Source organism: Leguminivora glycinivorella, chromosome 19, assembly GCF_023078275.1.
Source record: "Leguminivora glycinivorella isolate SPB_JAAS2020 chromosome 19, LegGlyc_1.1, whole genome shotgun sequence".
NCBI classification, from domain to species: Eukaryota; Metazoa; Arthropoda; class Insecta; order Lepidoptera; family Tortricidae; genus Leguminivora; species Leguminivora glycinivorella.
In genome coordinates, this window is record NC_062989.1 from 10,704,350 (window position 1) to 10,776,438 (window position 72,089).

Genomic DNA, 72,089 nt, shown 5'->3' on the forward strand with positions numbered 1-72,089 from the left:
ACATTAAAATGCGACCGCCTAAGAACGCGCATACACCACACCACACATAGATGGCGCCACACAAAAATGTCTTGTAGCTTTCGATTATACTTGTAGATGGCCTTAAGTGTCACTTTTGACATAGATTAATGGCTCGAAAGTGACACTTAACGCCAATCTACAAGTAATCGATGGCAACAAGGCATTTTTTTGTGGCGCCATCTATGTGTGGTGTAGTATATGCGCGTTCTTAGGCGGTCGCATTTTAATATATGGGTTGGCTTACCATACGTTAATTAATAATTATACCTACTCATAGATTAAACATAAGAAGATCATAATCTTCTTATATTTAATCTAGGAGTAGGTAGATTTCATTATTAATTACTTAACGTACTTATTAACAATGTATTGGTATAACTGTGTAGGTAAGTTTCATAGGATTTACCCACCCTTTTGGGAATATAAGCTTGAGTTTATGTATGTTTGTATGTATGTTGTTTATATTTCAATGTGACCGGGGCACTCCGAAATCAAAATGGGGTAAATCGAAATCACTCAGAAAACACATAGATACTTTGGAAAAAAGTAAGAATCAACAAGTCATTCTAGCTTTTCATCAAGACTTGATTAAGCCTAACTTAATTTAAATATATTATACAAGCCTAAAATCTGTAGAACCCTGAAACCTTGGAAGTTGTTTCAAGACGCCGCGCCGGCAGGTGTCAACCCTCGTCACAGTAATTCCATTGTAGGCAGGGCTGCCCCTTTACTTATTGTTGTGAGGAATAATTGGGATCATGGGAGGACCAGATTTTCATATGTGGCTTTCCAGCGTAGAAAGTTCCTCATGCTTCATCAGCAAAAATCATGTGGTTTCACAGAATATTATTTATTAATAGTACGGAAGGATCACTGCTTTGATATTCACAAAATGCCGCCTTTCATAACAAACGGAGCAGCCGACATTGAATTCTATGGTGTCGCTGCGGAGGTCGTCACCACTGAATGGGACGCGAATGCGCGGCCACCGGCAAGAAAACAACTCAACATTTGCATCATACTTTTCCAATAATACGTATGTATAAAATGTAACTTTTCCATCAGTTTCTGAACAATCAAGAATGCCTGGTGTATCGAAAACAATAAAACTTCTTAAAATTTCTTTATTAAATCATCTATAAAGTGGTTACGGTGCTTAGCTACTAAGAACTTTGAATCATTAATCTCACGTCCAACACGCCAGCAATATTTTATTTTCACAAAGCTTTCATTGTTATGAAGAAAGCAACAATCCGGAAAATCTCAGGGGAATACTTAAAGAATTAGACTTAGCGGGTAACTGAGTTTCCCACTCGGAATAAACTTAAGGGGGAACGGAGATGAGAGCTCCACCATACAAACATCTGCATTTTTATCGTGTATGTCGTAGGTATGTCGTATGTCTGTCGTATGTACGTCAAGCGAATTTCGACTTTTTACACATAGTGACCCGGTTATAATTAGTATATATATACATTTTTCTCCGTCAATGTTGACATTGTTGAAAATATTTTCAACATCATCATATCAGCCTTTTATTATGCACTGCTGAGCATAGGCCTCTCTTCTAGTACACCACATCTCCCGGTCCTGAGGTAATCTCATTCAGTTGTGACCCGCAATTTTCTGGATGTCTACGGCCAAACGAGCCAACGGAAGCCAGGCACTTACTAATAGTAAGCGGCCGCCATGCCGTTAACATTTAAGCATATCTTACACCTTGGTGCAACGACGGATACCGGCATTCCTAACTCGATCTTGCATCTTGATACCGAGCTTGGCGCGCTTCATATTTTACATAATTTGATATTATATCAACCATTATAGCTTTGGTCCTATGGAGGTTTATTTTAGATTTTTTGATAAATTTTGTAAAATTGGGAGCGAAAATCAGATTACATACAAGTTTATGAATGCCTAACTTTATTAAAAATTCGTAAACGTTAAATTTAGAGTCATTCATTATCATCGTAATTTTCATTTACACAATAATTTCCCATAGTGTAAAATTAAGACTATATTTGTATGGAAAATCGGTCGTCCCAATTCCTTTCAAGGGAAAGCAAATAAATCATCGGGGCTTTGAGCACCTGTGTACCGCAAACCGCGAGTACAGTCAACGTCAATTGTAGATGAAATAAGCAAAGAGTGTCTGCCAGTGCCCCGAATACTTTTACAAAAAGAAATATATGTATCAGTCTACACTACTTCAAGTCAAATGGAAACTGTCGTTGATATAATTTTCACGGTCACTAATACTCACCTAACAAACCTTACTCACACGACATTCGATGAGTTGCACTTATAAGTTGTTGAAGGTGGATACGTCGATCTAGGACGCTACGACCGTAGCCGATAACACGGGAAAACCCATAACTTACGCGTAGCTACGTAGCCACAAGCTTCTCTAAAATTCACTAAAGAACGAGTTGCTGGCAGTAATATATGTTGAGGTCATAAAGTGTAAAGGTATTCAAATAGAATGATTGAAATCCAATACAGAAATGTAATACTCATCAACATCACATCGATTGAACCAGTGGTTGCCGTTGTTAGACATTAAGATTTTCTCTTTTCCGTTGATATTTGTTTCACTCCATCGTAGGTCACGTCTTGGCCTTTGGCTAGTTTGTGGCCAAGAGTAAGCCCATTTATAATAAAATAAAATAACAAATAAAGTCCTAAAAAAATATGAAATGCTTAATGGCTACAAGAGTCCGTTCAGAACCAAGCCAAATGTTATTGTGACAACACCTTAAGAAGAATCATAGACAAACGAAACTAAAAATATTAGCAACACTCCCATCTGCACCGATGTAAACTTTATCCTTACCGCCATTATGCTAGTCTGGCAGTTATAATCTTTAGTTCTGCTTATTCGAAAGCTTCCAAACTTGATAACTCTATGCGTATTAACTGTAATAAATTCAACCTGTCCCCGCTTTTAAATAGAACTTTCAAGGGAGCAATTCGAATTTTCATGTTTAATATGTTTATGTCAGTTTGTTATCAGTCTCAACCGATATATGTACGTTTAAACATGTACGAGTATTCATACATAGACTATAAACTCCCGTAAGTATTCTTTTTTTTTTAATTATAAATGGGCTTACTCTTAAATATACGAATGGTACCTACTCAGTTAACAGTATGCATACAAATGAGACTCCCAGACAAATGTACTAAGCCCAGAAACGGAGCAAAATAACATATTTGCGATGAGAGTGTTAATTGAATCAACAGACTACTAACTTGATACTTGATACTTGATTTTATCAAAAACCGATTGCATGCGAAAAAATAACATAAATAGCGGCCCAGAAATGTCACTTTGATCACTCCTGGTGGGAAAGATATTTTTTTTCAAATAGATACGAAAACAAACTTACAAACATCAATTTGACATAAAAACGTAAGTTCGAATACCTCCAACTCGCAAACTTGATTCGAAACTAGAACTCGAGGAGCAAACTTTACAAATCTGATTTTAACTTCAGAAAGGTGTTGAGATAATTAAGTTTTGATACTTCCAGGTAGTTCCAGTTTAAAAGGTCTTTTACAGGTGAAATTTGAGTGTCCACTTCCTATAACGGAGGCTCGTTCTCATTTTAAACTTACTTACGTGCCTTTTTCTCAGGAGTGATAGGCAGATGATATACAAGTGCTCAAGTGTTAGTGGTAACAAAATCGTGATTTTGCGATGAGCTACGTTTCTAGCCCACACTAGAATTGAACCATCAGGGTTAGCACATGATTGCCGCGAAAATTTTGTCGCCGTGAGATAGATCACACATCTTCTTTTAATTATAGTAATGACATGAGGACGGGTAGTCTATCTCGTGGCGACATAATCTCGCGGCAATCATGTGCTAACTCTGCATAATATATGACTTCTACGAGGAAAGGGGAGGGTAAAATTCTTAACCCGTTACCACACGGGCAAAACACACACAACAGAAAATGTTATGTGTTTAACCCAAAACTTTTGTTTATCATTGTCAGACGCCATTAACCAAGCCCCTTACTGTCGGATACAATCTCTCCCCCCTCCTCACCCCTCGTTATGTTTGAAAAATCCCGCGAATCGGTCGCGTATACGGATGGAATTTAATTTGGCGTCGCTGCGAGAAAATGAGGCTTATTTTGAGCACGCTTACAATGGTAGGCCAGGAGCCGCGCACCATTCTTGTCTTTCCCACGTAATAGGTAGAGTAGGCAAAGCATAACTGCTTAAGTTTCAGTGCCACTAAACAATTAACACTTTCGCTACCAAGAACCCGACTGTCGGGTACACCGCTCGTAGAAGCGTAGCCGATTACATGGGTTTCCCCGTATGTAGCGAAAATGTCGTAGCGCCGCGTAGAGCCCGGTTTCGAAAGTGTTAAGGGTTTAATGAAAACGGAATTTAGACACTGCAGTGATAGTTTTCCAGCCAGTCTCTTAAACGGAAATTGTGACCATGGACCCATTTCTCAAACAAGCGGAAGTCTCTTTCCAACTTGTCATATTAGACATTGACTACTGCTTGTAAATTGTAACTTGTAACTTCGAGAAATGGGCCCCTGGTGCACTTTTTTGTACGCCTATGAAATAATACATAAACACTTTTATCTACATCCATATCATAAATCCATACTAATATTATAAATGGAAAAGTGTGTGTGTCTGTTTGTTTGTCCGTCGTTCACGGCAAAACGGAGCGACGAATTGACGTGATTTTTTAACTGGAGATAGTTGAAGGGATGGAGAGTGAAATAGGCAACTTTTTGTCTCTTTCTTACCCCCACTCCCTTAAAATGGGGGGGTGGACATTTGTATGGAGCATTCCAAAATTTTTGGTGTTAACGCGAGCGCAGCCGCAGGCACAAGCTAGTTCACTATAATATGCATGGAAGCGATAAGCAAATGCATTCCTATTATTAAAAAAAAAAAAAACATTCAGTCGAATTGAGAACCTCCTCCTTTTTTGAAGTCGGTTAAAAATAGTGCTATGGGTGTTTGGGAGGCGCGCACAGATTCCACACAAGTACGTAGAGTAAGTAATACGTAGACCTTTTTGACATTCTAATGAAATGTAAAAGGTATATGCTATTGCGTGTGTCATGAGACGGGCGTAACGAGGTGTGGTCGGGTGGAAAAAGCAAGCCAAACATGAAAGTGCCACGGTTCTTGTGTTCACTTATGCTGGCCAATAAATGCTGTCCGAAGATAACGGCCTGAATAACCCTTGGAGCTGTGGGCTCCAACTAAACTGCAATTATTCGAATATTTAAAATGATTGTGAGTTACGTACGATTGGGTTCTAGGGCCTCGGTCGTTCTAACCCGCCGACATGAGCTCTAACCAAACATTAGAACGAACACTAACCAAATATTTTCAAACATACGAGTCGCATACAGCCGCAACGCGCAGAGTCGTCAAAAAAACCAAGACCTATAAAAAAGGAAGGAGTCGCTAAAGCCCGTAGAGACCCTCTGGGGTATCTTATAATCAGAGATCGGACGGATTTGCGACATTCTTAGTGACTTACGTCATTTTAATGACTTTTAGTATGAGATGATGCACAATTTGCACAAAAATCCGATCTCTGCTTATAATATAGGTTTTCGATTTGCCCGGGTGCTTTGTGGAAAATTGTTGTAAGTAGTAGTAGTTTTGTTAGTTTTAGTAAAGCTTTGAGTAGCATATTTCGAGATTTGTGCCATAGTTTTTTTTTTCTTCTTTCTTTAATGTCATACTTCACAATATTGTCCATTCAAATTCTATCTGTAAATACCTGTAATTGGCTTTGTGTTATTATTTAAATTAGCATAATGTTATTTATAGCTGTTGGTGTTCCGAAAATAAATAAATAACAAAAAGCTAGTATTGAAACTAGCTCTTGTACTATGTAGGGATTCCATCGCAGGGAAATGAGCATTTCCAGGAACAATAAGGCGTCGACAGCTTTAATTATCACATGTAAATCCTGCGGGCTCTCGCTTAATTGAAATAACTAGTTTGTAGGTGCATACATACATACAATCACGCTTTTTAATTATCCCATAAAAGGGTAGGAAGAGCACATGACTGAAAGTAAAAGAAATTATTATTGTGAGCTTGCCAGCCTCTCGCCTAGTTTGCAGCCGTGCGATTGTCAATCCTGAGGTCGCGGGATTGAACACCAGCTCGTACCAATGAATTTTTCGGATCTTAATTACGTCCGAAATTTCATTTGATATTTGCCAGTCGCTTTTTAATAAATGAAAACATCGTGAGGAAACTGGAACAATCCCAATAAGTAATCCCTAAATCCCTAATAATAATTTCAGGTTGAATCGTCAGATGGCAGTCGCTTTCGTAAGATTGGTGTGTTCGCCAAATGAGATTAGTTGTCAAAACGGACCCCAGGATCCCATGAGCCGTGGCGTGCCTGGGTACGTAGACTAATGGCACAAACGCTCACAGAACGCTTACGAAACGAAACGCTCGTAGACATATATCTATTTCTATCGCTCTTGCGTATTGGCGCGACAGAACCAGACTACCTTTCGCGGCGTTTCGTTTTCGTTTCGCGTCACAGAAATGCCATTTGGCTACGGCACCTGGATAATGTTAGCGAATACTTATGTCAGTGTCAAACTCGTGGCAAGGCTACAGTATCCGCAATACTGACGTCACAAAACTCTATTTTGTTTTATACCCTTTTATTGTTCAATTTTGATCCCCAGCCAAGCATAAAGCTGCATAAGGCAATATTTTACGGGAAATATCGCTTTATTTCCTGTGTCGGGATATTTATGAGTGTCATTCCATTTTGCGCCAGCATTAAATTAAAGGAGGCTGCAGCGAAATGAATAATATATTCCGCTGAGAATATACTCGAAAGCAATACGCGATGTCAGAGCAGAGTTAATAATTTAAAGTAATCTATTAAGGGCCATTTTCACCAACGAAAATATTTAGAGGGTTATCCCGAGGGTTAACCCACCATTTTATATGGAATTTGACAGATGACAGCCCACTAACCCCGAGTTAAACTGTCAAATATAAAATGGTGGGTTAATGGTAGGTATTTTATATGGAATTTGACAAATGACAGCCCACAGCCAGCCAGATGATTAAGTGGTTGGTGCAAGTGGGCCAGAGATTCCAGCTCTTATAACCCAGCAACCTTCATATCAAGGGTGAACAAATGATGAACAGTACTGAACACGCATCTTCTGGGCGAGCTCCACCGTAGGCCACGTCTTTACGTCGGCTCGTCTGTGGCCACGAGTAAACCAGTAGCTTAAGTAGATTACTTTCCATGTCCCTATACTGTGGTACACATAAATTATTCAATCGCATATAAGTCAAAGTTGGATCGTTTGCGGCTAAAATATTAAGTAGGATAAATGATATATTATGATATCATCCTTACCACATATTTTGTCCGAAATACGAGTAACTTATACCCAGAAATAATTCCTTGACACTTTATGCTTTCTGAATTAGCTTATTATTGCTTGGGAAGCTAGTGTATTTAAAGATAAATATAACTAGGTAGTATTTTAAATAATACACTTACTTAACTGCGATGGCTCAGCGACCCGAAGTGGATCTTGGCCTCCGACACTAGATTCCGCCATTCGCTCCTATCCTGTGCGATCTGATGCCACTCAGTCACTTGAAGGTCACACAGGTCTTTCTGGACCTCATCGATCCATCGGTACCTGGGCTTTCCGACCGGCCGTTTTTCAGTAGATCGCCACAAGTGAGCTCTTTTGGCCGCACGATCCTCTCCCATCCTCTCCACATGGCCGAGCCATCGCAGACGAGAAGCCTTGCTCTCGCCGATGACGTTGGGCTCGCCCACTAGCTCTTCCACCTCCAAGTTCTTCCTAACTCTCCAAGAGCCATCCTCTCGTCTCGTAGAATAATACACTAAACATTGTTATTTGTTGGTAATCTATATTTTCCAAGTCATATAACCCAGCAACCTTCAAATCAAAGGTGAACAGGCATATTCTAGGCGAGCTCGCTCCATCGTAGTCCACGTCTTCGCCTCGGCTAGTCTGTGGCCATGAGTAAGAAAAAAATCCACATCTATACGTCTAGTAATGCTGTGTATTTCAATATTACCAAAAAAATATATGAATATTTCTGCGGTACCTATAAATACGCAAAAAACTGAATATTGGAGAAAACGAGCTTTTGTTTTGATACAGACGTATTCGACTGTATTGTATTGTATTAATCTACTATTTGTTATAAACTAATGTCTAGTTGATCTTCTCAGTGTTATTTATAGATAACACTTTACTTGTTCAATAAAGTACCTCATTTACTTAAACTGTGAGGCACGTAAAAGTAATAAAGTGACTTGCAATTATTAGAGATATTGATTAAGAAGAATGAACGTGGCCACGTGGCCCTACCACAGAAGAGGAACGAAGCCTAATTACAGAACGACTATTTTATAGGCACTCGCGTGTGACTTAGGACATTTTTGTTTAATCAATTAATTAGTAATAAGTATTGATTAGTATAATATATTTACGATATCCTATTATGGACGTGTGACATAATTATAGATACTTGTGTACGCCGAAAGAAATTTTGATTATGAAATAAATACTCAAAATTATTTGTAAGTATTGAAAAGTTTTACTCCGTTGTAAAATTGAACATTACCGCATTTATTAACCTTCGTAATAACATTGGCTTCAAAGTCTATAACAGACTATACAAGCAGTGTCAAGTGGGGCGACAACGTTTTTCATGGCTATGTAAGCCAATACGGGAGCGACAAACACGACCACAACTCGGGCAGGTGAAGTGTGCACTTGGCGAACACGTATCGCGCTTACTTGCGAGTGCTTGGCGCGCTTACTTGCGAGTGTCGCAAACCAAGCATTGTCGTGGATTTTGCGTCCGTCGAACACCAGTTTGCGCCATTATATTATACAAACAGATTTTAAAGTGGCCTTTTTAAGTCAGTATTTTCCTAGTGTTGCAGTGCTATGAAATTGTGTGTTTCACTCGGCGCAAAATTTGTTTAACCTGCCTTGTAGCTCTCGCAATGCTCAAGATACCACTTTTTAAAGTGGCATCTACTGGGACAATGCCGAGCTGAGCACTGATACACACATCACTCTCCCGGATCACACAATCACACACTCAGAAACAAAGCGTATACCGATAGCGCCGAGTTTCTAGTAACAAACTACTACACAGGGTGGAGGGCTTTAGTCCGTAGGCTAGGAGGAAACCTCCAGCATAGCCGAGTCGGGCATGCTGTCGAAGACCGGGTCGGCAGTATCCAATGAGGATTACTTCCACCTCTGAAAAAAAAAACTGGTAATACCTTTTTTAAAATTAATATATGATCTGCGATTGATTCCGGTCACACCTGATGAAAAGTGAGGACAGAGTCTAAGATGGAGCTCACCGGTAGATAATAACCTATTTTCACTCTTGCTGAATTTTTAAAGAGACCGAGGTCGTATTTTTCAGGGAATACCGATGGTGTGAGCGTGCGACTTTCGATCCGGAGGTCACGGGTTCGAACCCGGCTCGTACCAATGAGTTTTTCTGAACTTATATGCGAAATGTCATTTGATATTTGCTAGTCGCTTTTCGGTGAAGGAAAACATCGTGAGGAAACCGGACTAATGTAAATAAGGCCTAGTTACCCTTCGAGTTGGAAGGTCAGATGGCAGTCGCTTTCGTAAAAACTAGTGCCTACGCCAAATCTTGGGATTAGTTGTCAAAGCGGACCCTAGGCTCCCATGAGCCGTGGAAAGAGCCGGGATAACGCAAGGAGGATGATGTCCGATGGTGTGAGTGCATTCCATTCCTTAATTAAGACCATGGTTATTTTTTAAAGAAACTTTATAAGAATCTTAAAAAACCTTTAAAATATTACAGCTGAAAATATAAATGTTACAACAAACCCCTGTCTCCTTCAAAGATGATATTACTTGATAAAAAAGTATTTTCTAAAAACATTTTCTCACATCTCATTTAAAAATTACGTTACAAAAATAACGAGATGAAGTGTTCAAAGAGACTTGTCTCCTAAGGGAAGCTGTAACGAGCGTGCTGTAGACGCCCAAGTTCTTTTATGAAACTGTTTTGATTACTTGGAACTTTTGTTTCATTTTAACGATGAGTGTAGAAGAAAAAAAAAAATAAGAGAGTTTTTTTAGTAAATCTACGGATTTCATTGACTAAAAGTCTTGGAAAGGTGAAGGTGAGTAAGGTAATACAAAATTAACCGATACTCGACACGCTGACGCAAAGTAGACGACACCCTGTCAAATTTAGAGACAATGACTTAGATTGAATTTGAGGACTTTCGATTGATCCATGGAACATGGCGGATCGTTCTCCAAATATGATTGTATTTTTTATTTTTGCATTCTGCTGTTTAATGTATGAGTTTGATAGGATGCAGTAAATAGCCTACGCAAAGGGTGCAGTTGATGAAGAATTCGTTTGGACATCACTCGGCAGTTCGTGGTCCCGGCCGCCATCATGCTTTGTACTGCTGCTCCAGCTATCCTCCAGTGCAACGTGAAGGCCTAATCACTTACATGCACACATCGGTATTTTTTATATCTATGTAATACACTTGTTATTGGCAAAGGCCCACGAGGCTGCCATATTGAATGAATAAATGAATAGATTGAATTTGACATTTTTGTTGAACATGTATTGATAAAGTTGCATTAAATCAAAGAGTCAGTTAAGTCAAAGAGGATCAAGTATTATAGAGAGTTACTGTCAAAGTAAAATGTGTAATCACAGTGCATAGACTGCCATCTCTCGACACAGGCTTAAAACTTTTGAACCTCAGTTTTGACAATTTGGCCCATAACAAGAATATTATATACCATGGATTTTGCGTGCCGACCAATGAGTTGAAGCCAGGTTCATTCACCTTTACTCCTATGTTCTATCTCTTTCCGACACTGTGATGTATTGCCAGATTAGTTACTAAAAAAAACGTATAAAACATTCTTCAATCAAATTGACTTACTTTTCTTTGTATTATACGAAAAAAAACTCAATCAAAAACCTTATTTCTCCGGTATTTACCTCCTGCGTACTATGGGAACACTAATAATAAAAAAATATGCCCGATATGTCAGAATTGTCAAAAGTCATTCACCGATTCAGATATTTATTTTGCGAAATAAACGTTTTTCGACGATTTACTTAAGTTCTGCGCTATGTATTGCATAGTGAACCATTGTGGAAGTAAATGGAAACCGAAATCCGACGTAAAATTTCACAAGTAAGTACTTATTTTACCAAAATGTTCATAAACCTCGCTGGCAATAAATTTTCTGCTATTTTGCTTGTAATCTTGGTTAGTTCTTATCATTATATTGTTTTCATTGTCTCAAATTATATCAAAATTCCCACGAATAGGTTTAGAACGATAAATATGACCTTTAAAGAAAAATAATGCTATGTGTGGTTTTACGACTAGGGTGACCAATCTTTTTTCTTGCATGGTATTTACTCTTATTGAATGGAGCTAAATCTATCAACTTGGTACGGTTTCTATGTTCATAGTTCATATCACAGTATAATAATACCAACTTTATTGTTTATGTCTTTACAATTAACATGAATAATATTAAACTTTTCAGTGTTCCAAAAGATGAAGGAAGGAGGCAGCGTTGGCTGTCGATTGTACCGATAAAAGGAAATGTTTCAGAGCGTTCGACAATTTGCAGATTTGCACTTTAAGCCTGAAGATTATGACACAGAAAGAAATTTTAAAAATCGGTCCAGTAACGACGGAGATATCGTGGCATAAACATTAAGTTGAGATACATATATATATATATATACATGCGAAGAGAATTGAAATACGTACGAATTGAGAACCACCTTCTTTGAGATTTGGGGCGGCGCTTAAAAATAAAGATACTGTTTTAAAACGTCCTAGTATTTCATTATTTCCCCATTGACAAATACTTCCCTTATATTTTTGTGGCTATTCCCACTAGTTACCACCAAGTTTTTACCTGTCCTAACTACTGGGATTTTCCCCACATTGTTAATTACCACACCGGGGGTTGATAGCTACTGGGATTAGTTTTCCCAGTAGTTACTACCAAAATATTATTGTGATAGTTTAAAGTGACTGAAACATTTTTTAATAAATACAGGTGTCAGTAAAAGAAAAGTTATATTTTAAGCCTCGTGTTGCAACACTCACCACGCTCTTATTCTGGAACGGTTCTGAAAAAAAAATCCCAGTAGTTTACCACTGGTAAAAACTGTACCGTATTTTGTGGCGTAAGGCAAAGTAACTGCAGAGTGGTATAGAAATGGACCTTATTGGCGGTTGACAAATTAGTAAGGTGCATTAGAGTAATTCCGAATGACAGAAATGTTCAGATAATTCCGAAAGGGGAATCTTGATATGACGGAAATAATGGTGATTTCTATGCGACTTTCCTAATTAGACGACTTTCGGAATTGCCCTAATGTATCTTACTTTTTGAGTTTGTGAGGATGGATGTTCACTTTCGTGATAAAACGATTGATCGGATTTGAATTTAATAAGTTACAAAATTAATCAGTCGTATAAACGTAATACGTCAAATTCCGCGGGATATCCCTAATGTATGCTTAATCATGGACACCCTAAAGAAAGAGATGCAAGACCGGCGTGACGTAATTCAAGGTCAAATTTTCTGGCTTCAACGTAATGTTCGGCACGCAATATCCATGGTATATAATATTCTTGGCCCATAATCATAACTTGATATGTGTTAAAATGTCAAATATTAATATTAGCGCCATCTAGCCGAGCGTCTCCCAAAGGTGTAACACCGTCTAGGCCTCCGTACCGTTTCCTATATGGTCCTGAAGTACGTTTTTTTCTTAGAGTGTAGCTGTCTATACGGAGTTACATATGTCTTTGTCTACAGTAAACTGTCGAGCACTTTTACCATACACTTTCTTGGACGGCTGTCAATCTTAATTATACCTATCGATTTTTCGGTCAATATGGATTGCTTTTTGGGTCAAACATTAAAAGTGTACGTGGCATGGTGATACATTACTTTATTTACTATGCCTGAATAAACTAATATCTACTTATAAACTGAAATAGATACCATACACTAAAGAAAAAGCGATCAAGCCCACTGGTGGCGAAGCCGGGAACGCCTTCGCCACCAGTGGGCTTGATCGCTTTTTCTTGGTATCTATTTCAGTTTATAATATCTACTTAATTATTTAGGATTATTTCATTTCAACAATATTTTATATGATAAATTTACATATGACTAAGAAAACATAAATAGGTAATTATAAATTATTCTGATACGAACGCCTTTCCAGATCAATGATAAACTTTAATTTAGTATGGCAGAAATGTGATTGTTCTGTCTCCTTTAAGGGTCCCTGTTTTGTAAAGGATCCCTGCTCCGTCTTCATATTCGAAGGCCCAATACAATATTTTATTAAAACTACGTTTGTATTTGTATAGATAACCAAGTACCCGCTACCCGCCGGGGAGAAACCAGGAAAATTTGGGCCTTAAACTTACCATTAAGTACATAATATTCATTATTTACTGAAACTGTTCATGTAACTCATTGGATCACTACTCGGGAGTAATTTTTAAAATAAAATAATAATCTTTTTCTACTCCAGCACTTAAATCTGTCAATTAGATTATTGTCAGCGGTATCCAAATTAAGTTCATTTGAGTAACGATAGAAAAGTCTATTTGTCTATAGGTTCATATGATAACTGCTGAGCAGTATTCATATGAATATAGGAGTTCTGTAAGTTTATTTTTAAAAGTACAACTTCCATTTATCAGGTATGTTTTCATTTGCAGTAATAAATAACTCTTAATAAATAATATAATATTTAGGTTCATAATTTAAATCAAGATGAAACAATAAACTGAAATGCGTTTTACATACTAAAGATATTGCAAAACAAAGGTAAAAATCATAAGTTTATCAAATAATTTTACATTCGACATTTAAATATTCTTGAACGCAACCATATTTTTCGTAATTGAAAACCGGCTTATTTTCTATTTCTCTTGTCTATGGCATGAAGAGTTCGGTTAATGTACGACCCAGAAATGTACAACCCAAAATCGGCGTCCACTTTTTTGGACGCGAATTACGGGGTCGTACAATACTGCCGCCCTGTAAAAAAAGTGGCTTCGAATTATCGCCCGGACCAACGTGTACAGACCGAGAATGCCCAACCCATCAATTCACGGCCCAAGAACTCTCGTACATCATGGACGCCAATTCCTGGGTCGTAAATTCTTGGGATGAGCATTTTCTGGCTGTGCATTAGTGGTTCCCACATTTGTAAACTTTTTAAAAAATTATTTGAACTATTTTAGTGTTTTATACTGTATTTTAAGTCGATTTTGTGCAAAAACTTAAGTAATTATGAGTGATTCTGGTGAACAATATACTCCCCAAGAAATCAAGGCTATGGCGTTCAAAGTGACTGACAATTTGTTACCTGAAAAGTCGGATACAGCGTAGCAAAAATGTTATGATTGTTTTATGACATGGAAATTGCAAAAAAATGTTTCAACTTTCTCTGAAACCGCATTGTTGGCATATTTTGAAGAATTGTGCAACAATATCTCGCCATCAACATTTTGTGGACAGAATACTCAATGCTACGACGATCCACACAAATATTCCCATTCATTATATGAAGTAAGTAACCCATTTTATTATTCTCGAATAAGTATGTATGTGGCTGTCGTAGAAAAAGTATAGTATACAATCGTAACATTATGAAGGCTATAAAAGTCTCGTACCTTACTTAGGCCACTCGGCAAGCCTTCGTGGCCTAACCGCGGTACTCAACTTTTATAGCCTTCATAACGTTACCGTTATATAATATACTATTACAGATTACAGATAATAATGTTGTCAATGAAAAGTAATGAATAAATCTTTATTATTACAGAACATTAAATAATTACGTATTTTTGAACCTTTTAATGCCTAATTTTCCAAATTTGGAGAAATAAATACAGTTTCGGTTATTAACCGGTTAGAGACTATAAAAACCGGTTTTTAACAGAGGCCAAAAAGTCTCGGTTAACCGGTTTTTCGTTAACCGGTTAACCGGTTTGCACACCCTAATCACTATCATCATCCTCTTTGCGTTATCCCGGCATTTGCCACGGCTCATAGGAGCCTGGGGTCCGCTTTGACTACTAATGCCAAGATTTGGCATAGGCACTAGTTTACCGAAAGCTACTGCCATCTGACCTTCCAACCCGAAGGGTAACTAGATCGATGTTTCCCTTCACCGAAAAGCGACTGGCAAAAATCAAATGACATTTCGCACGTAAGTTCCGAAAAACTCATTGGTACGAGCTGGGGTTCGTACCCGTGACCTCCGGATCGATAGTCGCACGCTTTTACCGCTAGGCCACCCAGCGCTCTTCATTGGATCACTATATTTCTAATAATATATACTAAAGAATTTTCCAACTCAATTAAAGTATGACTTGAAAACTAAATGTTCAAAGTCACCTAAACTATATTTAGTCTATTAATACATTGCAAGTTCCCAACTATTATAGTTATTCCGATTCAAAGAGTGGAGTAAGCAGAGCCACTCGTAGGTTATCAATTTGAGTTGCATCGGCCAACGCTGCTGAATAATGCATTGCGTTTGAACTGGGGAACAATTGATTTTAGAACGTTTTATAGCAATGTAATAAAGTGGCCTTGTGGGTATTAATACAGTATACATAATTATAATAACGCCTGTATCCCATAAAGGGATAAGCAGAGCACATGAACTACTCAAATTTCAGTGCCACTCTTGGCAAAATGGGGTTTGAAAGAAATCAAAATTGTGACATTGCAGTGACAGGTTGCCAGCCTCTCGCCTACGCCACAATTTAACCCATATTTAAGCCATATTGGGGGTTTCTTATTTGTAGGTATTAATAGTTTGTTTTATTAGGCTTTGCTTAGTTTACATGCTTACATAAGGCAAGAGAGCACCTAACATGGCCCCTTGCCTTCTTAAGCTTTCCCACTTTACCCGGGGACCCTTGCCAATGTCATAATCGCTTACCTATGCATCGTAAGAGCATTGTATCTCCTTATAGCTCATCTGGTAGTGGCACGACAGAGCCACACCACAGAATATATACCCTGTTTTTATTGAATTCTGTTAACTTTAAGGGAAGATTCTTTAGGTCAAATACAATTAATTTCTCTAAGAAACTAGCGTCCTAACTCTTAAGTTTATCGAATTATTAAAAAAAACGTAGTTACTGAACACGTGTGTGGCATCCCTTACCACTTCCTTAAGTTATTTGTTTTGACATGTGCCGTCAGACACTTGACACTGACTTTAATGTTATGATTAAGGTCTTCTCACACTAATTAATTCATTTATTATGTATTGATAGGAAAAAAAAATCGAATTTAACGAAAAGCGATATACAGCGTGGTTCCTGGTGATGCGTGTCGAGTTTAACGGAAAACTATAAAAACACGGTGTATAATAGTACAAGTACAGAAGGTCCACTCCTTTGATGTACACAAAATGCCGCCATTCTAAATTCATACCTACATTAGCAAACAGACCGCGCGTGCAGACGACATTGAATTTTATTGCGCGAATTTTTTTGGTCGTCACCACTGAATGCCAGCGCCACGTAGCGTCAACAATTGTCATTTCGGCTAGGCTGGCTGACTCCACAACTGTTTTTTTTTAATTTATTATGGCTTCTTTCCTATTCTATTTAACCAGGCTTCACCCTAGCGACTATTAAATTCAATAAGCATTAAGCTATGCCTTCAAGCCAGTTTCAAAGGATTTTCACAGAACTGCCACCTTTTCATACTGACTCAATTACCGACAACCTATTTGAAGCCTAGCTATTATGAAGGACAGGAATAGCTGGAAATAGTAGACTTTAGTTGTCATAACACGGAAATTTGAGAGCCATCGTGAATATTCACGGAATAAGCTAAAAGCTAACCCCGAAATACGATACCAACCGGCGACAAGAATTATCCAAAGTTATCTCAAGTTAAATAAGTTTTCAGGTGATACTTATTATTTGAATCTGCATCCAGACTTCATTGATGAAGATTAGAATGACAATCCAGGAAAATCTACTTAATTCATAAAGAGGCTCAATCACACTCAAAAGTTTTCTAATAGAAGCCTTCTTGAGCTCACGGTGGCTGTCGTTAGTCAATCTGTTTAGGTCCTATAATATTTTTTTATAATTGTTACATAGTATAGTTTACAAATTAAAAACTTTTTTTTTCTCATCAATCATCAATTTTATAACCAACTTCGAGTGCAGTTATTCATCGACGCACAGCTATAAAGAACAGCTATCTAAAGAAATAAACAATTGTGCTGACATTTTCATACCTTGTATCTAATTTCAAAACCGGTGCAGAATTAGCTCGGGCCGACTCCAGTGAGTAAGGTGCATTAGGATAATTCCAAATGATAGAAATGCTCGAGTAATTTCGAAAGAGGAACCTTGATATGATGGAAATAATGGTGATTAAAATCTACCCTAAAATCATACCACATTTTCGAGGCTAGCTCTCGGTCTAGAACAAATTTGAATGCACATAGTTTCGAACTGTTATTTCCCTTTGGTCCACAATCCAAAACCGACAATCGTAGAGTACCATTCGTGAATCGAGAATATCTTCATATAGCCATAAGATAGACGAACGAGAAAATTTATATAAATAAATAATATAAAACGTTAAATAACGGAGAATTTATTTACTAATTCTAGAAATTTAGCAAGAAAGGAAAACTGTACTTACCAAAAAACCCAAAATACGAGTACGTGTTTGTTCCCCTGATTTTTACAAAAAGATCGTGCGTGTGTTGAAGAATTTACAATGAAATAAAATAATACTAAACTAAATAATTTTCATAGAGTACCTACCTAGTCTGTTAACATTTTTTTGATGAATACTTTTGCATGGTAATTGTATCTTGTTATTTAATGCATGTTAATTAAAAGATGTAATGTTTTGAAAAGAAGTGGCCCGCCGAGTTTCTTGCCGGTCCCATAGTGTATACCCCCCTCCCAACTGAGGGGGGACTGAAATCTTCTCGAGGCTGAGGCGTAGGGTTAGAGCCGGCGTAGCTTTATTTGACGTTCATATGCGCATTGTAATATGCCTACTTGAAAAATAAATATTTCATTTTCATTATTCTTATATACGAACCCGACAAAACATTCAATAGCGCGATGTAGAAATTGACAGATCAAATAACGCTTCAAAAGTGTCCAACATAACCGCTAAATAATAAGAATAATACATGTGTTGTCATAAAATATGTAGATTACCTATTAAAATTTATACTTACACTGTAGATAAATCTGTACAGTGTACAGATTTATCTACATAAGATATTTAGAAAAGTTAATCAGGATAGCAGTTACTGTTGGTGCATTGTAGAATCCGCTACTGATGCTGACTGTACCTCTAGGCATAAAAGCAAAGTATAATCACCATTCGATCCTTTATTTTACAATCATCAATCATGGTAACAAAATGTCACTGAAACACATCTAGACTCAATATTTCATCTCTCACCTGCCGGCCGAAATGACAATCGTTGACGCCAGACGCCGATCAAAACGCAGTCTAGCTCTGTCGGGCCAATACGGAAGAGAGATAGACATAAACGATATTATCGTAAGCGTTTATGCATTTGGCTATGTACCCTGGCACATATATCATCGCTATAAAGAGGACTACTATCGTGATTGAATAGGTGTTCCCATTTCCGATATTGCGACCATCAGTGGAATAAAATAGTGTGCGAGAAACATCGCTCAGTGGCAAGATAGATGGATGGTTGAACTGTATTGTGGGATGTTTGTACAGGTTGATTAATGTTGTATCTGACTTTAGGGTTGGTTAGGACAAACCGTCTGCTAACGCGTGACTGTTCCGATCCGTGAACGGAAGATCAACGGAAGATCAGCGCCGGTCACAAGGCTAGCATTATGCTGAGTTGGATCCATTTCGTGATGAACACTTTTATGCTATTTCGTTTTTCGCTGTTTTATGTCTGATGTTTGTACAGGTCCATACATACCTATGTGATCGTCATGAATAAATGATGTTTTTTTATCTGTCCCAACGTGCAACGGTAAACGGCAAAACATTAGTTTTTTGTCAGGAATTTTCTTAGGAATTTCCACATAAGTGACTTTCAATCCGGAGGTCACCGCCGCCGATTCGAACCCCGGCTCGTACCTATGAGTTTTTCGGAACTTATGTGCAAAATGTCATTTGACATTTGCCAGTCACTTTTAGCTGAAGGAAAACATTGTGAGGAAAGGAAAAAATATCCTTAATGTTATGTATACGGGTTTACTATCTGTGCATTAAACGTCAGTCTATACCGGATCGTCTTGTTTCATTGACGCGCCTACCTACCTATCACTGGCGAACGAGTATTTTAAATTCGATCGACGCGTGTGATTTTTTCCCTCTTAAAAATGCCTTTTGGACACATTGAGTGTTTTAATATCGGTAGCAGTAATTGGGACGCATATGTTAGACGTGTTGAACAATATATTCAAGTTAATTCAATTGCTACTACATTGAAAGTAGCCACGTTAGTGACGGTTGTCGGGCCAGAATGTTACGAGTTAATGTGTGACTTGTGTGCACCGGCTAATCCAGAAACCAGGACATTTGAGGAACTTGTAAGATTAGTGAAAGAACATCTCGAGCCTCAAAGGTCCGAGATAGCGGAAAGGCATGTGTTTCGACAAAGAACACAGCGGCAAGGTGAAAGTGTGCGTGACTACCTTCAAGCATTAAAACATTTAGCAAAAACATGTAATTTTAGCGGCTGCCTTGAGGTTTGCCTTCGTGATCAGTTTGTTTCGGGGCTGTTCAATGAAGATATGAGGTCCAGGATATTCGCAGAACAGAATGTTGACTACAAACGCGCCGTGGAGTTGGCGTTGGCCCTGGAGGCGGCGGAGCGGCACGCGGCGACCGCGTGCGCGCCGGGCGCCGAGGGCGCCGCGCTCCCGGCGGCGGCGCCCCCGGCTGCACAAGGGGACGACGGCTTGCATCGTTTCGGCTCGGGCGCCGGCGCTGCCGCCGCGCGCGCTAAAACCAACCAGCGCGTCTGCGGCCGCTGCGGCAAGGCGGGGCACGGCGATGGCAGGTGTCGGTTCAAGCATTATACGTGTGACACTTGTGGACAAAAGGGTCACCTAAAGGTAATGTGCAAAGTAAAAAGTGCAGTTAGTAGTGGTAACGGCAAAACAAGAAGACAGCTACATTTTAACTATGACAGCGATAGTGATTATAGCGAAGATAGTGCTTTCTATAATTTAGTAGCTAGCAGTGAGGGGGACGAGCCATATTATGTGTCTTTAAAAGTAGGAAACGTGACATGTAATTTTGAAGTAGACACGGGGAGTAGGATTTCAGCCATTTCCGAACGATTTTATAAAAAGTATTTCTCGGATATACCAATTCAAAATCCCCAATTAACACTTCATTCGTATATTGGTAGCCCCATTAGGCCATCTGGCTATTTGATTGTCGATGTCGTTTCGGGCGATAATGTAGAAAAACTGAAATTGTATGTATTTAAAAACGGGGGACCGCCATTGATGGGTCGAACATGGATCAGAAAGTTAAAATTAATATTTCCTTGTCATAATCTAGCTGATGACGATTCAATGGCGGGGACCTTGAAAGATGAGTTTCCGGAGGTTTTCGCAGATGGGTTGGGAACTTTTAAGTCAGAGTTGCGTTTGCATTTAAAGGATAAAACGCCGGTGTTTGTGAAGGCGCGCGCGCTGCCGATCGCGCTGCGCGAGCCCGTGGAGCGCGAGCTCGAGCGCCTGCAGCGGGAGGGGGTAATCTATAAAGTCGAGCGGTCCGACTATGGCACGCCGATCGTGCCAGTTGTCAAGTCTAATGGTAGCATTAGATTGTGTGGTGATTATAAAATCACTATAAATCCATTATTGAAAGATTACCACTATCCGCTGCCGCGGATCGAGGATTTGTTCGCGGCGCTAAGGGGCGGCGAACAGTTCACAAAACTAGACTTGTCAAATGCGTTTCAACAATGTTTATTGGACGAACAATCTCAGCCGATGACGGCAATAACCACTCATATAGGTACATTTATGTATAAGCGTGTTCCGTTTGGCATTAAATGCATTCCTGAGAATTTTCAGAAAATAATGGAAGAAACGCTTAGTGGTTTACCGTCGACGGCTGTTTTTGCAGACGATATTTGTGTCACTGGCAAAGACAGGCCAACTCATCTAGCGAATTTAAGGGCGGTGCTACAAAGGCTCAAAGATAACGGTTTACGCATAAATTTTGGTAAATGCGAGTTTTTTAAAGACAGCGTTACATATCTTGGCTATAAAATTGACAAATATGGTCTACATACAGACGAAAAAAAAATTGAGGCCATTGTAGCAGCCCCCACTCCAACTAACGTAACGCAATTGAGAAGTTTTATTGGACTGGTTAATTTTTACGCCAAATTTTGTTTAAGCATGAGTGATATATTGAAACCTATGTACGATTTATTAAAGAAAAATGTGAAGTGGGAATGGGGTAACGACTGCGAAAGGGCATTTACAAAAATTAAAAAAGTGTTAAGTAGCGCTCCGGTACTAGCACACTACGATCCGTCGCGGCCACTAATCCTTTCAGTTGACAGCAGCGCGTACGGCCTGGGGCGGCCTTGACGCAGCGCGGGCCGGACGGCTGCGAGCGGCCGGTGTGCTGCGCCTCGCGCACGCTCAGCGCCGCCGAGCTCAACTACTCCCAGCTAGATAAGGAGGCCCTCGCTATTGTGTTCGGAGTGACTAAACACCACCACTACTTGTACGGTAAGCGTTTTATATTACGTAGCGACCATCACCCGTTAAGTTATATATTTGGTAAACACAAGGGAATACCGGTGACAGCCGCCAGCCGCTTACAACGTTACGCCGTCAAATTAGCGGCATACGATTTTGAGATACAGTTTGTAAGGTCCGCTCAAAATTGTTTCGCAGACGCTCTTTCCCGCCTTCCTCTAGGATCGACCGAGGATCGATCTAGAACGAAGTGTCGTGAAGAACTTAGTTACCTACATTTCATAGAGGACAACTTTCCGCTCAGTTTTAGAGATGTGAAAACTGAGACTTCGAAAGATCCTTTACTATGTAAAATATATGGGTATGTAATGTTTGGTTGGCCATCTAACGGTCTAAATGAAATTGAAAAACAATATTTTTCTCGAAAAGAAAGCTTACACATCGACCAGGGGTGTCTCGTATGGGGATACAGGATTGTGATTCCCAAATCCTTACGTGAAAAGATTTTAAGAGAGATACACGATGGACACCCAGGTATCGTAAAAATGAAGCAAATTTCCCGTAACTACGTGTGGTGGGAAAACTTGGACGCCGACATCGAGCGCGTGGCGCACGAGTGCTTGGCGTGTCGCTCGCAGCGGCCCGTGGCGCCGGTGGCGCCCCTGCACTCGTGGTCGTGGCCCACTCAGGTATGGTCTCGTCTACACATGGACTTTTTAGGACCATTTAATTCTGACTATTATTTAGTAGTTATAGATGCGCACTCGAAGTGGATTGAAGCGGAAAAAGTAAAAACCACTTCAGCGCCAGTCGTAATTGAGCATCTTCGGAAAATGTTTGCTCGATTTGGATTGCCAAAAAGAATAGTCAGTGACAATGGGCCTCCGTTTTCATCTTCGGAATTTGCCACATATTTGTTGCGTAACGGTATCAAGCATACTTTGATACCTCCTTATCATCCGGCCAGCAACGGGGCCGGGGAGAACGCGGTACGCTCAATAAAACGCGTATTAAAAAAGGCACAATTTGAAAACGAAGACCCACATGTCGCACTTAGTAGTATAAGGACATCACTAGTCGAACGTCCCCTTCACTAGCATCGCTGTCAAAAATGGCGGCAGACGGACTCAGAGCGTCACTTGAAGATAGCTTGTCATTGAACTTGTATTTTGAGATTCCGTTTAATAAACTGTATAATTAATAGTGGTGACCTGGTGTTTTTACTCTAACAGTTTCAGAAGCGCGATATTAAGTTACCCATATACGCCCGTACTATGAAATTTGTCCAAAATTGACAATGTCATCATTCTCGCGCCGCGCTCGTAACCATTCATTGTCATCCAACAGTATTTAATTAACACCAGTCGATCTGATTCGACGAGTAAAGACACTAGCACCATATACTACAGTTAAAAGTATCCATTGCAGTTTAAGATATATTCAAACTTTGGAGTAGTATTTGATCATAATGAGTGCGTAACAGGAAGTAAAGGTGGTCCAAACACAGTGTTCTGGGGCTGAAGTGATCAACATCCACTATTGTCCAATAGTGTGTTGTTTCTTTCTTTCAGATCAAATTATGTACATGTTGAAGAAGTAAATACTTGCTCACAAAGTGTATCACAGTAACCCATGGACTGTGAAAGATGAACCACATCCAAGTTGTCAAAGAGTATTATTAGTATAATATGTATAGAGAGGCTGCTGTAGTGAATAATCATTAGCTCACCTTGTGTGTTGTGTTTTTGTGCTTCCAGATATGTTTCAGAATACATAATACATATTGTACCTACTTGTGATATATTGACAATTGTCACGGTGTCACAGTGAAACAAAATATAAGATAAGTTTCAATCTAAATGGCACCTAAATGATTCCTTATAACAGGTGACTTTATGAGTTTTATGATCTACAAAGAGAGATGATCATTATCTTGCCCTATTTGTCATATTAAAAATAAGTTTGTCCGGAATGACATGGAATAAGGTATTTATCCTACTCAATAATATTGTGCCATTGCATCTGGCTTATGTAAGTATGCTCACAGTAAATACATTTTAAATTCACTACAGGTTAGTATAATGGATGAGTAAATAAGCATAAGAAAACTTTGACAACTCTTTTGTTACTATAAGTTTTGTCACTTTACCGGGGACTGTATTTTGAAATCTGTCTTAGTGACATTCTTATGCATATAAACTCTGTATGATCTTGCATTTTTCTAAATGAGGAAACATGTTGCTATATTACATGGCACAAATTCATCAAAAATGTTGATAAAATAATAATAATATTAACATAATAATATTTTGATGAGGTTAATTATGCATCTTGTTAAAACCATAATGTGTGTTAAAATTAAGGGCATAGCACTGAAGTATAGTGTATTGTTGATGCTGTTTTGTTTATAATAATGCTGGTTTAGCATTGCAAACATTTTTGACAAGAAATGTAATCAATGTAATCATGTTCTAAATTGAACCAAAGACAAATATATTACCTAGACAGACATTTGGAACATTTATTATCATGACATAGTCCAGTGTCCATTTAATGCATTATCAGTGATATAATTTGTTCCTTAATTACATTCCTTTCCAGATTAATTTATTGATTACAGTAGTTGCCTGCCGGTAACCTGGTGAATATTGACCATAAGTTGAAAATACTTGCATTGGTAAGGCATGATTCCAGAAGTTCCTGAGGTTAAATCTTGCTAAAAGCTGGAAACACCAAACTGGATATCTATTGAACTATTTATGACACTGGTAAAATTTGTCATAGCTAATGGTAAGAGATTTTGATATTTATAGACCCGATGGACTTTAACGGTCTACATGCTATACTTGTCTGTTACAACAAATCAGTTTGATTTGGAATTGGGCTTGAAACATGCCAATCAGTTAAGTTTTTAAAAGATGTGCAATAATCTGAGGTAAATAACTTAATTGGAGCTTCTAATAATTTTAACCACTTCACTGCGAAGGAATGTTTCCGAACCAAAGCATGACAAACAGGTTACCGTTTGAAGTTGACAAGTATTGTCTACTTTTAATATGTTCTGTTCCTTGAAATATAAAAATAACTGTACACTTCTATTGCTTTTTGATTTCACAAGAATATATATATTTTACATGTTTTGTGACTTTTGCAAGAATCGAAAATAATGATATTTTGTTATAAAAAACTCAATCACCTGTACTAAGTATTCTTGCATATGCATAGTATTAACACAACTAACAAAATTATGTAGTTGTGCAGGTGGCAGCTATATGGATAATGTTGTGCTTTAAATTGCACATATACCTACAGCTGGAGCACCTCTCTAGTGTGTCTGGCAAGCTTGATGGTTTAATTATTAAGCTTATGCACCATGCCTGATGATGATATATAAATACCTTTGTCAAGAACTATTTGGTAAGTAACAATGATAGATAAAATATTACATTATTTGAATGTAGTGAAACCTCGATAAGTCAAGCCAAGTGCCATATGATTATTCTTGCTTAACTGGAATGTGTTTCAATAATGGTATATATAGTAAGCGTGTTACCTTAGGGGCACGGGAAAAATAAGACAAGTTGCACGCCGGATTGAGAACCGAGTGGTGTTTTGTCTTATTAGTCTCAGATTAAGAACTGAGTTGTCATTACATATATGCACGCCGGATTGAGAACCGAGTTGTGTTTTGTCTTATTGGTCTCAGATTAAGAACTGAGTTGTCATTACATATATGCACACCGGATTGAGAACCGAGTTGTGTTTTGTCTTATTAGTCTCAGATTAAGAACTGAGTTGTCATTACATATATGCACGCCGGATTAAGAACCGAGTTGTGTTTTGTCTTATTACTCTCAGATTAAGAACTGAGTTGTCATTACATATATGCACGCCGGATTAAGAACCGAGTTGTGTTTTGTCTTATTACTCTCAGATTAAGAACTGAGTTGTCATTACATATATGCACGCCGGATTAAGAACCGAGTTGTGTTTTGTCTTATTAGTCTCAGATTAAGAACTGAGTTGTCATTACATATATGCACGCCGAATTAAGAACCGAGTGGTGTTTTGTGCTATTACTCTCAAATTAGGAACCGAGTTGCCATTGCATATATACACGCCGGATTAAGAACCGAGTTGTGTTGCCTATACATGATGTTAATAATATATTCTGTTCACAGGGTTTCCTGATAAGCACATTGTACCTGAATCTTGTGGTATCCACGGTAGTGTAACTAATGTGATATCCACAAGTAAAAATGAAGTGATTTCCGTCACTTAAAGTGTGAATCATAATTATAATGATTACTTTAATGTCTGCTATACATTTGTTACTTTGATTATTGTTTCTTAAGTAGTTCTGTTTATGCAATGTTGGCCTTTGGAGACGGGCCATCATGTGTTATATAGACTATCCTTGCGAGGTTAGTTCTGTTTCTGGTATTTGTGATGCAGGTCTTTGGAGACGGACCATCATGTGTTATATAGACTATCCTTGCGAGGTTAGTTCTGTTCTGGTATTTGTGGTGCAGGTCTTTGGAGACGGGCCATCATGTGTTATATAGACTATCCTTGCGAGGTTAGTTCTGTTCTGGTATTTGTGGTGCAGGTCTTTGGAGACGGGCCATCATGTGTTATATAGACTATCCTTGCGAGGTTAGTTCTGTTCTGGTATTTGTGGTGCAGGTCTTTGGAGACGGGCCATCATGTGTTATATAGACTATCCTTGCGAGGTTAGTTCTGTTCTGGTATTTGTGGTGCAGGTCTTTGGAGACGGGCCATCATGTGTTATATAGACTATCCTTGCGAGGTTAGTTCTGTTTCTGGTATTTGTGATGCAGGTCTTTGGAGACGGACCATCATGTGTTATATAGACTATCCTTGCGAGGTTAGTTCTGTTCTGGTATTTGTGGTGTAGGTCTTTACAGACGCCATCATATGTTATATAGACTACCCTTACGAGGCTAGTTCTGTTCTGTTATCTGTGATGTAGGTCTTACAGACGCCATCATGTGTTATATAGACTATCCTTAAGAGGATTGGTCTGCTTCTGTTATTTGTGATGTAGGTCTTATAGACGCCATCATGTGCTATATAGTCTATCCTTAAGAGGATTGTTCTGCTTCTGTTATTTGTGATGAAGGTCTTCAGAGATGCCGTCATGTGTTATATAGTCCTTAAGAGGTATATCCTTAAGAGGTTAGCTTGAGACCTTGTTTGTCAAAAGCATGTTTTATGACCTTAAAGAGTTGTGATCTCAAGGTTACCTTGAAAGGGTTGCTTGCACTAATACTTTCCAGAGGTTGCTGGTGGAATTACGGTTTCCAATAGAGTGCATGCTACAGGCTGCGCGACAACCTTGTCATGAAGGGCCAACGTCTGCGGTCGTTGCGCCGCCAGCCTCGAAAGCAGCCGTATCACCGTGGCTTGCGTATGAAGCTTTGATATGGTAATGTTTGTTGTCTTATAGCAAAATTGGTGGCTAGTACACATTTGATTATTACCTTTTATTAATTTTATCATGTTGATAGATAAATAATTAGCAGTTGTTAAAGGTCCTGCCAAGGAGCAGCCATGTATTCTGCTTAATATATTTTCATAAAAAAAAGATTACATGACAATATTTTCTAATATCTTCATTGTCATTGTTTATTACTAAATTATTTTACGGCTATGTAAGCCGGATCTGTATTTGAGAGCATCGACTATGCCAATTGTACATTAATTTCTCGTAACCTTATCATGTTACTTGAACGACAGTTGTGTTGTACTGATTCTATCACCTACTGGCTTAGTTCCAAAGAAAAATTATCACGTTCTCGTTACATTAAGGAACTTAGTATTTCCCATGTATGTTACAGAGCTTTTTAATAAGAGCTTTCTTGCTGCTTGCTGTGTTAGAAGGCGGCTATGCTCACACATGGAGTGTGTCATGTTCACCTCTCACGAGTTTGATGTACGCGTTGTTGCGCGTGCGGGGAACTTCACAGCCTACAGTGACGGAGCCAACTGTGAGTTTGTTCCATGTATTTGCTATTTTAACAACGCCAATCATCATTGTTATATTTAGCGGTTAGTTTGGAATGCACCGCTCACGTAAGGTCTTACTTAGAACATAATACTTGCCTGAAATGAAATGTATTGATGGGTAAAGATATTTACAAGCAAATATTGGGTGGTGCTTTGTACACCGGTAATTACCTGCCCGCCGCTATATGTCATATATTTTACATAATTAATTTGACTAATATATAGTATCGATCATGGCGGTAAAACATGTAGTTTTCGTACCATTGGCACCTTAATAGTTTTAAAGCCTTACTGGCCGTGGAATTGTTAAAAAAAAAATGATCTGACTTACTTGTACTAGGCTAGTCTGGTCATGCAATCTTGAGTTAGTTATGTCATACTCTGATTCGACTATAAAATGAGACAAATTACATATCTTGGTGTAAGTTAGCCTTAAACTACACCGGCCGTTTCCAACGGTACTCGAGTTAATCACTTCAAAGGACCAGGGCCTGAGTGTATAGCTGGAGTATACAAAGTTCTTGTTCACTCCGCAGAAAAGAAAAGAACAAATGAACAGATGAAGTCTACCGACATCAGTTGGAGGCGCAGCCTGCTTCGGCTGTGTTGACTGCGGCAGTCATCAGTAGCAGCATGGATAGCAGAGACCTTCGGGACGAAAGGTCAAGGTCAGAATGGTCGAGTATAAGGACATCACTAGTCGAACGTCCCCTTCACTAGCATCGCTGTCAAAAATGGCGGCAGACGGACTCAGAGCGTCACTTGAAGATAGCTTGTCATTGAACTTGTATTTTGAGATTCCGTTTAATAAACTGTATAATTAATAGTGGTGACCTGGTGTTTTTACTCTAACAGTAGGTTTCTCTTCACCTATAGGAATGCAGAGCAAACTACAACCGGGCGAGAGCCCGCGGTCCTCATGCTGGGCCGGCGGCTGCGCGGGCGGCTGGACCTGTTGCGCCCGGACACCGCGGAGGCCGTGCGCGCCGCGCAGCTGACGCACGAGAGGCGCGAGGGCGCGCGCGCTTCGCGTCGCCGACCCCGGAGATAAGGTATTATTTAGAGACTATTCAAAGGCGGGGCCTAAGTGGCAGGAAGGGGTCGTGACAAAAAGATCAAGTCCTGTTTCATATGAAGTTAAAACCAGCGATGGGCGCAGGCATAAGCGTCATGTCGACCAAATTTTAACAAGTAATAAATCAAATAGTCTAAGGAAATCACGCCACTCGCTCAGTCAGGTACTTGACGAGTCACCGATGTCTCCTAATACAACGTCCCCGAGACCTCTGGACGTCTTAGATACAGAGGAGTTTTATGATAGTGAAGCGGCACACTCAGCTGAGCCAGCATCGCCGAGGGCGCCCCGCGCTCGCCGCAGCAGGTACCGGTACCGTCCGTGTCAGGACCTGATCGTCGTAGTCCTCGTTTAAAGCGCAAAGCTGCTTTGAAATGCCTAGAAAGGTTACAGAACGCTTAGCTGCAGTCGTTGCCCTTATAATCACTTATATCAATACATGTCAGTCATATCAGTTTTCCAAACGTGTTCTTACCTAACTAATCTAACAAGTATCGCGTAATAAGGTATAACATAAATAAACCTGTACTGTTTAGATAATTCAACTTAATTTTAAATGGTATTCAATAAATGTACCTAATGCAAAGCAACCGATGTAAACAAACACCTAATACCTACTAAGATAAGAACATCAACAAGAAAATATTAGACCCATAAAATATGTTCCTTCAACTTAGAGTCAGTAGATTTAAGGTTCAATTTTAAATAATTATACGTTGAGTTACTTTAGGAATAACTAATATTCCTTTATTTGTAATATTTATGTTTTGACCTTGTGTCATTAGTAATAAGGCATATACTTAAGTACATGTTCCTTACTCCAATGGTTTTGTGGTCTGTTCCAGTGCATATTGTTTACGACTAGATTTCAACATCTGTTTGTTTTATCTTTTTATTACTGGCACCTACTTAGACGTAATACCTATCGAAAATGTTTTCATAAATGCTACTTACTATTTAAGGTAAGCATTAAACTATGTAAAACCTAAGTTAGTTTTCGTAGTTCTTATCAATATTTTATGTAAACCTTACACTTACCTAATAGTAATACCTACACGTGTACTTTCGTGTTATACATATGTGCCAAATATAAATCTCTAATTTTATTAGTAATATAATTAAAAGGGGGGAAAAGTGTTATGTATACGGGTTTACTATCTGTGCATTAAACGTCAGTCTATACCGGATCGTCTTGTTTCATTGACGCGCCTACCTACCTATCACTTAATAAGGCTACCCTTCGAAAGTCAGATGGCAGTTGCTTTCGTAGAACTAGTGTCTACGCGAGATCTTGGAATTAGTTGCCGAAGCGAAGACTAAGATCACATTAGCTGTGGCTAATGTTGGGATATGGGATAAGTCAAATTAACTGCTTTAAAATTGATAAAAGTAAGTGAATCTAGTAATAAAGATGATTTACCACCTGTGGAAATAGTGGAAGCAGTGATAAACGCATTTTTTGCGTTGTAGTTTCCTCGCTATAGTAAGGGGAAAAGTTTTGTGTTACACTCGGGGTCAAATGTATTTTACTTCTCGTGTGTTAAAAAACTCGCAAGTTCAGGATTCTATTCTCGAACCACTCGCTTCGCTCGTGGTTCAACTATAGAATCCTTTCACTTGCTCGTTTTTCAATTCCACACTCGGCGTTAAAATACAACTTTGCCCCCTTGTATAACAAATAACTATTTCAAGCTTTTCATTTGTCTGATTCAACACTAAATCGAGAATCTTTTTAAACCCCTGATACCAATCTGCCATTCCTCCAGGCGACCTCTTTATAATTCCGTTCTTATCCCCCATTACTTTTAGTAGACATAAAAATGGCGGAAGGTACATAATCGGCTATCAGAAGACACGTGCTCCTCTTTACTGCGGATATAAGTCCCGATAAAACTGCGAACAGTTTTATAACACAACGATTCGAATTGTTATTTTACGTCAAGATATAGTACATTGCGATACAAGTGCGTAAAAAAGGAAGTTCCTTTTCGCACGTGTATCGTACGACGTTTTTCAGTACAGATGAGCCTCCGAAGTTTCGACCTGGCATATAATGAACCACTTCTCGAACTAGTGCGTAAAAAACGACCATCTGTACTGAAAAATTAAGTTTATTATAAAGTCGTGAGTGCACCTGCAATAGTTTAAAGGGTGAAATGGATGAATATAGGTAATACTGAACAATTAAATGATCAATGTTATTAAAATACTGAACAACATTTTGGCATTTTTGCGAAAAAAGATTCAAAACCTTTTTTTTTTTAAATAGGTAAATTTTACGTTTCAGAATCACGAGCCCTTTCGATCCTACTAGGTAAAAAAAAGCGTCCCAAATTTAATTTTACTTTTTTTCAAACACGTACAGCGGTTACAAAGTGAAAATTATGCAAAATAATAGAAAATTTTGGGACCATTTTTTTGTCTCCTGTTTTTTGTCGCTGATCGGAAGGGCTGAGTGGGAAAAACATAAAATTTACCTCATCGTCCTCCTCGCGTTATCCCAGCATTTTTCCACGGCTCATGGGAGCCTGGGGTCCGCTTTGACATAAAAAACATAAAATTTACCTACCTTAGAAAAAAATATTTTAAATGGCGATCACACCGGTTTTTTTTTGCAATTTCGTCGTTGGTTCTTTAAATTGGTGCTCAGTATGACCTATATGTGCACTTTTCCAGAGCCTATCAAAAAAACAGTATAAATTTAAAATTGTCAACAATTAAGTCGTCCAACAATTTGTCGTCGTCGTGTATGTTAAATATTGCTAATTTTTAATTTCTTCTCTTGTTTGCCAGGCTGCAAATTATGGTGAGTAAATAAACACCCAATTCTTGACTTGGAGTTCGTACAGATCCGCCTCCACCATGTCGCTCTAGCGATATCTGGAAATCGGCGAGAGGTAGCGCAGGACCGAGAAAAGTGGCGCGGTGTTGTATCGGAGGCAAAGTCTCATTTTGGGGCACTGAGCCAAAGGATTTTTTTTGTTCTGTGCTCTACGGCATAGCTAGAGATTTCGCCGGGGGTCGGGGCCTCCTGATACACTGAGCCAACGGAGTAAGTAAGTAAGTAAATAAACACGCTGTATGTATTAAGACAGCAATACGTACGTTCAAACAATAAAAACAAATTACCATTTTGATATCAAAACTGACGCTTGAATTGGCCTTTTAAGGGCGCGAATGCGTGGATGCTTATTCATTCAATTGTGTCCCGTAGTCTCGTATCATAAAACACAAGTTTTCACTTTTTGTATTTTGTCACGAAGGATTTTTCAAATTGGACGGGAGTAACCGGTCGAATATTTTCTACTTAAAGGATTAAAGTTTATTGTTTTATATTTTGAAAATTAAATACATCACTTACTCCCTACTTTTAACTCCCTAATAAAAGTCCCTATTTTTCTTAACCACATTTAAAACCCCTCCATCGCGTAGGAGTCACGTCCGAAGCACATTCAGCACATAAAATAATCTAAACGGTCTGACCCTTTCCTTTGTTCGATGCGGGTCCGAACTTACTTAAAAATAATGGAATTTTGGCATCAAAGATGAAAGCAATGAGACGGTAGTGGGAAAGAAAAGTAAAATAAGTATAGGTACATAATATTATTATAGCACAAATCATACTTCTAGAAACTCATGTCGTTTATTTCGTCTAACCTTCAAAGAGCTGACAATACAAACTATAGCACGCGTCCTCGCGAATGGCACAAACTAAGTACCCCACGGTAAAACGCATTAGGTCCACCTATAAATAGATTTAAGGTACATCAGGGCACTTCGACTGGGGGACAAATTTCAACTACATGTTTTACATTTTCACTGGTCATATATGTATGGCACGCATTTACAGTGGAAACATTATACCTCTAGATCTTAAGTTACTAGTGTAAAACATGGAAAAAAATCCATCAGTTGAAAATTACCCTAATTAATTCAACCAGTCTTAATTGTCCCGCTGTACCTTATACGGTTTGAAATAAAACTACTAATCTGAGCCAAACAAGTCGTCTAATAGCTTACACGTAATCGAATCAATGTTGGGAGCTCATCAGGCCTGAGGCGTATGTGGTTAATTCACAAGGGCGTGAAATAGACTGAGAGCTAACTCTGTTAACGCTAAGTATGCTATCTATACAGGCCCCGTAGCCGAATGGCATTTCTCCGACGCGAAACGAAAACGAAACGCCGCGAAAGGTAGTCTGGCTCCGTCGCGCCAATACGCAAGAGCGATAGAGATAGATATCTACGAGCGTTTCGTTTCGTGAGCGTTTGTGCCATTCGGCTACGCACACAGGAATGAGATTTTGAAGTGGTCTAGGATAAAAAAGTACTTATCACAATTAAGATGTCATTTGATATAGAAAGTTGATATCAACAACAATGTGAGTTGAGCCACTCGTCAAAATATTATACTCGGAAACTCTGCTTCATTTAATAGTTATTTGTTATACAAGGGGGCAAAGTTGTATTTTAACGCCGAGTGTGGAATTGAAAAACGAGCAAGTGAAAGATTCTATAGTTGAACCACGAGAATAGAATCCTGAACTTGCGAGTTTTTTAACACACGAGAAGTAAAATACATTTGCACCCGAGTGTAACACAAAACTTTTCCCCTCACTATAGCGAGGAAACTACAACCCAAAAAATGCATTTATCACTGCTTCCAGTAGTTCCGCAGGTGGTAAATCATCTTTATTACTAGATTCACCTACTTTTATCAATTTTAAAGCAGTTAATTTGACTTTATTCAAGGTCAAATTACTTTACCCACTAGTGGATAAAATGCGTTTTTACCCGCTGGTATTAAAGGACAAAACACGTGTTTCCGAGCTAGTGAGGGGAAAAACTTATTTATAAACGGTACATTTTATTTTACCATTGATTGGCCTTAATGGCTTGAGCAGCTGATTGAAACACTCGCAGTTGAGGTCAAAATTGCAAAAAGTATAAGTTGCAACAATACCAAGACAAGTGCTACCAAATAACTCTAACGAATGTGGCAAGATACGACTTTAAATATTTTCAACAAATGAAAGAGGCACTAAATATGAGCTGTGATTTCGTGAATCGTCAACAATCGACTTATACAAAACACTATTCTTAAAAGTTAGTCTCTCTAAAGCTGTTACAAACCTAATAACAGTAATTGTAACTTAGTATAAGTTTAGTTTCATTGTAAATATTAGGTTTCAAGTCGATAAAGAATTATATTCAAAATTATTTAAATTATATTACCTACACCAAACAACTGTAGTGTAACCAATAAGGTTCACAAATATACATTGGGCCGCTTGAGTATAACCAAGGCCCGTCCCGTCACGTACCCAACAATGCCGCCCACAGCCGGTCTGCGTGTGACGAATAACAACCCAACGAGTAACGGATTTGACGAAGACAGCGTAAAATCCGTCAACATTCTTGAAAAATCACTGAAAGTGAAAGAAAATATGCATATCTACAAACCTATGTAGATACACTCAAGCCTATTGTATTCTGAAAAGGGGCAGTCAGAGCACATAAGACTGTTCAAGTTTCAGTACCATTATAAGCAAAATAATGGTTGAAAATAATGAAACTTTAAAAAACTTTCCACAAACTTTATACATATTTGACGTAAAATTTTTGAAAATGGCAAAAATTCTGTAAGTATGATGGTTTTTTAAGTTGCATTTTCTTAATTTTCTACTACATCATGTCTCTCTGTAAATATTTAGGTGCAAAACAAAATCGCGAACATTTTGTCAAAATCATCATCATCAAATGGAAATTATATCATACAACCTCGTCTTTCTCTCTTATCGTGTATCTAACGCAATGTTTACGTTGCTTAAACTAAAAAAACCCCACGATGAATCAATCCCACCTTAACAAATAGAATATTTCTAATCGAAAGCTAAAATCGTCTTCGATCCTCTCGTGACTTGAGACCTCGTGCGAGTATGCGACTTGGACGTGTGAAAAGCTACGTAATCACCTTTTTAAGCAGCTTAGCCAGAAATAAAATCAAGATACCCTACTTGGGAAATTTACACGAACCAGAGACTAGTAAACATAAAGGAATTATAATCTGTATACAGTCACGCGCCCACACATAGCCTTTACAAACGATTACCTTACTCCTCCTTAGTACTGTTTAAGATTTCGAAACGTACCAATCAGAAAAGATGTCAAAAAAATATTATCCTTGCTCAGATAAATTTAGGCGTGATGTATATGTGAATTAAAACATGATCTTTGTGTAGGGAAAGATACTTCTATTTTCTTTCCAGTTCCTGCACGTGTCTATTGTTGTTGTAGTCCTAAATCACCCTAGAGATACAAAGGGCCTTTACCAGCTCGCGCCACGCCTTCCTATCTTCAGCGACCCTCGTAGCCTCGCTCCAGCTCAACCCAGCCGCTCGTGGCTCATTTTGTTTCATGCACGGAAAGACGGCTAACAGTTAAGTAACCCATAAAAAATAATTGAAAATAATGTGGTAGATTACTAGTCTTTTTATTTACTTACCCAACTCACACACTAATTAAAGATTCAACGGGGTTGGGACTCGGCACATTCTGTGTGACGAAAGTTTAGCGCAGAGATAACACAAGTCTAAGTGGATTAAGTTTGAGTGTAGTTTGATGGGACGCTGTTTGAAAAGAAAGCGACTGGATGAAACTTGGCGACGGTTGGCAATTTCCTTACTTTGTTGCATAAATATAAAAACGTTCTTAATAAAAAAAATAACGTTAAGTAAAGGTAGGAAAAGATTGAAGAGTAAGATGAAATATGTTGCGTTTAACGAAGTACTAAGAGCGGCATTCTGTCTTATGCCGCAAGAAATCCTTCCCCTACCTTACCTTAAGTGATAAAAATACACACAGTGGGCTATTTCACCACATTGACATTGACACTTGACACTGAAAATTCTGTGCCTATTTCTGGTTTGATAAGCAAATTTGTTACTCAGCATCAATATTTCCTTGTTGAACAGGCAATGAATGGCACTGGAAGTGAATGAATGGAAGTGTCACTGTGAAGCTATTGTGAAATTGATCACAGGTCGTAGTAAAAATGACAATCGTGTTAGGAAAGATGGGCGAAGATTGAAGGGTAGGTACTTACTAAGGGATAAGATAAAAAATCTTGTATATACAAATGGTCTCGCCGGAAGATCAGCGCTGACCCTGTGGTTAGCATTACGCTGAGGCGGGACCATTTCGTGGTAAACAACTAGGTACATCAATATGTGGTTTTTTTTTTCATTGTTTTTTAATTATTCATTTTTCATGTATCTTTTGAATGTTCTTGTATTGTTTTATATGTGTTGTATCTTGTTTATCACGAATAAATTATTTGATTTGAAAAATGATTTGATAAATATAACAAAGCATCGAGCGGCTTTCTATTTTACCCCTAATTAAAAATTAATCAATCCTCCCACCTTTCCTTACATAGATCCGCCGCCGTATCATGTTTCCAATTTTATCACTTATCTATATATGGATATGGATAAAGCATCCGTCTCGCTTTGGTTAGTATGTCAGTGTGAGAGTGATAGATGTCTTATTCACGTGGATAAGTGATAAAATTGAAATCATAATACGTGGAGGAATCATAATGCGTGGTCAAATATATACACACAATCTATATTGGCAAAATGGTTCACTATGAATCCCTATGGCCAAACAACCTATAACTAAATAACGGAAAACTAATCAAGTATAATAAAATTAGTATAATCAATACACATACCTACACAATAACAACGTTAATATTCCAATCCCAGACTCTATTTTATGGTGCAATATACACAATAGCCAAGATAAATTGTTATAGAATATAGAATATCACTCCATGAAAATGGAGAAGAAAATACCCCGTTTTTTGGGCAATTTTTCTTCCTCAAGCAATTTTGTGGGAAACATTTCCGCACCTTCTTTCATATGTAACGAAAACATAATGTTTTGGGGGTTACCTTGCGTACGGTTTGCACAAGTATTTGACTTTACGTGACATTTCATTTAGAAATCAAAAAGGCCTGCTTTTGTCAACACGCAATTGACTCGATTCGAACTTAATAGATTCCTTGATAAATTAGCTCTTAATACGATATGAAAAGGATATGTCAGAAATGTTATTAAGTTAATATGACGTCTGCTGTCAATTTACTTGTACAGTGGCGGTATTCCGCATCTGTTTGATATTTGTGCTGTCACTTATTTTAGTTTAGCTCTTAGCTTAGTTTATTTAGTCCGGGACCCACTGAAAATCAGCGCTTCGGCGTGCCGTGGCAATATGCTGAGTGGGCTCCCAATTTAAAATCTAGAATTCTAGATTGTGTTGTAATTATCTTTGTTATATTTGTCCAAACTGATGTTAAATAAAAAATATTCTATTCTATTCTATAAAACTTTTGACACTAAACTGAGATATTGGATGGAGAGTTGGATAATTAGATAACTAATAACGTATATTTAAACATCGAATTAAGCTGCTAGACTTCAGATTTAAGAATTTATGGTATAAGACTCCCGTGAGACTCAAATATACTCATTATTTTGTAAACGTCACCTTTTTAAAATCATTTATATACTCAAACCCTAAACATCAGCGTCTAGGTCGTACTGGAAAAGTAATTTCATGATGACGTCACATATCCGTCTTCTGAGTCATACTGTCACGTAGCGTCAGCTAGAGTGTACTGATGACACTACGTATCGTATGTGACAAAATTGGCGCCCAACGTGGGGCAACTTGTAATATTGGAAATTGGAACAAACCCGAATTAACCCTTAAATTGCCACTCTATGACCGCGCAGGATTTTTATAATGAAACTTGGTGTTTTGGGTTCAGTTAGGGTAGATTAAGGGGAAAATGTGTGAAAAAAAAATATAACAAAATTGGAAATGGTTTTTTTTAAGCGTCACTTATAAATGACATTGCCAACTACTGCTTAACATAAAGACGTCACTTTGGACGGACATTGCCAACTACACATGCACATTGCCAACATAGAAAAATAAAACGTAAACTTAATAAGCTACACTCAACATTGTCCGAAACTTCACCTGCTACCTCTTTATGTCCGGCGTAATATCTAATACGTAATCTACGTTATGAAAAATGCTCAAAACTATGTTGACTGTCCGGATCTGCTGTCAAGCTTGAATTTCCCACTTCGTAGGCCCCTTACGCCTTGCTCTCTCTAAACGAATCTTTCATATCCTCGCCACTAATACTAACTTCAGAAAAAACTCCTTTATTATAAGAGCCACTAAATATTTCAATCAAATTTGATTTGATCATGACCCCATCGATCTGATCTCTGACAGTTTTACATCAGTACGCAAACTACTGACCCAAGACTTCACCCACTGTTAACTCTCAAATAACACTATAAACAGGTTACTGCTTTTTTCCTTTCTTTTATTGTTTGCTCTCAATCATTGTTTGAACTCATATATAGATATGTATTACATAATCTTTAAATAAATTACACAATTTTCTGTAATTTTGCACGCATGTACTTTGCCCAGTTTCTATCTGTGGAAACTTGTTATTGGCTCGTTGTTTCTATGTTATAAGCCTAATAGTAACTTTATCTGTGAGTTTTCATAATAAATACAATAAAAATATAGTCCAGGCAAAAATAAACAGGTACCTACACTTTCAGGAGAAGAAGATTTACTGCTACAGTCGTCTCTAAAAAACTCTCTAGCTAAGATTCTCATTTTTTCTTCGTTGTCTGATTCTAAATCGGAGTCTTTAGAAGCTGGAGGTGGTAGAAGACCTATTATCCTCTTTGACGTCAAACGTTGCCCAGCCATATTATTGTAAAAATGCAACTAATGTTAACAATACACAAAAAAATATTCGTTTAGAAAAGTTGGCAATGTCCGTTACAAGTGACAAATAGAAAAAACACAATATTTAGTACTAACTGGCAGTGTCACTTTGAAGTGACATATATTATAACTTCAAAAATAATAGTGAAATGTTTGTCATTTACTCACAATAATGACACTAAATAGTAACTTAATTACTATTTCAATAAAATTGAGTGAAAAATACGCATAAACTACTAAAATACTTACATAACAACGACATTTGTCACAAGCGCAAAAAGACCTCTCGGTTGTAATTTTTAAACTGAGTATTTCTTTCAAATTATGATAAGAGAAAGCGATGCGAAAGTGCGTAAAAATAAAAGGGATAGACGCTAGACCGTGTGGATCACGCCACCTGCGCCAGAGTGCCTAGGAATCTAAGTTAGCCTAGACTTTATAGGACGTCATTTAAAACGGACAAAAACAATTTAAGGGTTAACTCAAAAAATGTTGCTGCTTCATACATTTTGATAGTCAAAAAAATATTTTTATCTATTAAGTTATAAAAACTGCTCAGTAGAACCTAAACTTTCATATAATAATTGCTTTTTCTTGATTATTATAAGATTAACTACCATTAATATTATGATCTCGTTAAAAGGTTTTTTGCAACCAGTCCCGCTTATCTGTTTTTTCCGGAATATCAGTATTACGAAGTGGAATACATTACCTTGACATATCTGGAACGGATATACACGCAACGCGTAATGCTCCCTGTCTTATTCGAACAACGTTTATGTGAAATTAAGATGTGACGGCGATATGTTATCGTTTCGTGAAAGTAGAAATTACGTTGAAACAAAATTTTTGACTTTATGATTATTGTAGTATAATATCTAATATTTAACTTATCTTAAAGTTTGAATATGGTTGTCAGGTTCAGGAGTTAATTTGCCTCAAGTATAATATTTCTTCATCACACTGGATCGTAATGTTTGTTACAAACCAACCGATTGCAGGTTAATCTGCTGATCAACTTGACATTATGTAGGAACACATTACGCAGGCCAACTTCCAGCAACATTATAATTACGAGTAATTTGTAACTTTGAGGTGAAAGCCAGCATTTTGACCTCCATGAATGTGAACTGCAATCAACGTTATTATTTTCTTTGATGATACGAGTATATTAAAACCACAATCAAATAATCTCATTTGAATTAAACACACACTTTATTGCACACCTTAAAATGACAGAAAATGAAAATACTAAATGCAAACGTAAAGATAGGTGTCCCAGTAGTCCCAGTACCCGTAAATTAATAATGTAGATAAGTCATATTTGACCTATTGTACATTAAATATCTACCTAGGTAGTTATAGTAATATCAAAATTATAATATTATCCCTTTTCCCCTTTCTTGGTAACTCGCTGGGCACGCAATCCCACCTCGTCCACGCTTATGCTCATTTGAGATGGGTATGAACACGAACTTTGGTACTTCACCTTAGCTTTTAAATAAACAGACCAGCAGCGACATCTGTAGGTTACTGATATTACTATCAATACACACGGACAGTGGTGAACAGATCCAAGATAGGTTCCTTTCCGTTCCTCAGCAGTTTGACATTCACGTTCCCTTTGTCCCCTTTCTTGAGTCCCGGGGGGAGGGGGAGGGGAAAGTTCTTCGGAGGGATTTCCACGTTGAAGTAGCGATATGTACCCTTAGAATATAAAATAAAATAAGAATAAGGACGTAGGCTTTTGCTTGTGTCTTTTACTAGAGTCAAACTAAGTCAAATTGGCAACGACATAGTAAGCCCCTCGCGGGTTAGGTAAACGTCACAATTTCATCGAAGTTTGACGTATACGAGTAAACTAACATTTGGCTGCCAAAACTAGTCAAAATTGCAGTCAACAACTTATCTTGTTATGACTAATCTTGTTATGACTAAAGTGTGCGACGTAGTGGAACTTTTTGCTTAAAAATGACGTGACTATTACACTGGTCAAAAAGAGATATAAAAAAACAAAGTGTGATGTAAAGCTGCATTTTTGGTATGTTATTTGGGGTCCTTGGGGGAATGTAGGACTATATTTTGCAAGCAAAAAAATGGTGTGCTAACTTCGTAATTAAAAAAAAAAGAAAAAAAAATCAGTCTTTTTTTGGTTTCTGCCGTTTTATTAAAAAAACTATGCATTTTTGGTCAAAAGTTGCTTTGTAATGTTGAAAGCGCATTAAATTCCAAACAGTTTGACATCTTTTTTATCAATGTCCGTCAAATATTTTTTGAGATATGAAGCGTCAAAAGAAGAGCATTTTTCCCCTTTCTATGAAAATATTCGTTTTGCTAATATTTTGAGACAGATATCAGCAAAACAACTCAGGCTATTACATAAATTGTAAAATAAAAATGTAGAAAATTTCACTAGCTTTCATTTAAGACCAAAAGAGTGCGAGTTATTTAAAAAATAGGATTATATCATAAGTCTAGTATAACTGGATCAGAAATAATCAGTGGATGGTAATGGCCAAATGGGATAGTTTACATATACAAGAGGCTTAGCGGAGAACGAATTATTATTATTTGGGGGCTGTTATAGTATTACTCAGACACATATTTGCGTATATCAAATCAATATTCATTTAGTAAGTTAAGTTTACGGTCAGAAAGACCTCAGGATCGACGCTTGGCGGAAAAAAATATTTACGAGTAGAAAACCCTCATTAATTGAATCAGATTGTTCCAAATTGTTCTTGTACGGACTGGTTTTTAAAGCATATCACTGAGGGCCAATAACATCTAATAGAAGATATGGAAAACACACTGTTTTACAATCAATATTTATTGAACAAAAGTAGGTATAATATAGGTTTAACAATATTTAAACAACAAAATCTCTATAACACAACCGGCGTTTTTTGTTTCCAAAGCAAAACCTGTCACGTCAACAACTGTCAGTGTCACGCCTCTTCAAAAACCGCGGCAAAATCTATGACTCACTTGTCATTATTAAAAAAAAACCAAACTAAATGTGCGTTCGAAAATTCATATTACATTACTATTGGCTAAAATATCGTTTATAATCCGTAATATCTAATACATCGATGCAATCTCACGAGCGTTGTCGTGGACGTGCCTGAATCATAGTATTCTCCGTTTAACGAAATATCAGTACATAGTATATGTGTTGTATTGCACGCGCAGGTCTCTCACCGCCGCGCAGGTGTAGTCGGACCATAACTCGACAGTATACACGCTTGTACAAAAACTGAGGAACAGCTGTCTTTTTACGCTGTCACTACATTTGGCGAATCTTCTAGCCAACATGTTTGCCCTTACTGCGGTGGCTCGCCTCTGCCTTTCTATGTCCTCCTGGTCTTTTAAACTGGACAAAAAGATGTGGCCAAGATATTTGACTTCGTGTACTCTCCGCAATTGAACTCCATCAAACAAAAGAGGTGGTACATGCGTGGGCCTATGTGCTGCCTCCATGAGCATAAATTTAGACTTGTCCGGATTATATCTCATGTTGGCTGGCGTATCTCTCGCATTCTGCAAGTAACTTACGCATAGCTCCCACAGATGGTGCTAGTAGGACCATATCGTCTGCATATGCGATGCGATGTGATTTATCATTTGCCCATTGATGGAGCAGCCAACCTCGGTACTGGTCAAAGCCTGCGACAGCCCATCCATGTACACGCTGAAGAGAGCCGGAGACATACTGCCTCCTTGTCTCACGCCACAGTTTAGCCCGCTGGCTGTGGACAGAGTTGACTTCCATCTTACTACGTTCTTCTGCTGGGAATACCACTTCTCCAGTATCTTAATAATTGGCGTGGGCGCTTTCCGTTCCCGTAGTTTATTCCACAGCAATTGGTGGTCAAATACAACTCAAGTGGACTTTCTATCACTACAGGAGTTGTGCCATCAAGATGCAGGACCAGGACCCTCAAAAAGGAAAAAGTAAAATGTAACTAATTCTGTTTTATCTTTCTAATTTACTAAACTTCAAAATTTTACTGTATTTTATTTCTTCATTAGTAATAGTCAAATCGATGCAAAGTTAGCTGAGACAATTTTTTCAGATAAACGCATATCAAAGAAAGTTAGATCGAATAGATAGCATTTTCAACCTAAAACTTTTAGCGTAAACTTTACCTTAACCAATCTACCAGACTCTTGGCTTCTCTATTTATAGATTTTTTTTTGTTTACCAAAGTAACTATTCGTCTTACTGACCTTTATTTGCACTAAAACTAAAGCAAAATAAATTTTATACAATGTTATATTGCAATATATATCATATCATGAAGTATTTTGCAGATATTTGTCTAAAAATATTGGCAAAACGCTACATTTTATAAATGCGTCAAAAATTAACCTTTTTTGACGCTTCATATCTCGAAAACTATTTGACGGACATTGATAAAAAAGATGTCAAACTGTTTGAAATTTAATGCGCTTTCAACATTACAAAGCAACTTTTGACCAAAAACACATAGTTTTTTAATAAAAAAATAAAAACCAAAAAAAGTCCGATTTTTTTACTTTTTTTTTTTAATTACGAAGTTAGCACACTTTTTTTTTGCTTGCAAAATATAGTCTTACATTCCTCCAAGGACTCCAAATAATATACCAAAAATCCAGCTTTACATCACACTTTGTTTTTAACACGCTTTTATTAGGTCGTCGTGTATGTAACTATGTATGTAATGGAATCTAAGGAAGCTAATTTAACCATCTTCCAGGAGTCGTAGCGTAATGAAAATTGGCAGCTATATGTAGTTCCGATGACAATACAATAATATGGTACTGTTGAGCTGATCTGATGATGGAGTCGGAAGATATGAACTGGAACTACATGATGGAACATCGTATCATAGCCGTTTTTGGGTTTCTTAGAAAAGTCTTGTAATGAACTTTGACTACAATTAGGTTTCAAGGTTTGATGATGAAGCCGAAAGATATGAACTGGAACTACATGATGGAACATCGTATCATAGCTGTTTTTGGGTTTCTTAGAAAAGTCTTGTAATGAACTTTGACTACGATTAGGTTTCAAGGTCTGATGATGGAGCCGGAAGATATGAACTGGAACTACATGATGGAACATCGTATCATAGCTGTTTTTGGGCTTCTTAGGAAAGTCTTGTAATGAACTTTGACTACAATTAGGTTTCAAGGTCTGATGATGGAGCCGGAAGATATAAGCTGGAACTACATGATGGAACATCGTATCATAGCTGTTTTTGGGCTTCTTAGAAAAGTCTTGTAATGAACTTTGACTACGATTAGGTTTCAAGGTCTGATGATGGAGCCGGAAGATATGAACTGGAACTACATGATGGAACATCGTATCATAGCTGTTTTTGGGCTTCTTAGAAAAGTCTTGTAATGAACTATGACTACGATTAGGTTTCAAGGCCTGATGATGGTGCCGGAAGATAAGAACAGAAAAAGGGGGGGCTCGAGGGGGGAAGCATGAAAGAAAGATCAACGTAGTATTTAAAATAAGTTGGGTTAGCGTTTTCTTGTGACCTTTCAGAGCAAACAAAGGGGGGCTCGGGGGGCGAAGCCCCCCGCATAAAAGAAAGATCAACGTTGTATTTAAAATAAGTTGGGTTAAGGTTTTCTTGTGATCCTTAAGAGTAAAGAAAAGGGGGGCTCGGGGGGCGAAGCCCCCGCCTGAAAGAAAGATCAACGTAGTATTTAGAATAAGTTGGGTTAGCGTTTTCTTGTGACCTTTAAGAGCAAACAAAGGGGGGCTCGGGGGGCGAAGCCCGTTGTATTTAAAATAAGTTGGGTTAGGGTTTTCTTGTTATCCTTAAGAGTAACGAAAAGGGGGCTCGGGGGCGAAGCCCCCGCATGAAAGAAAAATCAACGTAGTATTTAGAATAAGTTGGGTTAGCGTTTTCTTGTGACCTTTAAGAGCAAACAAAGGGGGCTCGGGGGCGAAGCCCCCGCATGAAAGAAAGATCAACGTAGTATTTAAGATAAGTTAGGTTAGCGTTTTCTTGTGACCTTTAAGAGCAAACAAAGGGGGCTCGGGGGCGAAGCCCCCGCATAAAAGAAAGATTAACGTAGCATTTAAGATAAGTTGGGTTAGCGTTTTCTTGTGACCTTTAAGAGCAAACAAAGGGGGGCTCGGGGGGCGAAGCCCCCCGCATAAAAGAAAGATAAACGTTGTATTTAAAATAAGTTGGGTTAGGGTTTTCTTGTTACCCTTAAGAGTAACGAAAAGGGGGCTCGGGGGCGAAGCCCCCGCATAAAAGAAAGATTAACGTAGTATTTAAAATAATTTGGGTTAGCGTTTTCTTGTGACCTTTCAGAGCAAACAAAGGGGGGCTCGGGGGGCCAAGCCCCCCGCATAAAAGAAAGATCAAAGTCGTATTTAAAATAAGTTGGGTTAAGGTTTTCTTGTGATCCTTAAGAGTAAAGAAAAGGGGGCTCGGGGGCGAAGCCCCCGCATGAAAGAAAAATCAACGTAGTATTTAGAATAAGTTGGGTTAGCGTTTTCTTGTGACCTTTAAGAGCAAACAAAGGGGGGCTCGGGGGCGAAGCCCCCGCATGAAAGAAAGATCAACGTAGTATTTAAGATAAGTTAGGTTAGCGTTTTCTTGTGACCTTTAAGAGCAAACAAAGGGGGCTCGGGGGCGAAGCCCCCGCATAAAAGAAAGATTAACGTAGTATTTAAAATAAGTTGGGTTAGCGTTTTCTTGTGACCTTTCAGAGCAAACAAAGGGGGGGGCTCGGGGGCAAAGCCCCCGCATAAAAGAAAGATCAACGTTGTATTTAAAATAAGTTGGGTTAAGGTTTTCTTGTGATCCTTAAGAGTAAAGAAAAGGGGGCTAGGGCGAAGCCCCCGCATGAAAGAAAGATCAACGTAGTATTTAGAATAAGTTGGGTTAGCGTTTTCTTGTGACCTTTAAGAGCAAAGAAAGGGGGGCTCGGGGGGCGAAGTCCCCCGCATGAAAGAAAGATCAACGTAGTATTTAGAATGAGTTGGGTTAGCGTTTTCTTGTTACCTTTAAGAGCAAACAAAGGGGGGCACGGGGGGCGAAGCCCCCCGCATAAAAGAAAGATTAACGTAGTATTTAAAATAAGTTGGGTTAGCGTTTTCTTGTGATCTTTCAGAGCAAACAAAGGGGGGCTCGGGGGGCGAAGCCCCCGCATAAAAGAAAGATCAACGTTGTATTTAAAATAAGTTGGGTTAAGGTTTTCTTGTGATCCTTAAGAGTAAAGAAAAGGGGGCTCGGGGGCGAAGCCCCCGCATGAAAAAAGATCAACGTAGTATTTAGAATAAGTTGGGTTAGCGTTTTCTTGTGACCTTTAAGAGCAAACAAAGGGGGGCTCGGGGGGCGAAGCCCCCCGCATAAAAGAAAGATTAACGTAGTATTTAAAATAAGTTGGGTTAGCGTTTTCTTGATACCTTTAAGAGGAAACAAAGGGGGGCTCGGGGGGCGAAGCCCCCCGCATAAAAGAAAGATAAACGTTGTATTTAAAATAAGTTGGGTTAGGGTTTTCTTGTTACCCTTAAGAGTAACGAAAAGGGGGGCTCGGGGGGCGAAGCCCCCCGCATAAAAGAAAGATTAACGTAGTATTTAAAATAAGTTGGGTTAGCGTTTTCTTGTGACCTTTCAGAGCAAACAAAGGGGGTTTGGGGGGCGAAGCCCCCCGCATGAAAGAAAGATCAACGTAGTATTTAAGATAAGTTGGGTTAGCGTTTTCTTTTGACCTTTAAGAGCAAACAAATGGGGGCTCGGCAAAAAAGAAATACTTAAATTTTGTTTGAATTAGTTGAAATGTGACAATATTTTCTAATCGAGTCAAACAAAATCCCACTAGCTGAGAGCTTCAAAACAATGTATGGCGAAAGTATGTCTCTCTAATGTCTTCAAAAAGTCCGCGATGGCACATGTCTATACTGTCTATCTTTTACGGATAACTTACTAGGTATAAACATTTTTATGATAATACCGTAATAAGAAGGTAGCCGCTAGTTATTATTAAGTAGCAATGAGCAATAAGTACACATTAAGCCACAAATGGCATGTAAAATCCGCCTACTTGAAATAAATTTATGTATAAATGTTAAAAGTATTTCATTATTATTGACTAAAAAGTATAAAATAAATTAATAGTTTAAAAAACACTATAAAACACGCTTTTATAAATGCACGTAAAAGCCAAAAATAAATTATGGATCGTTCAAGTTGTCTCTATTTGTGAGCTGAAGTTTAAAAACTATGTGCTTTTAATTATAATATTTGATTGTAAAAGCGTGGGGCGCTGGAACAGGAAAGACTTTCTTGTAAACAAATACTTATCCGAACTTCCTGGCGAATGAAGTTGCATAAGAACATAACGTTTACATATGCCGCCTAAGGGTTACCAAAGAGAACCAAAGATATCTCGTCCACGAACAAGAACTCTGCATCCTGTCACTGTAGACACTTTCCCCTTTTGTACTTTGATTACCGGAAAAAAGCGGCGTTCTAAGTGTCGGTGACTGTCGACTCTCCTCGCTACTAGCGCATATTTTGTCTGAGTTCGACAAACTGGTACCTACTTTGAACACTGACTTTTAATTGATTTGACTGTTTAATGTAGAACCTACTAGTCATGCTGCAACTCCAGTTAGCGCGTCAATCTGTGTAACCTCCTTCCCGTAACATAGCATTATTTGATTTATCAGCAAGTTATACAAAAAGTCTTTCCTGTTCCAGCGCCCCACGCTTTTACAATCAAATATTATAATTAAAAGCACATAGTTTTTAAACTTCAGCTCACAAATAGAGACAACTTGAACGATCCATAATTTATTTTTGGCTTTTACGTGCATTTATAAAAGCGTGTTTTATAGTGTTTTTTAAACTATTAATTTATTTTAGCCGATTTTCATGTAAGATTTGACCGGTGTATATGGAGAGTAGAATTAAAAGAAATCCTTTGGAAAAACTGTTGCAATAATGTCCAACTTTTCAGTTTCAAGTCTTTTCAGAGTGGAACTAAAGCAGCTAATGGTCATAAAATTAACTAAGCTGAGAGACGTTGCTACTTCTGCGTATGTTGTATCAAAGAGGTACGCTTATTCTAGGCGTTTACATTATAATACTTACTGGTTTAACAGGACATTCAGTTAAATTAGAGTACGTTGCCGCAAATTCATACATCCAGGGTTTATTAATAGAATCACAAGTACGAATGCTAAAGTCCACCGTGTTGCCACTTGGCAACAAGTAGGAGAACTTTACCTGAAATCAAAGACATATGTAACTCCGTATAGACAGCTACAGTCTAAGAAAAAAACGTACCTCAGGACCATATAGGAAGAGGTACGGAGGCCTAGATAGTGTTACACCTTTGGGGTACGCTCAGCTAGATGGCGCTAATATTAATATTTGACATTTTAACACATATCAAGGAATATGGGCCAAATTGTCAAAACTGAGGTTCAAAAGTTTTAAGCCTGTGTCGAGAGATGGCAGTCTATGCACTGTGATTACACATTTTACTTTGACAGTAACTCTCTTTATTACTTGATTCTCTTTGCCTGAAATTAATAGTCTTGATTCTTGAAGTAGTAGGGGAAAACGGTAGCTCTTTTCAGTGTGACGGTATTGAGTTTTTTGAAGTAAGCAAAAGCGAGTTAGCGATTATATGGGAGTGACTATCTTTTTTTCGTTACTATCACCGACAGCTCATCGCTTACTCTTACTTTTGGTGAGAAAAGTATCTAAAACATCATTACGATATTTAGAATTCAACCTTCCGGCGTATTACGCTTCCAATTTTATCACTTATCTATGTGGACATAGTATCCGTCACGCTTTGGAAATTATGACAGTGTGAGAGTGATAGATGTCTTATCCACGTGGATAAGTGATAAAATTGGAAGCATAATACGCCGGCTGCGGTCTAATAATGCGGGACAGCAAGGGCCCTGTACAGAGCCATAAGAATTCTTAGGGATTTTAATTTCATACAATAAATATTGCAATTCTTCCATGTTTCCACTGATTGTAGGAGTGTGATAGAGAGACACAGATTTTTACTGTCGGTAGACTCGGTAGTTCTCTCTGTAGGCACTACGGATGATGAGTGCAGCCCTATGATCGGTATTGGAAATGATCAAAGTCACACCTTTAATAAAAACCCTCTCACATAAGAACATCGCCCGCCATTGTGCACCTCGTATTGTAATGTCCCAATTTTGTATGCTTCACGAGGTACATACATACAATCACGCCTGTATCCCACAAAGGGGTAGGCAGAACACATGAAACTACTACAGCTTCAGTGCCACTCTTGGCAAATAAGGGGTTGAAAGAAAACGAAACTGTGACATTGCAGTGACAGCCACGCCACAATTTAACCCATATCCCATAGTCGCCTTCTACGACACCCACGGGAAGAAAAGGGGTGGTGAAATTCTTAACCCGTCACCACACAGGCTTCACGAGGTATTGTATTAAATTGTTGTATTTATTTGATGATAAATACAAGTAGGTACTTACTGTAATAAGTTTGAGTAATTAACAAGTACTTACTGTAACGTTGTTGCCAAAAGGCACGTGGATGGTGGCAGTAATATTAGTGAGGTACGGATCGTTGCGCCGGCGCCGGACCGTGAAAACTTGCACGTCGGTTATGTACGCCGGGTTGGAATATTTCACTTTCGCTCCTTCTTGCATTACGCGAAGTCTCTGTAGATATTTAAATAAGATACAAAGTACTTCAAATTAAAACGGGACTTAATCGCGTAAAAGTTTTACGCGTTAAGTCCCGTTTTCATTTTAAGTATGTATAAAAATCGTGGAAGATACAAAATCAATGTAAAAGGGCATATTCAGTATCTGAATCTGATTAGGAAACGTAATAAATACGAGGGTCCGTTGACTAAACCAAACTACTCTCGAACTCAAACCTGCCCTTTTACAACACCGGTCCAACCGCTCCGACCTACTGAGCCAAGAAGGTACCTTGAATTTTTCCTTAAAAAAAAATTTGTGCAGATTTTTTTAACACTTTATTTTAAATTATGTGGGTATATAGGAAACATAAAAAAACTCACCCCATCAACTCCCACAAATTGTAGGATAATATTTGCAAAACATATGCAAATAAACGATTTCAGGAAATAAGTTTTCAAAAAATCGTATGACATTGTTAGTGATTATTTTCAGCTAGTTAGGGTTCCTGTTGGCAGATAAATGAGAAAATCGATTTCGTTGATCATGAACCACCATTAATGACATCTATATCGGAAGCCGCTCAAAACAGATGATTTTTTACTGCCATATACCTACCTAATTATTATGTGATTAACTTAACGATTAGGTATGATGATGTCATTTAGGCGTTAAATTATTTGCAATATGATTAGGCACCTAAGCGAGGGGCCAGAGTTTAGAGCAGCGCTTTTCATACTATGGGGCGCGCCCCCAGAGTAGGGACGCAACAAAATCATAATGGGGCTACCTAACAAATAGTTTGGTTTCGGGCGGGGGGGGGGGCGTAGAATTTTTATTTAAGGCGGCAGCTGACAGGGTGGTTTTAGGATTTTTTGTTATTTTAATTATATAATTTTATTAATGTAATTTGTATTAGTACCGTATTATATCAAATATTTTTTCAATGCCTGTGAAGCCTTTTAGGTAAATTCAATACATACACATTTGGGTAGAAATGTGGCAGGTCGCCAAACCGTGGCCTCCACAGTCACCAAACCCGTTGTCGAAGCTGCAATGTGTAATTCGCCTGCAATAGACGCAAAGACCTGTGATGATGATGATGGGTAAACAGGGTAATATCTCCTAGAGCACTAATACATGGCACGAGGAATGATTTTTCCTTTTCCGTAAATACTTAACTTAAATATGGGAAAAATAATGTCGTAATTTATAAGCGACAAATAAAAACTAATTTCATTTGTATAGTGAGTGTATTTCCAAGAAATGTTCCTTAAAAACCACCATTATCTCTACTGTTTGTTGTGACTTGCTGTGTCGGATCAGCTAAGGCGTTTACAAATATCTGATTCTCTTATTGGCAAAGTGCTAGAATGCACGTCCAAATGTTTTTGGATGCTCTGGTCGGCGGTCCAATATATCTGATAAAGATTGTTACCCAATCATTATTAACGATAGAGAGAGATTAACTACGAGCTAAGGGCCGGTTGCATCAAATGTCTGTCACCGTTAAAGCTTTCGTTAAATTTTATGGTATGAGAAGTTCCATAGACGTCGTCTGCGTGACGATGATGTGTATGTCAAATGTGGTTGATGCAACTGGCCCTAAGTCTCGTATCGTATACGGAGCGTCAAAGTATAACTTTGTGTTGCGAGCGATACTACATACATATTTTTAAATTATAGGAAAAATGGAAAAATTCACACCTCCGGCAGGACTCGAACCTGCGACCTCTGGCTTTGCCGAAGACATCACGCTCCCAACTGCGCCACGGAGGCCTGCTGGATGTGTGCGAATTTATACATGCAATCCCTCAATGCATCCAATGAATGAATGAAGGCCAGAGGTAGGTTCGAGTCCTGTCGGAAGTGTGAATTTTTCCATTTTTCCTTTAATTTAAAAATATGTAAAGATTGTCTAATAGAGAGTAGATTGTGGTGTGGTTGTCTAGAGGGCCAGGCCATGCAAGGCAACCTGATAGTAAGTGGCCTGATAGTAAACTCCTATATCAATATGCGCGAATCGTGGTGAAAAGGTCCAGAATGACTTCTTTTCCATATCTAAGTAGTTGGAAATTCACATTTCCTTTATCCCCCTTTTTGACACCAGGTGGGATTGGAAGGGGAAAGTTCTTCGGCGGCATTTCCACGTTGTAGTAGCGATATGTCCCCTAAAACAAAGACAGAATACAACAAGACGTTTACAAGTTTTGAACAAAAACAATAGGTATCTAAATACTGTTTCGTGAGAGACCTCCATAGGTCGTTTTTATCAGGGCGTCGAAGGCACCCGTTTCACGGCTACGGACGTCGGGCTACGCTACACACGACTCTTTTAAGTATGAGGATGTTTTTGTCACTCGGCTTGGACCGCGTACTTCGTGCAGAATCTAACGTGATTTTTGCACATTTTGAAAGGCAAGTCCAGCAAATAGATAATTAGAAAATAAATATTAATATACTCACAGGGCTTGTTGGGCATGCAGTTAAATTCGAATGCGTTTTCACAAAATCGTACATCCACGGTTTGTTTAAAGCATCACAGGAAATGATACTGTAATCTATTGAGTCGCCACTTGGTAGTAAATAGGAGAACTTTATCTGAAATCAAATCAATACATTTAAATTTACATCCAAGGATAGTTCACAACTTAGAGTGGTGTTTGAGTGATTGAGCAACATAATATCACACCTTGGACACTGGCGATCAAATGTATGAACAAGGCGCGTTCCTCTAAGTTCTAGGTGAGTCTAAGTTCGTAGGTGAACGCGGACTATGCTTGTATGAGTGAAATATGACAGGTCGACTGTCCGCGTTTTTGACAGGCGGTAACTGTGAAGTAACCGAGACGGGATGGGCGGCACTTTCAGCGGGGAGCGGGGGTGGCCATACTGTACGACAGTAAGGTAAGGTGGGGTAGGATTGAGGGGCTTTTCTTGAGGATTAAAAAAAATATGTTCCGTATAACGAAGCAATCGCGGGTTTCTATCTAACCCCGCAAGAAAAACCCTTCAATCTTATCCCACCTTACCTCTTTATTATACTGTGACGTAGTCATAGTAATTCACGGGTAGTCGAGTGGCAGTCACGTTCCGTTGGTGAGAGTGGACATGTCAATTCCAGCCAGCTACTGATGATGTAAGCCATATACTCTTCTGTGTACGTAAGTAACTAAGTACTAAACTTAGGCCGGTTTCCCATGTTAAACCAAGATGCTTATGAACACCTAGTCCGGGGGCCTTGTATGCCTATAACTAGTCATCCGACCCTGATTGCTCTTACCACGAGAAACTGAGAGTGCCAACAATGAAACAATAATTTTAGCTTAAAGTAATGACTTTAAGTACGGTATTCATAAGAGTTTTCGACCAAGATCTATCGTCTGCGAAACCTTCTGTCTATGCATCTCACTTGCACAGTTCTCTTTAATACTAACCGTCACATTTCTGCCAAAAGTCGTGTGAAACGTCATAGTGACGTTAGTGAGATACGGATCGTTGCGCCTACGCCGCGCTGTGAACACTTGCACGCCACTTATGTACGCCGGGTTGGAATATTTCACCACGGCTCCCTCTTGCAATATTCGAAGTTTCTATAATATTTTAAAAGTATAACTATAAGGACACTTAAATAACAAGGTAGTAAAAAATAATTTAGAGACTGACCCCCTTATTCATTAACGTACACTAAACTTATCAAGCCGATAAAGTTCGTCTGTCCCTTTCCGGCGTATTGGTGTGACAAAAAGAGACAAACGAACTTTATCGGCTTGATAAGTTTAGTGTACGCTTATGAATAAGGTGGTCAGTCTCTAAATTATTTTTTACTACACTAAACTTATCATTATCAAGCCGATAAAGTTCGTTTGTCCCTTTCCGACGTATTGGTGTGAAAAAAGAGACAAACGAACTTTATCGGCTTGATAACTTAATTATTTAGTGAACGTTTATGAAGAAGGGGTTAGCCTCTACTCTAAGTTTTTGATGTCTAGGAAAATTATATTCTTTGCACGGAGGAAATGAACACAGTGCCACCAAACGGTTACTTGCTAGAATAAAAAAATACATGTATTTTTCGTGACTTCGTCGTAACGTCGTGGTAGACGCTCTATTTGGAACTGACTGGAAAGTATAATTAATATTTACATACCTCAAGATTTTTATAAAAATCATGGATTATAGAGCTCTGAACTGGAATTGAACCAATGTCCTCCATTTATCGGACAGATACCGCTCGGCCGGTTTCGTCATGGTGGCAAGAGTCGAAAACTCCAAAAAATTGTATGATAATATCCGGGGGCTTTTGGCGCTCACTATTATTATTAATAATTATTTTATGAACATAAGGTAAATAGATAATACAAGAAAAAAATCAAAATACTTACCCCACCCTTGACCTCAATTAAAAGTAAAAAAGAAAACGTAATACACATGCCAAGAAAAAGTTTCATGAAATAAGCTCTCAAAAAATCAGAATGCATTATGTTACAAGTTATTTTCAACTTATTGGGATTCCTGTTGGCAACCAAATGATAAAATTGAGGTTGATGTCGGTTGATGATCAGAAATAATCATAATCGGAAGAGCCTTCGAAAAAAACCTAAAGTCATTTAGCACACGTAAATTCATAATTATGTCAATTAGGGCTTAAACAATAATTTACAAATAATTTAGGTACAGGTCTTTATGTCTTTATTGACTACTAGCTTTTGCCCGCGGCTTCGCTTGCGTTAGAAAGAGACAAAAAGTAGCCCATGTCACTCTCCATCCCTTCAACTATGTCCACCTAAAAAATCACGTCAATTCGTCGCTCCGTTTTGCCGTGAAAGACGGACAAACAAACAGACACACACTTTCCCATTTATAATATTAGTATGGAATTATGGATAGTATGGATTATAATGATGTTGTCATACTACATTTATATGGTAGCCTTTACCACGCCTTTTCTACTCCCGTTATTCATCATTTACAGGGTCGTACACGTGCGTCTTTAAAACCCTACTACTTACATAAAGTCTATTCCCCAAAGCCAGCGCCCGCCCTCCTCCCGCGCATGCGCGCAGTAACGATCAATTTATAACCCATTGTTTGGCTGTGTAACCATGGCAACGCATTGTTATAACTATACTGCGCGCGTGCGCGGCAAGCTGGCGGGGGTGGTTTTGGGCAGCTACGCTGGCAGTACAAAATACAGGAAACAGTGTGAATTTCACGAAAGTTATTAAAAACTAAGTACATGATCGTAGAAAAAGTATTGTATGCAACGGTGTTTAACTGAGTCAAAAATACCCGTGGCGTCTCTATTAACAATTTTCGGCTTCGCCTCAAATTGTTACTCACGCCACTCGTCTTTTTTGACCTCCTTTAAACGCCTGTTGCATAAAATACTATTAGTCGATAACCTTTTACTCGATAACGTAAACGTCATGGAAAATGACATTAATTATATGGTAATATTATACCTTAAGGTAACCTTAAATAATTTCTCTCAAAAAATAGTTAAAATCTTACTGTTAATGATTTTAAAAAAATATGACGGAAGTCGGTCGGAGACGGTCCTAACACACGTGTGTTACGACCTTTAGTACTTACTAGTGTTATTTACTTGACACTAACTTTTATGTTATTCTTAAGGTATTCTGACACATACTAATACATTTTATATTATATGTGAAAACGATTTTTTTAATGAAAAAAATATCAAAAAAATAACGATGTATTTATAACTTTATTAATTATATATATTTTTGATTTTTTAATACATTTTTGAACTATCAATACGCGCGAATGGTGGTGAAGAGGTCCAGAATGATTTCCGTTCCGTATCTCAGGACTTGAATAATAACATTGCCTTTATCCCCCTTCTTGATACCAGGTGGGATCGGTAGGGGGAAATTTTTGGGCGGTATTTCCACGTTGAAGTAGCGGTATGTACCCTTAAAACAAAAACATAGTAAAAGGTTAAAGCCAGATTAAACTAGCAACGATCTTGACGCTTCGTTCGTGCAAGAGTTCTGTAGACATCATGATTTTATAGTAGTTTGACGTCAGCCTCCGGCCCGCTGTTTCGCTTCTCTAAGCCACTTTTACTTTATTCAACTTTCTAGTCCGTCAGCGCGTCTCTCAGGGACGCTTCAGGTCTTCGGCCCTACGCGGAGCTCGACCTTCGGTCTTCGCTGGGTTTTGAAGCTCCGCGTCGGGCGTGAATAACTCTTACGCCGTGTCTTGCGTGGGCGACGGTCCGCGTCGCGGCATGAATCAAACCTTATCGATATGGAAGTATGAGACGCAACGGCGACGGTACTCGTACACCGGCGGGGCGGTCAAAATCGGACTCTAAAGATTAGTTACGGACATAGTATAGCAACGCTTTAAACATCACAGTAGGCCTAGCACATGATTGCCGCGAGAGTATGTCGCCGCGAGATAGATCACACGTCTTCTTCTAATTGTAATAATGACATAAGGACAGGTAGTCTATCTCGCGGCGACAAATCTCGCGGCAATGATGTGCTAGGCCTACAGGTCACAGCGATATGATTCCGTCCTGTAAGTGCTAAAACAGCCCCGGTGAGGCAATGGCTCGCAGACCAAAGCTGCCCCCGCTCATACCCTCACAGGTAATAATGGTAATGAGTCAGGAGACGTCGGACGCGGTGTAAATCCGGGGCCTTCGGCGGCCTCATGGGGCGTGCGAAGCCGAATGTACGCGGCTACTAGACTCATATCGAATTTGGCACAATAAATGACTGTCTTCTATAGTATTTGACATAGAAAAACAATATTTATAGATTTTGGGTATTAAAAGTGTATGATGACTACTTATTTTCGATTAAAAATGTGTGTAATTACACAAAAAAAAATTTTTATTTCTTTTAACCACCGAAAACGCTATCAGCGATGTAAAGTGACGTCACCGAATTCAAACCTTACTGCGTGTCGAAACAATCACTGACATATTGAACTTTATGCCTTCATCTTAAAAAGTCAGATAATCTATAGATTAACGTATATGACTGTGTTGTTTTCGCCTGATTACATATTACATGATGTAAATTTGGGCGCCTTCGGTGCACTTATACCTAGAGAATCTATACATATATTGAATCGCTGTACACTACTCTTCCTGAAGCACATCGGTTTGTTGCCTATGTATTTCAAATTTGAAATAAATAATCATTTCATACTCACAGGGCTCACAGGACATCCAGTCAAATTGGAATGCGTCTTCGCAAATTCCAGCAGCCAGGGTAATTTAAAAACATGGCAAGAAATTACGCTGTAATCTATGGTGTTGCCACTTGGCAGCAAGTAGGAGAACCTTAGCTGAAATTTTATTAGAGATACATTAAAAGTAGAAAATGTTTTGGGTGGGAGTTGAACCCACGACCACTGGATTGCTAACGCAGTACCGCAGTACTCCTCCATCTGAGACACGAAATGCCATCCAAACTAACTTAACATATAACTTCGAAACTCGTAGTGCGTTTTCACATTATCCGATCCGATATCGGATGTCGGGACCGATATCCCATACATTATATGTGCCATCTTGGATTTTTCCCAATCAAATCCTTCCGACATACGATATCGGATCGGATAATGTGAAAACGGATTTGGCAAAGCGTCTGGTTGACGTGAAGTCTGACCAAAAATATATGACTACGCGCCATCTTGCGGAATTTCATTAGAACTATATTTTCTTCATACTGAACTGAGCTGTCACCCCATACATCAGGGCGGTTACCATGACGTGCTAAAGCCGTTCAGTTTAGGTTGAGACTGTTGGGAAAGAGGGACGGAGCTATGTAACTGCTATAGCGGTGTCCCTTTCTCTCAACCTAAACTGAACGTCTTTAGTACGTCATGATAATCCCCCAGAATAACAGCAGCGCCTTCTTGACAATAGTCACATATTTCTTCTAATCAGGCTTTAACTGGTGATCGAAGAGCTGGCAAAATGGCTACTTCCTTGCACAAAACTTCCTCTTACAATGCCTCAAGGGCTTAGATTTAAGCTAGTTTGTAAATCAATGGCCTCTAACATCAATAATATGATGGGTTAAGCAGCGTCCATTAGATTGCGGCACTTTTTTTTTTTTTTTTTATTATAAATGGGCTTACTCTTGACCACATACTAGCCAAAGGCAAAGATTACGATTTCGCCCAGAAGATGGCTTGATTTGAAGTTATATGAGCCGAATGAGCCGAATGCGAGAGCGGCAGCCGCGACCGCAAATCTGGCAGGAGAATGTGGCCGTGTCCAGTGACAAAGGTGGTGGTTAGTTTGTAAATAGGTTTTAGTTAAGTCTTAGTTTCATTGTATGTTTAGTCATGTAAATTAATGACAGCAATTACCGTAACATTATTTCCAAAAGTGGTGTGAAGAGTCAAAGTGACGTTAGTGAGATACGGATCGTTGCGCCGGCGACGCGCAGAATTTCAACCGCAGGCCGCTTATGTATGTCGGGTTTGAGTATTTCACCACGGCGCTTTCTGGCATTATTCTGAGTTTCTGTTTAAAAAAATGCATAAGTACATACATACAATCACGCCTGTATCCCATAAAGGGTAGGCAGAGAACATCAACTACTCAAGTTTCAGTGCCACTCTTGGCAAAAGGGGTTGAAAGAAACGAAATTGTGACATTGCAGTGACCGGTTGCCAGCCTCTCGCCTACGCCACAATTTAATCCATATCCCACAGTCGACTTCTACGACACCCACGGGAAGAAAGGAGGTGGTGAAATTCTTAACCCGTCACCACACGGGGCAGCTACAAAAATAATAGTCATTTATTTTACAAGGTAGACCTCCGTGAACTCGGCGTCGGCGAAAGCTGGAGCGATACCGCTCAAGACCGAACAAAGTGGCGTGCTCTTGTGTTGGAGGCCAGAACACATTTCGGGTTATCGCGCCAGCCAAGTAAGTACCTAAGTTATTTTACAAGGAGGCAAAGTTGTTGTTTAAGTGCACGTGCCAATATTGATACCCAAGTGAGCTAAGATTCCAATACTGAATTGCGAGCGAAGCGAGACCACCGAGTGAAACACAAAATTTCTCATCACACCAACACGAGTAAAATATTAACTTTAAAATAAATCAAATTCATCTATTTATTAAATATTTAGGTATGATTCAAAATCATCATTATAGGTAAACTCTAACATCCAGCTGAAGACATAATAATATAGTTAAAATTTTACGCTATCGATTAACGTGTTCATCTAATAGTAAAGATTCTTTGAACTGAAATTAAATACGAGTACAAGACACGTAGCAGATTTTGTTTAATTAATTATTGGTCCCGAATTCTTTATAATAACTTAGTTAATATTTGATTTTAAAAACTGAATTAATTAACTGGTGACCGAAGAGCTGGCGACTTCCTCGCTCAACGTATCAGCATTGCGATACAGCGAGGAAATGTCGCCAGTATCCTTGGTACAATGCCTCAAGGGCCTATTTTAGACATTAGCTAAGCTTTTGCGAGAGGCCATTGAGATCAAGAAATATCCAAACTTTTAGAGAGGAGTCTTAGTTTCTTATATAATTATGTAAATATGTTCATGTAAATAAAGAGTAATGGTAAATTGATAAGAAAAATTTTTATATTGTATTAGCTTTATTAAATACCTACAAGAAAAAAAGTTCAATATACTCACCATTTTAAACATTCGACGCTGTAAAGAGTTCCCGATGTATTTTAAATGTAGATTTAATCCGTTTCCAAATAAATTGCAAAACAATATAGTTTATAATTAATTAATACCAAATAAACAATTTTAAATAAATGCAAAAAACCTTAAATAAAAAATACACCATATCGTTATTTTCCGCTTATAGTCTTTCTGCTGGCCAACAAATGAGAAAATTGAGGTTATCGGTTTTGGTGACCATGAACAATCATCATCATTTATATATAGCGAGCGACCAAAAACGACGATGAACCATTTAGGTACTAATTACATGATTTACTAGTATCTTCGTACGTATCTGCGTAATAAGCTAATAATGATAATTATTGTTAATGGCAAAAAAAATGTACTAACGTCAAATACTTAAATAACATACCTAATAAAATTAAAAACACATTATAAGCAAACATAAGAACTGTAACGATACATACGCTGTAAATATTTTGTCAGATAAATAAATCTGAGAAAAATACGAACGAATCTCGTAGCCAGACTTTCGGTCGATACTCGGATAAATGATGACGATTATCTTTAACAATTTTAGCAATGTCTTATCACATCATATATTTTGAAATGAAAGGAAAAATGGAAAAATTCACACATCCGGCAAGACTCCGCCTCCGTGGCGCAGTTGGGAGCGTGATGGCTCCGCTCCGGCAAAGCCAGAGGTCGCAGGTTTCAGTCCTGTCGGAGGTGTGAATTATCCATTTTTCCTTTAATTTCAAAATATGTAATATCACTCGCAGTACGTTTTGCATTGAAATGAAATGACTCATATAATTTCGATCGAACTTCACTTCAAGAAGTTAAATATTGGTATACTGTCAAAACTGATGTTCTAATGAATTTTTCCCACTTCTGTCGAGAAATTTTTGCAATGTTATCCATTGAATTTACGCCCACGAAGCCCTTAGCAAAAGTATTTGGATATTTTCAGAATATAAATCATTATTATACTGAAAATATCCAAATACTTTTGCTAAGGGCTTTTTGAATATCAATTCCGACGGTCAAAAGTAATTCGACATGACATGACACAAATTAAAGATGCCTTATATAAAAAGTGAAGAAGGAAATGAAAATTCTTTCTTTACAAATTGAGCGTGACACATTCCGCGTTTATGGCATGAATAAAATATTTGAGACAAAGGGTAACCCTTAGAGAAAATACGGATGAGGCCGTAAAAGTACAGGTTCGGAACAATAGTATATTGTGCAACAAGGGAGGTAAGAGGGATTTTGTCGACGAGTGTTAAAACTCGCGACAACCGCAGACTGGAGAGAGTTATAGACACGAGTTCACAAAATCCTTACCACCTGAGTTACACACAATATTTTTCATCACATTTGAGAGAAAACACAGAGAAAAAAAACCGGCCAACCCTAATAAAACATTTTTTTTCATTTTTTATTTTTGCACTTTGTTGGCGTGATTGATATACATATTGGTACCAAATTTCAGCTTTCTAGTGCTGACGGTTACTGAGATTATCCGCCGACGGACGGACGGACGGACGGACGGACGGACAGACAGACATGGAGAAACTATAAGGGTTCCTAGTTGACTACGGAACCCTAAAAAATCATAAGGCAAAACTTCAATGAATGGCGGTGTTGTACTGCCCGTTGCTATGGCAACGCGATCAAGCGCAAATCGAGATGGCCGTCACAATTTCCTGCCAGATTGCAAATTATAACGATTTATCTACGTGACATCACACGTACGATACACGTGCGAAAAGGAAATTCGTAACTCGTGTCGATTTAAAACACTCCCTTCGGTCGTGTTTTAATTTATCGCCACTCGTTTCGAACTTCCTAAGTGTCCAAAAACTAACATTAACTTAATCAAATCAAATTTTTCGTTTCACTTCCTTTTTACGCACTTGTATCGTAATGTACTATTTCATACCGCATAATATTTTTTTCACCACACCCGCAAACTAAATGTGCTATTGCACGCAGGCGGAGCGTGAGTTATAGAAAAATCGTTCTCCCAAGGGAATAATGAAATTTCTAGTACCGTAATTAATTTTTTTACATATATTTACATATTTTTTATATTGCGAGTGTGATGAAAAACATTGTGTGTAACTCGGGGAGTATGAATATTACAAACTCGAGTCTTTAAATCGCTCCGGCAAGCCGTCGCGATTTAACTAACTCTCGTTAGTAATATTCAACTTCCTCCCCTTGTTGCACAATGTACTATTATTGCTTAATAGTAAAATTTTTGTTGTGCAAAAAAAATCCTTGGCTGATTGAAACATCCTTTGCCTGAGGTATTGTACGGATAGTATTCATTTTTAAAACTAACTCCATTATTCCCTTGGGAATAAAATGGTACATTATACTTCAGTACACGTATATGCAATGAGACCTTTAAACAGCAAATGTGATGAAAAAAACATTATTTATTTATGTCATTTTTTTATTATTATTTATTTGGGGCATCAACAGAATCCAAATGCTTATGTTAAATTAAATAAAACACAGAAAGCTAATTAATAAGATATTGTCCACAAGAATAAACGAGATAGAAGAAAATTTTAAGGACGAAATAATACCGGGACATACAAAGCCCATACAAAAAAGCGTATCCCTGAAATGTATGGGACTTTTAGGCTTAAAACTAGACGGCGCTGTTTCGCAGCCTGGAAGTGGCCAAAATCATATTTTCCCCAAATATTTTTGCGTGTTTTTATTTTTTATAAGAACAAATTACATGCTTCTTTATTTTATTGTCATGATATCACGACAATTACACATTTTGAAAAAAAATAAACTTTTTAGTACAGATGGTGTTTTTTTTGCGCACTAGTGCGAGAAGTGGTTCATTATATGCCAGGTCGAAACTTCGAAGGCTCATCTGTACTGAAAAACGTCGTACGATACACGTGCGAAAAGGAAATTCGTAACTCGTGTCGATTTAAAACACTCCCTTCGGTCGTGTTATAATTTATCGCCACTCGTTTTAAGCTTCCTTTTTTACGCACTTGCATCGTAATGTACTATTTCTCAAACATGCAATGAAATATTGTCTTTACGTTCCTTAAAATGGGCTGGGAAGTAGTGCTTTTTGGGCGCAACAACTCGAGAGGACTGTAAAGGGATTTCATATTATTTTTTAGGCCTAGGCCTGCAAAGTAACTTTTTTTTATAATAGTACATTACATCAGAGGCCGGGAAAATGAGGATTTCCGGCCAAGTGGGTATATACGGCCGAGCGAGCGTGCGAGCGAGGCCGGATAGGGATACGAGGCCGGGAATCCATTTTCACGCCGAGGCATGTATAGTGCTTTTCTCAAACATACAATGAAATAAAAAAAAATGCTCTAAAGGACAATATTTTATAAAAAAAAAGTTACTTTGCAGGCCTAGGCCTAAAAAATAATATGAAATCCCTTTACAGTCCTCTCGAGTTGTTGCGCCCAAAAAGCGATACTTCCCAGCCCATTTTAAGGAACGTAAAGACAATATTTCATTGCATGTTTGAGAAAAATATTTTCCTTTAGAGCATTTTTTTTTATTTCATTGTATATTTGAGAAAAGCACTATACATGCCTCGGCGTGAAAACGGATTCCCGGCCTCGTATCCCTATCCGTATATACCCACTTGGCCGGAAATCCTCATTTTCCCGGCCTCTGATGTAATGTATTTCCTAATGCATTCAAAAAGGCAATCGTGCATCCTATATATAAGAGCGGTGACAGAACGAACCATAATAACTACAGACCGATATCCGTACTGACTACTCTGTCAAAGGTCTTGGAGAGAGTCATGAATACTGCATTGGTAAAATATTTAGAGCGCTATAATGTTATTGCCAATAACCAATACGGTTTTCGTCCTGGTAAATCAACTGAAGACGCAGTCTCTGAGCTAACTGAATTTATCACTCGCAACTTGGATGACAGACGCAGATGCTTGGGTATATTTTTAGACCTCTCAAAGGCATTTGACACGGTGTCAGTCCCAATATTATTGCACAAACTAGAAAACATAGGTATTCGAGGAGTGTCGCTTAGTTTATTTAAAGACTACCTATCCAATCGCTCCCAGTCAGTGAAGATCAAAAACTACATTAGCAGTGAAGAAACTATAAGTTACGGTGTACCGCAGGGTAGCATTTTAGGTCCCACGCTTTTCCAGATTTATGTAAACCAACTGTGCCATATGAACCTTAAGAACTGCAAAATTATAGCCTACGCCGACGATACAGCGCTCCTCTTTCATGGCTCAGACTGGACTGAAACAAAAATATTAGCAGAAAAAGGCCTTTACGCTGTAATTCAATGGCTTAAAGCCAATCAGCTCACCCTCAATCTAGACAAAACTAAATATATACCTTTCGCAATTGCTAGCCCATCGCTACCTCCACCATCATTTTCTATACAGAGCCACATTTGCCAGTCTCCTTCGACTAACTGTCTTTGCGTCCCACTTGTACAAGCCGACTCAGTAAAATATCTCGGCGTTACGATTGATCAGCAACTAAATTGGCACACCCATATAGACTGTCTGACATCCCGCGTTCGGAAACTTATGTTTGTTTTCAAACAACTACGCTACTCTACAGATGCCAAGACTCTAATGATAGTTTACTCTTCTCTATGCCAGTCACTACTAACCTACTGCACTCCGGTTTGGGGGGCTGCTGGCAAAACAGCTATGCTAAAACTGGAGCGTGCCCAACGCGCTGTACTAAAGGTTGCAATGGCTAAACCTTTCAGATATCCGACAACTCAACTGTACGCCGAATGTAGTGTCCTATCAGTTAGGCAACTATACGTCCTCCGCACCATCCTACGTAGACACCGAGATCTTTCTATATCTGCGAAAGCATCCGGCAAGCGGAGTAAGCAAACTGTCTGTCCAGTGGTACTCCAGAGGACAACTTTCGCCACCCGCCAGTACATAGCAATGAGTGCACGCATCTACAACAAAACAAACAAACAACTAGATATCTACCCACTAAATCGCTACAACTGCAAGACCAAATTACAAACATGGCTACAATCACAGACCTATCAAGAAACAGAGTCACTTTTAAACGCTCTCAAATAACCTATTCCTCCCAAAATGTATCCCTTCTCCTTTTCCTTTAGCTCCGAAAGTTTCTCCCCCGTTTTTTTTTTTTCTCATCATTCTTTATCCATACCTATAAGATATACTCTGTGTTTTTTTTTTCTTTCACTTTCCTCGGAGGATTCACTGCATCCTGAGTCACAGGCTTAGACCTAGCTCAGGAAACAGAGACTCCTAAGTAGTAAAGCTGATACAAACCTAATAACAGTAATAACAAGTAATGTAACTTAGTATAAGTTTAGTTTTCATTGTATTAGGTTTCAAGACAATAAATTATTATTATTTGTTTGTCTTTTCCATATCTCGGGACCATGGGGTCCCGGACCTTTGGGAGGCATGCGTCGGGCCGAAGCCAACAGCACAGAGGCCCTTTAAGACATTTTAATCTAAAGGCAAGGGATACACGTGGCGGATACCATCCCCGAGCGCACAATGTGATACACCCGAAGATGGTCCCCGCCAGGTGCAAAGACTATTGCAGTGCAACACTTTTGTGTTGCGATGGGAACTAAGGTCATAAGGCTATTGTTTTGCAAATTGGATGGACTGGTTAATGGGCTATGGGAGGAGACTATCGGACACCTGCCGTGACAATTAGTCTCGGAATTGTAGAAGACAGGCGGTGACTTGCCAACTCATTGAGTGGGCCCTGCAAAACGGCCGCACGCACGGTGCGACAACAGAGCAACACTTGAAGAGAGGCTAAGAGGTTGTCGAGAGGTGAGACTGCGGTAGCCAGATCCCGGTGATCCGTTCAGCAGGCCGCCGGCGTTATGACATTTTACACTTCCAACCTGGAGCATAGGTCCCGCTCTTGCGAATCCACTCTGGCCGGCCGGTTAAGGCAAGCTCAGAGGCGAGGGCCATAAAAAAGGGCCCTCTGGAATAGGGGTCCGCGGTGTCGCCACTCACCGTCAGCTCGCCACAAGCTGCCCCCGCGGGCTTATTATTATTATTATTATATTATTATTATGTACCTACTATTGTAGGCATCATCAGTGTAGCTATGACAGTACAATACAATACAAATACTCTCTATTGCACACCTCAATACAGGAAACAACATAGTAAGTATAAACAACAACTTAAGAGGTAAAACAAGAGACGGTCTTATCTTATCGCTAAAGAGCGATCTCTTCCAGACAACCTAGGTAGCAGAGAATAATAAATTTAACCTTGTAAGTGGGTGTACTATATGTAGACTTAGAGGAAATCTAGCACAAACTACGCAAAACAATATACTACACACATAAAAATAAAAAAAAATAAAAAATATGATAGTATTTAATAGATGGCGCTAAAAAATGGAGGTACGATTCTTAGTATGAAGATCGTAAATCCATACTAATCCATACTAATACATATTATAAATGGGAAAGTTTTGTGTCTGTTTGTCCGTCTTTCACGGCAAAACGGAGCGACGAATTGACGTGTTTTTTTAAGTGGAGGTAGTTGAAGGGATGGAAAGTGACATAAGCTACATTTTGTCTCTTTCTAACGCGAGCGAAGCCGCGGGCAAAAGCTAGTCCTATATAAATTATCCTTGCGTATTTGTTACATTTTAGTTATATTTGAAACAACAGAGGACATATTCCGCGTTTACGACATGAATAAAATATTTGAGACAAAGGGTTGGCCCTTAGAGAAGATTGCCTTCGGATGAGCCCGTAAAAGTAAAGGTTAAAAAACCGGCCAAGAGCGTGTCGGGCCACGCTCAGTTTAGGGTTCCGTAGTTTTCCGTATTTTTCTCAAAAACTACTGAACCTATCAAGTTCAAAATAATTTTCCTAGAAAGTCTTTATAAAGTTCTACTTCTGTGATTTTTTTCATATTTTTTAAACATATGGTTCAAAAGTTAGAGGGTACTTTTTTCCTTTAGGAGCGATTACTTCCGAAAATATTAATATTATCAAAAAACGATTTTAGTAAACCCTTATTCATTTTTAAATACCTATGCAACAATATATCACAAGTTGGGGTTGAAATGAAAAAAAATATCAGCCCCCACTTTACATGTAGGGGGGGTACCCTAATAAAACATTTTTTTTCCATTTTTTATTTTTGCACTTTGTTGGCGTGATTGATATACATATTGGTACTAAATTTCAACTTTCTAGTGCTAACGGTTACTGAGATTATCCGCGGACGGACGGACGGACGGAGAGACAGACATGGCGAAACTATAAGGGTTCCTAGTTGACTACGGAACCCTAAAAAGCATGTGAACAAACCTTCGGGGTGACCAAGAGTTTAGACATTAGATTTATATTGACCGAGATAAAGATTGTGATTACCTTTTTGATTTTTATTGTGGTCCCGATATTAATAGTAATTTGTTTTACAAGGGGGCAAAGTAGTTGTTTAACCGCACGTGCCAATATTGATACCTGAGCAAGCGAAAGATTACAATATTGAACCGCGAGCGTAGCGAGTGGTTCAAAAAGTGGAATCTTGAGCGTTGCAAGGGTATCAAGGCACGAAGGTTAAACAAACTTTGACACCGAGTGAAACACAAAATTTTTCACCACACCAACACGAACAAAATACTGACTATAAAACATCAAAATAAATCAAATCCATCACTCTATTAAATAAAATAAGTGACTAGTATGTACAATCTTAAACAATTAAAATATAAAAATTAAAACTAAAGTACCTTAAAAATTTAAATAAAACTAAATTAAAATATAATTATAAACTAATAAAAAAGACCTCCGCGAGCTGTACCGGGTGCAAAGGTGCCCATTAAACTTGCCGCATTGCCGCGTTGGATGGCAATGGACAACCTTTGCACCAGGTACGAGCCCGCACGAGCATCGGAGGTCCTTTCCCTCAGCTTAAGACCCAACTCCCGTATGAACGCTATGGCCTCTGACCCCCAACACCCCGTCGTCTCAAAGGCGAGGGGAACGAAATAATATTTCGCCTCAAGCGCAGAATATTTAGCTCTTTTTAGCAGAGCTGCAGATTCTGCAGCAGCGCCGGCTGCCTGTACCGTCCGGCTTAGGTGTGAGGCGGCGAAAGTGCTGACGCATGTGGCGTCCCACAGTAGGCACTTACCTTTCTGCCAAGGCACCAGGGTTAAGCCGTCAGGACGTTTTCCATCAGTGCGGCAGAGGCCCGGTGGTTCTAGTACGCAAGGGATGTTTGCCGATACCAGGGCCCTCCGGACGATGTCGTTGAGCGCGTGGTGTCTAGGAAATCTTCCTGCACAGCGACGGCAACTCAAAGCGTGATGGCCGTTAGCTTCCACCGTGGAGCCGCAGATGCATTTGTGAGGTATACAAACATCACAGCCCAGGCGGAAAGCCACAGCCACACGCATTGAGTCACTGTCGAGGAGAGTTCCCAGATGAGGAGAAGGCAAAGCTTGCAACCAAGCTCCTGCTTCTACCTTAGACACCGACCGGAGTCTTGCCAAGTCTACACCTGAAGCGGCGCTAAAAAGACGGGAAAGTGTGATTCTGGCACCAGCATCATCCCAAGCTCTCTGCACTTGTGGAACCTCGGGCAAGGATGCAGTGGGGAATCGGTCAGACCATATTGCCAGCGCATCCCTAACGAAGGGGATCGTGACACTGTCTCTATGAGAATGTAATATTCTAGAAACAAGATCAGCGACTCCATGTGCTGAAGCTAGGAAGGCTGGTAGGCCTACGTCCCCAGCGCGCCTTAACCCCAGGCCACCATGACGCACAGGCAGGGAAGCTTGGGTCCACTGGTCAACAGAGAGAGACACGTTTAGTATAATTTCAGTTGTATCTTTCAAAGTGTCGTCAAAATAAGATATCTCTTCAGGGCACAACCACGTCGGAGTTGTTCTTAAAAGGTAAGTTACTTTTGGTACTGCAAAACACATTCTAAGCAAAATCAGGGCGACGTGGGTACCTATATTTTGGAGGCGCTCCTGGGCACGCAGAAGGAGCCGTCTTCTGGACTCAATTGCATCTGGGATGGCTTCCGGAAATATCGGACAGCCCAGAAGGTAAAATGTGCTGCGTGAGAGTTCTTTGAGACCAGGAAGCAGAGTCTGGAAAGAATTCAAGGAAAGAGAACAAGTGGGGCCGCAACAGAAAAATTCGCACTTGGTCGCGTTCACCTCCAGACCCATTTCCTTAAGACGGGGTAGGAGAAAATCCAGATCTTGTTTTACAATATCTGGATTCCCTCCCAAAGTCCCGTCGTCCAGATACCATGAGTTAAGAGGTGATTTTAATAATGGTATTATCCTATGGATAGCGAGACTGAAGGCGAGCGGACCGAGAGGATCTCCCTGCTGCGCACCCACTTGGGAAAGGATCAGAGAGTCGTTATAGAATAAATTAGACGGAGAATGATACACTTGGAATAGGAAAGGATATAGGCAAGGTGACTGTTGTTTTATTTCGTCCAAAATAACGTCTCTTTCCACTGAGTTGAAAGCATTTTTTAAATCTAGTTTTATGATGATACAGTCTGTATTTGCAGGGTTTACGGCAAAAGTGCGGGTGGCGTGTATTGCAGCTTCACATCCTCTTTGTGTGCCAAAGCCTAATTGATGAGGCTGGAGGTGCTTGGACATCTGCTCCTTTACAGCACGGCAACCCAATTTTGCTACTAAGCGCCGCAAGGTGCTTCCCACAGCAATTGGCCGAACACCCCCCTCTTTTTTAGTTAACGCGCAAAGAGAGGCTCCATATAAATACGGGCAAATTTCGGGATTTAGTTGTCCACTAAGTAAAAAATTACAGAGTTTGACAAGACACTCAAGCAACCGTTGCCCGTTATCTCCGGCCGAGCTTGATGTCAACTCTTTTAAATGGGCTGGTCGAATTCCGTCCAAGCCCGCGGCTGACCCACTATGGAATGTCGCTAGCGCTTGAACCACTTCTTCAAGGTTGACAGTTAAGGCTTGAGTAGTCCTATCTGGCTCCAGGGGAAAGATTAAAGGGCGAGATGGAGGCGGATGCTTTGTATGTAGAGAGGCAAGAGTCTCAGGACCCGGAGGTGCCATAGAGTCCTCTGACATTAACACGCGTGCGGCACCCCTAACATCACCTTCGAAAACTTTATATTCTATTGTTTTAAGTATAGAAGGCATACGGGAGGAAACTTCGGCGGCAAGGACATTTTCAAGCGAAGCAGACAAAAATCCTGTGGAATCTATGTTGTACTTCACTTTGGATGTAAGATTGCCCGGGGCCTGAATATCAGGTGCTTTTAAAGCCGAATATGCAAAAGTAAGCAGAACACACCAATCGGTAGTTTCATTGGACTCTATGCACTTACTTATAATGTTGCATAGTTTTTCCGCAGCCAGATTTCTCGCTCCCCGGGGTATGTGACGAAGGACTCGTACTGAAGCTTTAAGATTACCAAGGTTCTTTAGGATTTCTCCGGGCGTTTGCGAGCCTTGTAGGGTTGTAGAGGCGCGGTCGGGTCGGCTGGGTGGGCCAGGATTCACTTGAATTGGAGGTTGGTGGCGCTGAGCCGCGTTCACGTGCATGCGCGTAATATGAGATTTAAGGCCCTGTGGCGTAAATTTGCGGGACAGTTCGGGGCATTGAGGGCAAAGCAACGTACGGGAGGAGGAACTCATCTTAGATCTACAATATAAACAGAATTATCAATCTAATTAAACTAAGTACAAAACTTACAAAAGCGTATAAAAGTTAAAAATGAGGGCGAACGATCCTGAAGCGATCTTCTGGTACGGTACGGTTTCATTAAGGCCGGTTCTGAGTTCTGAGAGGCCTATTTCGTACGTGAAAGTACATCATAGTATTCATAGTAGACGTCATTTTTAATGTAACACAAAACACTAGAACAATTTTCGTTACACGCAATCCGCACAACAAGATGATTTATAAATGTATTAACTAAAAATATTTCGTATTTGTAAACATTTATTGTATGACATGTATCTGTCAAACCGCGCTAAGTCTTGCGAGGCAGTATTTTGGGTGCTCGGGCTGCGGTAGAAGCACGAAGGTTTGGTGGCACGTTGTCCTCAGAAATTTAAGCTTGTTGAAGCAGGGTAATCCATGAAAAGTGAGAAATAGTAATGGTTTAAGAATAAAAATTCTTAGTAAACGTGTTTGTCCGTTGCTAGGCGTTTGACAATTTCTTAAATATTTTATATTTAAGAAACTCTATTTAATATTTATGATTCAAAATCATCATTCATAGGTAAAATCAAGCAGCCAGATTAAGACTTCGAGTTAAAATTTGTATGAAATTACTTTGCCCCCTTGTGGATAAAATGCAATTTTGCTATCTGTTTTCGAATAGCAAAGAAAGCCTTTACCAGTTGGCGTGGTGAAAAATTCTTAATGAGCCTATTTATATTAAAGTGTCAAAAGCCAAAGGGGACGCGTTGGCTCCGGCCCTGCACACGCCTCCCAAAGGTCCGGAACACCATTGTTCCGTGCACTGAGAGAAAATACAACCAGTTTTCATGTTCGTTCAACAAGTTTTTTGGTTAATGAAGTCGGTTAAAAATAGCACCTAATGTGCTCTTTGGTTCAAACAACAAGCTACTTGTCATTTGAATCGGCAATATATTTGAATCAACAAGTCGATTTTTTAAAAACAACCTGACACATATTGTTTTAAACATACGTTTGGCTGATTCAAACGGATAAACCGCAACAAGTCGAACTTGTTAAATTCACAATGCAAATTTCTCTGTGTGATAGGAAATACATTTTTTTATACTACGTCGGTGGCAAACAAGCATACGGTCCGCCTGATGGAAAGCGGTCACCGTAACCTATGGACGCCTGCAACTCAAGAAGTGTCACATGCGCGTTGCCAACCCATTGGAATCTTGTATACTCCCTTTTGCTCTCTTAACTACACAGCAAAAAGGAGTGTACAAGTTCCAAGGAGGGTTCGGGTTGCCGACGACTCAAAGGACAATAGGCGGAACAAATTAGTTCCGTAGGTCCTTTCGTCACCAGCACACCGCACCCTCGTTGAGCTCTGGCAGCCTTACTCACCGGCAGGAACACAACACTCAAAAGAAATGATAATTTTTGGTTCTAGTATGTAACCGTTTTAGGGTTGAACACTAACTAACTACAACCCTATATTGCAACTTGTAACAAACTGTTTGGTCACATCTCGGACACTGGCGATAGGCAACGCGCATGTGACTCCCCTTGAGTTACAGGCGTATTAAAAAAAACTCCTAGGCGACCAACACCACAATAATACAAACATACATTTGTTACATATGTTTATATGACGGTCAAATTAACTTAGTGGTTTAATTTAGCCAACATATTTCAATCCGCAATGTGCGGTAAACTCACGGCGGGAAACTAAATATATCCTGAATGCATCCAATGAAACCACATCTTTAAATCAGGGCGCAGTATGTGGTCGGGGTACCAGAATAAATAACGTAAATGTTGCTGGTTTTCCAAGCATTTGGAGCTTTTATTTACGAAGGTATTGCATTTTTACTTATATTGAGTGGGATATAGATCACGGTTTATATCCCGGTCAACATGTCTAGTGAAAGTTTCAAGTATATTATTTCAAGTATATTCTCTTGTTTAAATAATTAATAAATTTCATGTTGCGGGAATGTTCTGCGAACATTCTCAAGAATGTTTCCGCTTTTTGGGAATGTTCTGCAATTTCTACATTACTAAGTGAAACTAACCATAAATGATATAACATTATTATTGTATATAAAGTAAGTAGTTAAGTACGTAATGGAACTTACTCGCTAAATAAATATTAGTATAAGGAGTATAGTCTACAGTTTAATTTTTTGCCTTTGTTACAGGCCCTACCCGGTATAATAGGCTCGTTT

General features: G+C 38.9%; 3 protein-coding genes and 2 long non-coding RNA genes across 6 annotated transcripts; 1 reads left to right on the plus strand and 4 right to left on the minus strand.

The window, feature by feature from the left end:
• Positions 1-26,962: 26,962 nt before the first annotated feature.
• Positions 26,963-28,317, plus strand: LOC125236655. The gene is made up of 2 exons (XR_007178225.1): positions 26,963-27,329; positions 27,742-28,317. It is a non-coding gene; the product is annotated as an uncharacterized LOC125236655 (long non-coding RNA).
• An 11,893-nt stretch (positions 28,318-40,210) lies between these two features.
• Positions 40,211-51,137, minus strand: LOC125236814. The gene is made up of 4 exons (XM_048143744.1): positions 50,480-51,137; positions 49,356-49,511; positions 47,925-48,059; positions 40,211-40,521 (listed from the first exon to the last, which is right to left on the minus strand). The coding sequence occupies exons 2-4, from the start codon at positions 49,497-49,499 to the stop codon at positions 40,360-40,362; spliced, it is 441 nt and encodes a 146-aa protein (XP_047999701.1). The 5' UTR covers positions 49,500-49,511; positions 50,480-51,137; the 3' UTR covers positions 40,211-40,359.
• Positions 51,138-51,505: 368 nt separating this feature from the next.
• On the minus strand, positions 51,506-53,051 carry LOC125236769. The gene is made up of 3 exons (XM_048143693.1): positions 52,934-53,051; positions 51,963-52,097; positions 51,506-51,667 (listed from the first exon to the last, which is right to left on the minus strand). The coding sequence occupies exons 1-3, from the start codon at positions 52,967-52,969 to the stop codon at positions 51,506-51,508; spliced, it is 333 nt and encodes a 110-aa protein (XP_047999650.1). The 5' UTR covers positions 52,970-53,051.
• A 2,199-nt stretch (positions 53,052-55,250) lies between these two features.
• Positions 55,251-59,570, minus strand: LOC125236812. Of its 2 annotated transcripts, XR_007178232.1 has the most exons (4): positions 59,551-59,570; positions 57,858-58,014; positions 56,691-56,825; positions 55,251-55,435 (listed from the first exon to the last, which is right to left on the minus strand). It is a non-coding gene; the product is annotated as an uncharacterized LOC125236812 (long non-coding RNA). The 2 variants fall into 2 exon arrangements; XR_007178231.1 differs by lacking the exon at positions 59,551-59,570 and having other exon boundaries at positions 57,858-58,110.
• A 3,859-nt stretch (positions 59,571-63,429) lies between these two features.
• On the minus strand, positions 63,430-70,210 carry LOC125236770. Its single transcript, XM_048143694.1, has 3 exons — positions 69,922-70,210; positions 67,013-68,315; positions 63,430-63,446 (listed from the first exon to the last, which is right to left on the minus strand). Exons 2-3 carry the CDS (start codon positions 68,142-68,144, stop codon positions 63,430-63,432), a joined length of 1,149 nt encoding a protein of 382 aa, XP_047999651.1. The 5' UTR covers positions 68,145-68,315; positions 69,922-70,210.
• Between the last annotated feature and the right edge of the window lie 1,879 nt (positions 70,211-72,089).

Excerpts from the sequence above, each read along its gene's own strand:
- LOC125236814 (XM_048143744.1), bottom strand. The coding sequence starts at position 49,499 with ATGCAAGAAGGAGCGAAAGTGAAATATTCCAACCCGGCGTACATAACC. Across the intron at positions 48,060-49,355 it reads CTTTTGGCAACAACGTTACA|GTAAAGTTCTCCTACTTGTT; the intron begins GTAAGTACTTGT and ends CTTTGATTTCAG. Across the intron at positions 40,522-47,924 it reads CTGAATGTCCTGTTAAACCA|GGTACATATCGCTACTTCAA; the intron begins GTAAGTATTATA and ends TTATATTCTAAG.
- LOC125236769 (XM_048143693.1), bottom strand. The coding sequence starts at position 52,969 with ATGACGTTTCACACGACTTTTGGCAGAAATGTGACG. Across the intron at positions 52,098-52,933 it reads CTTTTGGCAGAAATGTGACG|ATAAAGTTCTCCTATTTACT; the intron begins GTTAGTATTAAA and ends ATTTGATTTCAG. Across the intron at positions 51,668-51,962 it reads CTGCATGCCCAACAAGCCCT|GGGACATATCGCTACTACAA; the intron begins GTGAGTATATTA and ends TCTTTGTTTTAG.
- LOC125236770 (XM_048143694.1), bottom strand. The coding sequence starts at position 68,144 with ATGTGTTTTGCAGTACCAAAAGTAACTTACCTTTTAAGAACAACTCCG.